This window comes from Hibiscus syriacus, unplaced genomic scaffold (assembly GCF_006381635.1).
Source record: "Hibiscus syriacus cultivar Baekdansim isolate YM2019G1 unplaced genomic scaffold, ASM638163v2 tig00111208_pilon, whole genome shotgun sequence".
Lineage (NCBI taxonomy): Eukaryota > Viridiplantae > Streptophyta > Magnoliopsida > Malvales > Malvaceae > Hibiscus > Hibiscus syriacus.
The window spans coordinates 1,772,771-1,844,859 of record NW_024063020.1 but is presented as its reverse complement, the minus strand read 5'-3'; the positions used below and the strand labels follow the sequence as shown (position 1 = coordinate 1,844,859).

Genomic DNA, 72,089 nt, shown 5'->3' with positions numbered 1-72,089 from the left:
TTCTTGAAAAATCGATATTAATTGTTAAAGAGATATCAATTACATTTTAAAAACAATTTTGACCAAAAATTAATATGATGAACTAGAGTTTATAAAACATTACCAAAAATTATTATATTCATCATACAATATTTTTCAATATACATGAGACAAAACATAATCATTTAGAATTATTTAACATTTAAAACCTCATGCATGCATAGAATAAATGAGCAACCAAATAAAATAAAAAAACATTAAATTTAGAGGTTACCCATTCCTTTTTCATGTGTGGCTAGAGCATCTTGTATATCATCAACTTTATCACCATTGCTCCCACACACCTACAAGAGACATTTAAGTAGATTTTGGTATCCAAATTGCTTTGGATCCTTGAACATTAGTTTCAATGCCTCTTGTTCCTTTTGGAACCCATACTTGTCTAATTTTAAATCGTTTTCCTTTCTTTAAAGGACAAGTATATTCCTTATGACCATGATAATGACAATGTGAACATATTGTCATTATTGAACTAGATGAATTATTTAAAATGATCTCTTTTTCTTTTGTTAAACATTCAAGCTTATCTTTTAAATTGAAATTTTATTTTTCAATACTTTCAAATTTCATTTTTGAGAGTTCTAAATCCTTCTTCAAGATTTCATTTTGATTTTCAAAATCCATTTTCATTTCTAGAAGAAGTTTGTTTAATTTGAAAATTTCTTTTTCAAAGTTTTCAGATTTTATTTTTGAAAGCTCTAACTAATTTCTCAACATTTTCATTTTGATTTTCCAAGTCTGTTTTAGCTTTCAAAAGAAGATCATTTTTAGCAATAAATTTAGAAATCAATTTATTGTATTTGGAGTTCATGGTCTCAAACTCCGAAAATAATTTATCATAAGCATCTTGTAACTCATTAAAAGATTTTGAATTTGATATATTTGAGTTAGAAGATACCTTTGGCTCTGTGAGAGCTAATAGAGACATCACTTTTATTGGTTCTTCTTCTTCCTTGTCTCTATAGATCTCCTCAAGCTTATCCCACATTTCCTTGGCACTTGAACAAGAAGAAACTCCTTTATATACATTAGGATCAATTGCACAACACAACATGTGCATAGCCTTTGAGTTTTGTTGAGCTTCCTTCCGTTCTTGAGTACTCCACTTCTTTACCTTCTTAGTAGGAGAGGAATATCCTTTCTTGATTATCATCCAAGCTTCCATATCGAATGCTTTGATGAATATCATCATACACCTCTGCCAATGACGATAATTTGTTCCATTGAAGTATGGAGGCACGTCAATTGGTCTGGATTCTTCCATGGAGAATGAACCGGAAGTGGACGCCATCTTTATCGATTTAACTCTTCCTGGATCGACTCAAGAGGTGATTAAACCTTCAAATGAGTTAGGCTCTGATGCCAATTGTTGAGTTAATCGATTGACGAATATGGCCAAGAGGGGGTGAATTGGCAATTAAAATTTTGGTGGAAGCTTTTGCAGAAAATTAAAAGTAATTGCACAGCGATTTAGAGTGGTTCGACTTTATCAATCAAAGTCTACGTCCACTACCTTAGCTATCCACACTAAGGATTTTCCAACAAATTCACTAATTTGTTCTTTCTTTTGAGGACAAAGAGTAACCTTACAAACCCTCAAGAATTATACCCCAAATTCTTGAGCACACTCTTTTTCAAAGAGAAATACACAAATTTGCAAACTTACAAGGAAAACCTCACAAGGTAAGATGTTTGCACAATTCTATAACAAGAAAAGAACACTCACAAATAATTACAAATGAGCACAAATGGTGTTCTTTGAAAGCAAAATGAATATTGAAATGAAAATTGGCTTGATTTGCACAAAGTTGGTGTTTGATGCTTTCTCTCTTGTTTCTCTATGATTTCTTGTTGATCAAAGGCTTCAAAACTTGTTTAAATACACCTTGAATCACTTCTGAACGTTGGGGATGATTAGTGAAGATCATATAGCCGTTTTAGTGTGAAAACAATTAATAAAACAGCTTGGAGCGTGGGGGGAATTGGTACCCCCTGTGGGGGAATCGGTTCCCTCCGAGCATACTGGAATTCTCGGAGCCAAACCATTCAGGGGGAATCGGTACCCCCTTGGGGGGGAATCGGTTCCCTCTGGACATTCTGGAATTTTTTGCTTTGAAATGGTTCGAAATACTTTTGTAAAATTATTTTGAAATTGTTTTAAGATTAAAACTTAATTTTACACTTGAGTAAGGATTAAAAATGATTTTTTGAAATATTTGGAGTAATGTTTTGATATTCGAATAGTTATATCGAATATACTTAAAAAATCATTTGGAAAATCTTAAAATTCATTTATCTTAATTTGTTATATCGAAATATCAAAATGTTTTCAACAAAAATAAAAAAGTATTAACTTTTGTTTTAAATATAAAAATCTTAAATTTATTTTTATTGTAAATATTCCATTAATTACGATTTAATATATATATATATATATAATGTATTTCTAATTTCTTTTTACTTATATTTTCTTTTACTATTAACAAACTTTTAAACAATAAATATAACTTTTTGTGCATTTCAAACCAACGGGAGCCTTTGGTTCAGTGGCTAGGGCGCCTTTCATAAACCCCAAAGGATGCTAGTTTTATTCACCCAATTGCATTCTCAGTCCTCCTTGTTTTCTATCCAATCGGGTGGTAATACATATCATCTTCTAATTTAATAGAAAAATTAAATTAATTAATTAAAATTAATAAAAAATATCCTCCAATCATGTATTAATAGAAAAATTAAATAAAAAAATTAATTAAAATTAATAAAAAAATATCCTCCAATCATGTATTGCCATTTGTCAGGATCATATACTATTGAATGATTAATTTATTAAATTAAATTTAAATTAAGACCAAATTGAGAGAACATATAAATATTAAAGACTAAATATATAATTATGTTAATTTTTTTAACTTTCACGTCAGCATTCCGTCCATTCTTAACGGTTAGTGGCTTAATCAATTAAATAATTAGGTGGTCGAATTGAAAATTTGAAAGATCGATGGCAAAAGTTAAAGGGATAAGTAGTTAGGTGGGTAATGGTATAGTTTACCCTAATTTAGAAGCTTTATTTTTACTATTTTACCATTAACGGTTAACTGCCGTTCTTTTTATTTTCCGTAAGTTCTGTTATTTTTCTTAATATTTCTTAAGGCATAAAAATGTATTTTTAAATTAACTTTTTTTAGAGAACATATATTTTAAAAGTAACTCATATACTATTATGTTAAAGATCATATATTGTTTTCCTTTAAAAACTATTAATAATATAAAAGAAAATTAAAATCAATTTTTAATAAATTAAAAAAATATAAAAATGATTTTAAATGATCTTTATTCATAATAAAATTTATTATTTGTCTAAAATAATTTGCTAAACAAAAAAAATAAAAACAACTTATTTCACTTGATATTTTTGTTTGTGTTATTTAGAACACGGATAAAAAAAATCTAAATAACACGAAAAAAATATAAAATATAACAGGTTATTTTTTATTTACTTTAGAAGAATTAAAATAATTTCAAATATTTTTTTTTGTATTTTAAATAACACCAAAAAGAATACAAAGTGCATTGAGTTATTTTATAATTTTTTATTAAATTATTTTAGAAAAATAATAAATTTTAACATGAACAAAGGTTATTAAAAATATTTTATTTTAAAAAAATTATTAAAAATATATTTTAATTTGCACAAGGATTTATAATTTTTCGACTTCTCAACCAAATCTACATTTACTACCTAAGCTCCTTACTTATGATTTTTTAACAAATCCACTAATTTGTTCTTTCTTTTTCCAGGACAAAGAGATAACCTTTACAACTCTCTAGCTTTTCAAAAGCTAAGCTATAACCAATCCCCTTTACAAAAGGAATAAAAGATGTAAATAAGAAAACCTCTTAAAAGGAATGTGTTTACAAAAAAAAAAGCTCACTAAAATACTAATATCTCCAATAGAAAGGAAAATAAGAATGAAAAATTATTCTCGTGTGTTTGATTGCTTAGATATGCATTATCACACCTTTTTCAAGTGTACTCAACTTGTTCGTTCAACTTTAATGATTGAAGTAATACTTTTAAAAAGGTATATTTGTTCTACTTTGGTAAATAAAGAAAATCCCAGTAAAATGGTTATTTTGACTATATATTTGTGAACAATTTTATGTAAATTAAATAAGAGATATTAAGATGTTGATTTGAATTAGTATAAAGATTCCAAAATTCAAAACCTTGTACTGTCACCGGAGGACCTGGGTTATAATAAGAGAATGAGCTAAATATGTTTAAATATTCGAATAATTAATTTCTAATAAATGATGGGTTATTTTAGAAATTAAAATTGATATACAAATTTATTTAATAGGGTTATAGTCTTATAGTCTCAATATGACATCTCATCTTTAGAAAATAAAGAATCACAATCTCTAAACACTTATATATTGATTTGGAGGATCAAAATCACAAAATTGATATTTTATTATCAAATTATTTAAGATTTTCCATTTAAATATAATTTTGTATCTATTTCTTTTTTATGTCTCACACGATAGATTTTAAAATATTAAGTTTCATATCAATTTTAGGATAAAGTACATCAAATATCATTGAAATTTAGGTGGTGTATGGTACCACCAAACTTTTAGTTTCTCCCATTATAATATTAAGTTGTTATTCGGGTAACCTACAAAAACGATCATTAATGTTTAAATAATTTTTTGTTTTGCTCATTGAAGTTTTAAAAGTAATAAATTGGTCACTAACATTATTGATTTGTAACAAAACGATCACTCTATCATCATCTCCGTTAAATTGATGACTCGACAATGTTAAAAATAGGTTAACATTTAGTTTTGCCCTCAAACTACTTCTAAAAGATCAAATAGATCATTGAACAATAATCTTATATCTAATTTACCCCAAAACCTTTCTAATTTCCATTTTTTCCAAACACCCACCACCTCCACTATCTTGAAGGGAACCACCTTCACGCAACACCAACAAACGAGGGCAGCATACCCATATACTCTATAGTATATATACTCTCCGACTGTAAGTGAAACAATTAGAGTGGTTTCTAGATCAACAAATCCCTGCAGATTAGATTTTCAAAGTAAAAAAAAACCATCCTGTAGACACACTATTTTTAACATATATATATATATATATATTACATATATATATAAATTATTTTTTTTAAAACAACATTTACATTTGTTTTCAGGTCCAACAATGGCCCAGTATAGCAGCCCGCGTAGAGGATTAGGGTTTCACCCTGTTTTCTGCTTCCAGCCGCTGCTCAATGACCGTTGGATCTAGGTGAGATTCAACGGTCCACAGCAGACCCATCTAGGGTTTCATCTTGTTCGAGACCTAGCTCGTTCCAGCGCCGTTTTTGACACCACATGTCCCAGTCAGACTCCCCACGTCTCACGCCTCTGGCCACGCACACAACGGTCACCGGATTTCACGATAACCACCAACAACATGCAAGGATCTCGCACAGTCAACAGGGAAATATTAGAGTCCTATTAGGATTCAAATAGGTCCAAAAAGAGAAAATCGAGGCTATAAATAAATGTAATCAAACCCATTTGTAACTACGGATTGAAAAGAGGAAATAAAAGCAGAAACTTTCGAAACAAATCACAAAGCATTATTCAGTCTAAACCGAGACGTTTGTTGTATTTTTGAGAAGAACAAAAGGTAAAGATTATACCTTTCTTTGTTTTGATGGCTGGCATGTCGCTCCTTTCGCGTTGTCTTTGATTTAAACCCCAAAAGAAGTATTCTTGGCCGATGAACTTTTAGGGGAGGGATCGAGACTTTAATCTCGGATCTACCCTCCCCCGAGGCCTATTTCAAAAAACTGGTTTGAGATTTGAGTCGAGGGAGAGAAGGGCTTTCAAAAAAACTAATTTTTTTCAGGGTTTGCCGCCGATGATCGGCGGCCGGCGCCGACCAACAGCGGCCGGCGAGGCGGCGTAAGGTCGTTTTTTGGGATTTCACGGGCAGTGTTCTTCATGGCCTAAGAACAGATGAGAGAATGGAGAGAAAAGGGAGGGGTTCGGCTATTGAGAAAGAGAACGAATGATTTTTTACAAAACAATTTTAAGTGATATACTAAAAATCCGCATGTTTTTCCGTAACAAAAGGAGAAACTACACGTTTGGTCCTCTCGTTTTGTTTAAGGGCTCGATTTGGTCCCTAATTTCAATTTTGAACTCAATTTTCTTTAAGATTCAGTCTCGGTTTCTGATTTTCTTTTAATTCGGTCACCCAAGTTTGTTTTATTTTATTATGATCCTTTATATATATACATTCATATACATTGTTATAGTATACTATATTTTTTTTAGTTTTTATTTATTTATTTATGCTATAGTATATTATATTTTATGTATATATATATTATTTATATTTCTTTTTCGTTCTTTATATATTTTATTCTACTGCATATATTTTTCTTACGTAAATTTTTTATATATGTTTGTATTATTTTTCCTATTTTTATCTATTTATTTGTTCATATTCTTATTCCATTTTTCTTTCTTTATTTTTCTTTATATTTATTCATACTGCTGTGTGTACCTTGTTATTTTCTTTATTCTGTCTGTTTGCCTCATATCTTTCCAAGTACTTTTATCTCCCATGTCTTCATTTTTATTTATATATGTATATTAACTATTTTTATTTTCTACTTTCCTCATTTTATTTTACCACCTTTTTTTCTTTTTACACGTTCTTTGACTTTTAAAGGGTTCGTTTTCAATCAATTAGAGGTAAGCAATTAGGATCGTTATTTTACCTTTTTAATTTAAACTTTCTATTTTCTTAATCTAAGACAACTGGAAATTATGTAGTACCGCAAGGGCGGTTCAAGGGTGCTAATCCTTCCTTGACCGTAACCGGCTCCCGAACGCGACATATCACTGGTAAGATGCAGATCAGGTAAGACCTAGGGTATCCGATCTACCCATTTATTTTAAAATAAATGATCGGTGGCGACTCCAAATCCACATTTTTCCAAGTCGAAGCCCAATTCCGGGGCCCGACCGAAAGACGGTTGCGACAGCTTGGCGACTCCACTGGGGACACAGGTAAGCGAGTCAGGCTAAGGTAATTTCCAGTTGTCTTTTTAATGAAAAGGGTAAGTTTGAACTTTAAGGTAACATTTCGATCCTTATTATTTACTTTTGATTATATTTTTTCGAGTAAATAGTTGGACTGACCGTTTTCTAATGATTTCAGCTTTCCAAACATTTTTCATCTAAGGCTCTAAACCCGAGCTCCGAACCCGTTTTAAGTGGGGGTGAAAGCGACGCCTTCGTGTGAATTTATTCACCGTGCGGGCCTAGCAAGTAGCCTTCGGGATTCATATACCTTATGTCTTCGTGTGAATTTATTCACCGTGCGGGCATAAGGGAATGTGTCCTCTCGAGTTTAACTTAGTCCATACAAGCCTGTGATGGGTTTAAGACTAAGGGTCTGGCAAGCCCAAGGGGGCACCGGCAAGGAGAACTCGGGTACCGTTTTTAAAACCTAAACTGGGAGACCATGAAGAATTAGAGCCTACCCCGAAACCACGTTCCAAAACCTAGGATATTTTTACCCTAACCATGTTTTTTTTGTGCTTTTTTCTTCCGTCATTTTTATTTGTATTTTTATTTTGCTAACGTTTTTGCCTTTGTGTTTGTTTTCTAGCATTTGCATCATTACAAGAGGTTATTGATCCCAAAAAAGCGTTTGTTATACACAAAATAATTCGAATTAATGGAAAAAGGTGTTGTAATACAAGAGATTGAAAACGCTGAGGCACGACTATGGTCCGAGAAGACTCAGAAAGAGAAGGGAGACAGTCTTCAGGGAAATTATGTGTCAGAGCTGGTTAGTAACGCCGCTGTCAGCTTGAAACAGAATGATGTCCAAGAACTGCGAAACATTTGGGATAGTTGGAAGAATGACAGAAAGCAGAAGTTCAGCCAACGATATGGTGATATCGCCCTCTTGCTCCATGTCAAGACTGATGAGCCCCTGCTCCGAGCATTAATCCAATTCTGGAACCCGGGATATAGTTGCTTCACCTTTAACCGGGAAGACATGGTGCCTACTATTGAAGAGTATACTACTCTACTGCACTGCGAAGGCATCAAACTAGAGAGAGCATATATCAAACACATCAAGAGTCAGCCTTTCAAGAACGGACTGACCAAGATTGCAGGGGTTGATGAAAAGTGGGTAACTGATCGACTCCGACACAAAGGTAACGGGGAAGGAATCGAATGGATCCATATAAAGCAACTAATGAAAAATCACCCTGATGAGTGGAAGACTGTAGACCTTTTTGCACTCGGTCTGTATGGTTTGATTATCTTTCCGAAGGCTTTGGGGTGCATTAACGCTGCTGTGGTAGAACTGTTTGAGCAACTCTCAAAACAAGTTAACCCAGCACCAGCCATCTTGGCCGAGACCTTTCGATCTCTCAACCATTGCCGAAGAACTGGCGGATGAAGATTCACCGGGTGTATGCAGCTCCTTCAGGTCTGGATTTATAGCCACTTCTGGAAGACTAACGGGGTCGCCTACCGCCATTTCAGCACCACCTATTCACCTCTAGGTGAGTTCATCACCTTGAAATTGCATGAAGGCGCTTCGAAGGAAAAATGGATGAAGGTCTTTACGCATCTTCAGGACCATGATATTGTCTGGAGAGCCCCCTGGTTATTCTTCAGTGATGTTCTTTTCCGATGTGGTGACTCTGACACTGTGACCTTACTTGGACTTTGGGGAGCAGTCGGGTATGCTCCGTTATTAGCACTTAGATAATATGAGGCACGTCAGTTTGTCCCAGCAACATGCGGGATAGCTAGGTCAGAGTTTGAGTATCACGGTGATAGCTATAAGAAAATGATCAAAGAAGCAGCCGATTCATGGAGGAAAGTATTCCGGATGGATGTTGTAGCTGCCAGAAGCATGCTTACTCCTGATTATGTGGAGTGGCGAAGGTTGAGGAAAAATGACAATATTCCGGTACCAGACTGTGAGGACACCCGTACCATTGAAGAACATCTCAGGCATGTCCCTTCTGAGCTTGAGATAGCCAAGACCGAGTTTGAAGCTGTGAATAACGAGTTAAAGCAGAGAATAAGGGAACTTGAAGCTGAACGTTATCAGTGGAAGCTTGATGCTGACTCTCAGAAAGATCGGGCAGATAAACTGGAAAGAGAACAGAAAAGGGCCCGCTTTGAGCTTGAAGACCTGAGAAAGGGGTATCAAGATAAAGTCAAAGATAACTCCAAGTTGAAAGTGGCTTCCGAATACTGGAAAGACGAAGCTCATAGCCTGAAAAGGAAGTTCGAGGGGCCTGATGAGAAAGCTTGGAAGGAACAGATGAAGACTGCCCAAAGACGCTTGGCAGATAGTCAATATCAGAACCATCGCTTGAGAGTTTAGGTAGCTGACTTAGAAAAACAACATGAGAAAAATGGCAAGACGATAGCTGAGTTGGAAGCTATTGTAGATGGGTTCAAGAAGCAAGAAAATGAGCTTCAGATAGTGCCCTTCGATGGAGGATTACAATGGCGTTTCCATTGGGAGCAAGCACAGCCCGAGATGCAACCATCCGAGATTTCCTGGATCAAGTGCAAAAAGCAGCCCGTCATCTTCACGGCCTAGCAAGGGAAGCTGGAGTAGTTCGACAAGGCATTCAACCAGTAACAGATGAAGGCAGAAGACTCGTCAACCTACTGGAAGCCGTTCGGGGTCTAGAGGATTTAGTCTGAATGTACCTTTAATTTGTTTTTATGTCTCTAAAAAGATAAAACATTTTTATCTGAATAAGGATTATTTATAATAATGAACACTTTTCTGGACCAATGCCTCCAATTGCATACATCATACATTGTATTTCTTGCATTTTATATTTCATGTTTGTTTATTTTATATTTTCCATGTTTTTACATTCGTATTAACTAACAGAACATGTCTCGGACACCGAGCTTACCACCACAAGCATCAGATACACATCACCCGCACAATACTCGAGCAAAAAAGAGACAAATGGAAGCCAGAATGGAGAAGATCGAAGAGAACATGGCAAGACTTCAAAAGGAATTAGAAAATAAGATGGCTCAGAACAGTGAAAGTACTCTGGAGTCCATAAAGAAAAATCAGGAGTCCTTGGTCGACCAAATCGTAGCCAAGTTGTCGGGTCTACAACAAACTAGTGCATCAGGGGGCATTTCTTCTGAGGGGGTGGCTATACCACCAACCCCGCAAGTGGTTATCTCACCCGGAATATTACCCGGAGACGCATCTGCTACTAAAGGGAAAGCAGCACTACACGGGGACTCATTCGTTACCAAAGCGAAAGTTGCACCTGCTGTGAAGATACAAACTTCTACGATCATCCCTGACGATCATCTGGATGATTATCATGTCCCAGACTTTGATGAGGAAGATAAAGCCAAAAAGATGGAAGAAACAATAAAAATATTAGAAGATCAAATAAAGATGGTCCAGGGAGACCATGATTATTAGGAGTGGACGCAATGGAGCTGAGCCTAGTTCCAGACTTGGTGCTTCCACCAAAGTTTAAAGTTCCTGAGTTTGAGAAGTTCGACGGGAACAGCTGCCCTTCAGCCCATATCACTATGTTCTGTCGAAAGATGACAGGATATGGCGGGAATGACCAACTCCTGATCCATTGCTTTCAGGAGAGCCTGTCCGGTTCAGCTATTCGGTGGTACAACCAGCTTAGTCGAACTCATATCAAGATGTGGAAAGACTTAGCCAAGTCTTTCTTGGAGCAGTATAAGCATATCAAAGATATGAGACCAGACCGGGTTATGTTACAAAGCCTAGAGAAGAAACACAATGAGAGTTTCCGACAGTACGCACAGAGATGGAGGGATTTATCTGTACAAGTTCATCCACCCTTGGATGAAAAGGAAACTAGAAAGTTGTTTGTACAGACCTTGAAGTCACCTTACTTCGGGCACTTGGTAGCAATCACGTCGGGAAGTTTCTCAGATTTAGTCATGGCCGGTGAAATGATCGAGTTGGCCATTAAACAAGGAAAGATTGAAGGAGGAGACTCCAGTAAAAAACCTCCCGTGAAAAACAAAGAGCGAGAGATCAACAATGTAAACACCTACAACGTCAGCAAGGGGGTTACGATCTCAAGCTCAAACTCCACAACAGCTGTGCCATCCGGTACTTCTAGACAGAATCAGAGAGAACCAAGAAGGGAAAGGGAAAGGGAGCAGTTCGAACCCATTCCCATGATATATAAAGAATTATACCAACAGCTCTTCGACACTCATGCAGTGTCGCCTTATCCTATGAATCCAATAAGTCCCCCTTACCCGAAATGGTATGACGAGAGCGCTCACTGCGAATACCATGGCGGTGTGCAGGGGCATTCGATTGAAAGTTGTCTCGCATTCAAGAGACTTGTGCAACGAATGCGGAACAAGAATTGGATCACTTTCAACTCCGGAGCACCAAACGTCGCCCAGAATCCCTTGCCCAATCATCAGGAGACAGGAATCAATGCCATTACTACTGAAGGGGGCAGGAAAATTAAATCAAGTGTTTCGAAAATTAAATCTCCTTTGGCTTGGGTATGGAGCCAAATGGTAAAGGCATGATTTCTTGCACCATATCCAGATTTGAAAAAAAATGAAGATGGTAACCATTGTTGTTACCACAACAAAGAAGGGCATAAAGTGCAAGATTGCCCAGAGTTCAGATTGTTAGTCCAGCTCATGATGGATCGGAAGGAGCTGGAGTTTTACGAAGAAATTCAAGAGTCCTTGGAAGCAGATGTTTGTGCCACTGGAGAATCATCAGACAAAAGATTTGGTAGGGGTAGTCCTTTGATAATTACCCCTAAGGCAAGCATGACAGTAACAACACCAGCCAAGGTGGTAATCTCAGCCCCTCGGCCTTTTCAATATAAGGACAATCGGCAAGTGCCATGGAAGTACGAATGTCAGGTGAGTACTTCCGGAGGATGTAATAGCAAAGTGGGGAAAAGGCCACTTGAGCCGTTCAAAGAAGATGTGCTAGTTGTCAATGAACCTATAAAGGAGGAAGAAGCTAAAGAGTTCCTCAAGATCTTGAAGCACAGCGAGTACAACATTGTAGAACAGCTCCACAACTTACCTACACGTACTTCAATGCTAGCACTATTTTTAAGCTCGGAAGCACACCGAGAAGCGCTGTTGAATGTCCTTAATCAAACATTCGTGCCACAAGACATACCAGTCAGCAAGATGGATCGACTGGTGAACAATATTCAAGCTGATAATCTCATCTCGTTTTCAGATGATGAGATTCCATCCGGAGGAAGAGGCTGAACAAAGGCGTTACACATTACTACCTACTGTAAGGGGCACGCTTTACCAAGTGTCTTAATCGATAATGGTTCGGCCCTAAACGTGATGCCTTCGATTACATTGAAGAGGCTACCAATAGATACCTCTCATATGAGAGCTTGTCAGAATGTGGTCCGAGCATTTGATGGGACCAAAAGAGAGGTAATTGGAAAGATCGAGGTACCATTGACCATCGGACCAGCCACCTATGATGTTGAGTTCCTTGTGATGGATATCATGCCATCCTATAGCTGTCTTTTGGGAAGGCCGTGGATTCATCAAGCAGGTGCAGTACCCTCCACGTTGCACCAAAAAGTTAAATTTGTCATTGACGGGGCCTTAGTAATTATCAACGCTGAGAAAGATATCGTGGCAAGCGTGACCGCAGAGGCTCCATACATCGAAGTAGACGAGGAAGCAGTAGAATGTTCATTGCGCTCCTTGGAGTTTGTGAATGCCACATTTGTGGCGGAAGGAAAGAAGATTCCAAGACCCCGACTCTCCAAATGCACAAAGATGGAGATCAAGCAAACCTTGGGCCGATGCGCCAAAACCGGGAGAGGTTTTGGGAAATATTTGCAAGGAATGATTAATCCTGTCCTTCCTATCTCAAAATTAGACCAATTTGGGCTCGGTTTTCAGCCCAATTATCATGAAAAGAGAAAGGAGATCCAAAAGAGACGGGAGAGAAGATTAGCCAGATTGACTGGAAACGAACTCCAATGGAAGCCTATGATATTCCCGCCTCTTTTTAGAACATTCAAGTCAGGTGGTTATGTGTTTGAAACCACCATATCCGAGTTGGAAGCGGCTCTGGAAGATCTGAACATCAATGCCGTGACCACAGAAGATGCTGACAACGGAGATAGATCCGGGATATGCCCTCTGCCGCCTGGGTTCGTGCCTAGCAGTTGGTCGGTGGAAGAATTACCTGTGGTTTACAAGAATCTTTCAGAGTAATATTCGAACTATCCCTATTTGCCTATACCCGGGGCAATAGGTGATCTTTTGTAAGGGTGAATAAACGTTTTGTTTAAGTTTAATAAAAGATGCATTTTTCTTTTCCATGGCAAACAAATTTTTCTTTTATTTTTGAATTCATTATCTATCTCATTCATTCCAGTACTTCATTTCCAGTTACTCTCAAAGTTAGTTCTTGACCGTTCCGTGTGGGATATTATCCTCTCACACATGCACATCTTCCTCCTTTCAGGTTCCCAGATAACGATAATGTAGGCACTGATGATCCGGATCCGGAGGTGGATTTTGAATCAACCATTTGTCTCGGGGAATTTGATGAATGCGATAATGAAGAAGAGTGCAACTTGCCTACTGAATTGTTGAGAATGATAGAAAGAGAAGAAAAGAAAATATTGCCCCATGAGGAGGCGATCCAAATCCTAAATTTGGGCACTGAGGAAGATCGAAAGGAGGTTAAAATTGGCACGACTCTTTCGACTGAAGCAAGACAAAACTTGATAGTCTTACTTCAGGAATACGAAAATGTGTTCGCTTGGTTGTATCAAGACATGCCGGGACTAGACACAGATATGGTAGTTCACAAACTGCCAATCAAACCGGAATTCAAACCTGTGCAGCAAAAACTGAGAAGAATGCGACCAGAAATGCTCCTTAAGATCAAGGAAGAAGTCAAGAAGCAATTTGATGCCGGTTTTCTTCAAGTAGCCAAATACCCGGAGTGGGTGGCTAACATAGTGCCTGTGCCGAATAAGGACGGGAAAGTACGTATGTGTGTCGATTACCGGGACCTTAACAAGGCAAGTCCCAAGGAAAACTTTCCTCTGCCACACATAGACACTCTGGTGGACAATACAGCCGGGAACGCCTACTTTTCATTCATGGATGGATTTTCGGGGTACAATCAGATCAAGATGCATCCGAGGACATGGAGAAGACCACTTTCGTCACAATGTGGGGAACTTTCTGTTACAAAGTGATGCCTTTCGGATTAAAGAATGCTGGGGCAACATATCAGAGAGCTATGGTGACCCTATTCCCCGACATGATGCACAAAGAGATCGAAGTTTATGTTGACGACATGATTGTTAAGGCACAAACCGAGAATGAACATGTCAAGAATCTGAGGAAGCTCTTCCAGAGATTGAGAAAATTCCAACTGAGACTAAACCCTAGCAAGTGTACCTTCGGGGTAACATCTGGAAAACTATTAGGCTTTATAGTCAGCAGGAGAGGCATTCAGGTCGATCCTGATAAGGTTAAGGCTATCCAGAATCTACCTCCACCACGAACCCAAAAAGAAGTCCGAGGTTTTCTGGGCAGACTAAATTACATAGCTCGGTTCATCTCTCAGTTAACTGACAAGTGTGACCCTATTTTTCGTCTCCTCCGAAAGAATAACCCTGGAGCATGGGATAAAAACTGTCAGATTGCATTTGATAAGGTAAAAGAGTACTTGTCTCGCACTCCTGTCCTGATGTCCCCTACCCCAGGTAAACCTCTGTTCTTGTATCTCTCCATATTCGAGAACTCCATGGGGTGTGTCCTGGGTCAACATGACGAGTCTGGGAAGAAGGAAAGAGCCATCTACTACTTAAGCAAGAAGTTCACCGATTGCGAGGTCCGATATCCTCCTATGGAGAAGGTTTGTTGTGCTCTGGTCTGGGCAACAAAAAGACTCCGACAATACATGTTGTATCACACCACTTGGCTGATTTCCAAGTTAGACCCATTAAAATACATGATGGGTGTACCTGCTCTATCTGGAAGGTTAGCCCGATGGCAGATGCTTTTGTCTGAATTCGACATCGAATACGTGAGCCAAAAAGCGGTAAAAGACAGTGCCATATCCGATTTTTTGGCAAGCAGAACTGATGAGAGCTATGAGCCGCTGGACTTTGATTTCCCAGATGAAAACTTGATGGCCATATCTTTAGAAGAAGCAGATACTTCAACAGACAGCTCCTGGAGAATGCATTTCGATGGAGCATCAAATGCATTAGGACATGGCATCGGGGCAATCCTGATCTCTCCGGAAGGAAGTCACTACCCATTTACCAGTAGACTAAACTTTGATTGCACCAATAACATGGCTGAATATGAAGCATGAGTCTTGGGAATTCGGGCTGCATTGGGGCAAAATATAAAGACTTTGCGGGTGTATGGTGACTCAGCCTTAGTAATCTATCAGCTCCGAGGAGAATGGGAAACTAAGGATATAAAACTGTTAGAATACTGGAGACTAGTGCTGGATCTGCTCGAAGAGCTCGACGAAGTAACCTTCCACTACGTACCTAGAGAAGAAAATCAGATGGCTGACGCTTTAGCTACATTGGCAGCCGCATTCAGGGCTGGTGGGGAGTCTGAAATGATGCCAATTAACATGCAGTCGTATGAGTACCCAGCTCATTGTTACCAAATTGAAGAAGTGAAAGACACTAAGCCTTGGTACTATGACATTCTGCAGTATATCAAGCATCGGAGTTATCCAGAAAAAGCCACCGAAACCGATAAAAGAACCCTTAGAAGGTTGGCAGCTGGGTACGTCCTTGACGGAGAGGTTTTATATAAGAAAAGCCATAACCAAGTTCTGTTAAGGTGCGTCGATGCTGAAGAGGCAAAAATAATAGTGGAAGAAGTACATGATGGAGTTTATGGAGCACATGCAAATGGGCATATGATGTCAAGACAGATAATGAGATGCGGATATTTTTGGTCCTCGCTGGAAAGCGATTGCATCAATTATGCTAGGAGATGTCATAGATGTCAGATTTATGGAGACAAGATAAATGTTCCACCCCATCCACTTCATGTAATGACGTCACCATGGCCATTCTCTGTGTGGGGCATGGATGTTATCGGGCAAATCCATCTGAAGGCTTCGAATGGTCACCGTTTCATTCTCGTAGCAATTGACTATTTCACGAAATGGGTAGAGGCTGCGTCATATGCCAGTGTCACTCAATCCACTATTTGCAAGTTTCTGAAAAAAGAAATTCTATGTCGGTATGGTCTACCTGAAAAGATTATCACCGATAACGCAACAAACTTGAACAACAAGATGATGAGTGCTGCTTGCGAGTAGTTCAACATAAAACATCACAATTCCACTGCTTACAGACCAAAGATGAACGGAGCAGTAGAAGCAGCAAACAAAAACATTAAGAAGATAGTGGAGAAAACGACTGAAACTTACAAAGACTGGCATGAGAAGTTGCCTTTTGCTTTGTTCGCTTATCGAACCTCGGTACGAACTTCGACTGGGGCAACTCCATTTTCATTAGCCTATGGGATGGAAGCAGTGCTACCCATTGAAGTCGAGATTACGTCTCTCAGGGTCTTGTCAGAAGTTAAACTGGATGATGCAGAGTGGGCACAATCCAGATATGATCAGCTTAATCTGATAGATGAAAAAAGACTGAAAGCCATTCATCATGGTCAAATCTATCAGAAACGAATGATCCGAGCACATGACAAAAAGGTGCGCCCAAGAATATTCCGTGAAGGAGATCTAGTGCTAAAAAGGATTTGGCCAGTCCAGAAAGATTTCCGAGGAAAATGGACGCCAAATTGGGAAGGACCTTATGTCGTGAAAAAGGCTTTCTCCGGAGGAGCCCTCATCCTGGCTGAAATGGACGGACCTGAACTGCCACATCCCATCAACTCGGACGCAGTCAAGAAATACTTCGCTTAGGATGAAAACCCGAGAGGGCGTCCTAAGTTGAAAAAAAAACGTTTAGGGTGAAAACCCGAAAGGGCGCCCTAAATTGAGAAAAGAAAAAGAAAAAGAGGAAAAAAGAACAAAAGAAGAGATAATAAGGTGGGTTCAAGATGAAAACCTGCAAAGGGCGTCTTGCAATCAAGGATGAGTCCAAGTTGAAAACCTGGAAAGGGCGATTTGGATATTAACGGTGGAAACATCCCGGCACATGAATCTTCTATGAACTCAACAAATCAGAGAAATGTTGCACCCTCCCAAACGTTGTCGCATTTTCAAAGATCCTTTGGCAAAGGCTGCATTCAAGGTCACCAAACGGCTTTTCAGCTCAGAAGTGCCCACGTTATCAAGATCTAAGACATTCATTTACACATCACCGTGTATTCGTCTTCTAGAATGTTTGCCATATATTGTTTGTTCTTCTCCTCCCTTATGAATAAAGACCATCTTTCCTCTAATTCCTTTTGAGCATCTTGAATTAGATTTAAACCTAATGATTTATTTATTTTTGTGAAAAGATAATCGCATATTACTGTACAAAGATTCATTGAAAAGTACAGGTACCCAGAAGCCGATCAAGGCTCATGCACATGCTTAATAATGGTTGAGGAGCATCTCCCAAAAAAAAAATCAAAATGTGCACATCATATTCAAACATTTGAAGAATTCAAGATCAGAGATCGGAACTTCAAGCTTTCAAAATCAAGAGTCAACAACGACAGGCCACCGGAGATCAAGATTTCTCTCCAGAGCCCAGAATAATATATGTTGCCTATACATTTTAGGCATACCTATGAGCATGACATCCATACCATCGCATATATGCATATCTTTGCAGGTTTTACCCAGAGCCAATTTCAACTTCACAACGAAGGATATTGGACTCCAGACAACGCAAGTTCAACTTCACGACGAAGGGACCGCTGGTTGTCAATAAACATTTCTCAAATTCAAAGCCAATTTCAACTTCACAACGAAGGATATTGGACTCCAGACAATGCAAGTTCAACTTCACGACGAAGGGACCGCTGGTTGTCAACAAACATTTCTCAAATTCAGAGCCAGTGTCAACTTCACAACGAAGGATATTGGACTCCAGACAACGCAAGTTCAACTTCACGACGAAGGGACCGCTGGTTGTCAACAAATATTTCTCAATTTCAGAGAAGGATATTGGACTCGGAACAATACTTGGATTTCAACTTCACGACGAAGGATATCCAATTCTCGGGCTCAACTTCACAAACAGATGGACCCAACTTCATGACGAGGGAGTCATCTCATATTTCAGTTTAATATATTAGTCGTAACATCGAATTTCAAGTCTACGACAGAGGACATTCGATATAGACGAGACGTGTGTCTTTTAATCTTTTCCCTATCCCCATTACACGACTATGGGCAAAGAGGGGCAGCTGTAGACACACTATTTTTAACATATATATATATATATTACATATATATATAAATTATTTTTTTAAAACAACATTTACATTTGTTTTCAGGTCCAACAATGGCCCAGTATAGCAGCCTGCGTAGAGGATTAGGGTTTCACCCTGTTTTCTGCTTCCAGCCGCTGCTCAATGACCGTTGGATCTAGGTGAGATCCAACGGTCCACAGCAGACCCATCTAGGGTTTCATCTTGTTCGAGACCTAGCCCGTTCCAGCGCCGTTTTTGACACCATATATCCCAGTCAGACTCCCCACGTCTCACGCCTCTGGCCACGCACACAACGGTCACCGGATTTCACGACAACCACCAACAACATGCAAGGATCTCGCACAGTCAACAGGAAAATATTAGAGTCCTATTAGGATTCAAATAGGTCCAAAAAGAGAAAATCGAGGCTATAAATAAATGTAATCAAACCCATTTGTAACTACGGATTGAAAAGAGGAAATAAAAGCAGAAACTTTCGAAACAAATCACAAAGCATTATTCAGTCTAAACCGAGACATTTGTTGCATTTTTGAGAAGAAAAAAAGGTAAAGATCATACCTTTCTTTGTTTTGATGGCTGGCATGTCGCTCCTTTCGCGTTATCTTTGATTTAAACCCCAAAAGAAGTATTCTTGGCCGATGAACTTTTAGGGGAGGGATCGAGACTTTGATCTCGGATCTACCCTCCCCCAAGGCCTATTTCAAAAAACCGGTTTGAGATTTGAGTCGAGGGAGAGAAGGGCTTTCAAAAAAACTAATTTTTTTTTTCAGGGTTTACCGCCGATGATCGACGGCGGCGCCGACCAACGGCGACCGGCGAGGCGGCGTAAGGTCGTTTTCTGGGAATTCACGGCCAGTGTTCTTCATGGCCTAAGAACAGATGAGAGAATGGAGAGAAAAGGGAGGGGTTCGACAATTGAGAAAGAGAACGAATGATTTTTTACAAAACAATTTTAAGTGATATACTAAAAATCCGCATGTTTTTCCGTAACAAAAGGAGAAACTACACGTTTGGTCCTCTCGTTTTGTTTAAGGGCTCGATTTGGTCCCTAATTTTAATTTTGAACTCAATTTTCTTTAAGATTCAATCTCGGTTTCTGATTTTCTTTTAAGTCGGTCACCCAAGTTTGTTTTATTTTATTATGATCCTTTATATATATACATTCATATACATTGTTATAGTATACTATATTTTTTTTAGTTTTTATTTATTTATTTATGCTATAGTATATTATATTTTATGTATATATATATTATTTATATTTCTTTTTCGTTCTTTATATATTTTATTCTACTGCATATATTTTTCTTACGTAAATTTTTTATATATGTTTGTATTATTTTTCCTATTTTTATCTATTTATTTGTTCATATTCATATTCTTATTCCATTTTTCTTTCTTTATTTTTCTTTATATTTATTCATATTGCTGTGTGTACCTTGTTATTTTCTTTATTCTGTCTGTTTGCCTCATATCTTTCCAAGTACTTTTATCTCCCATGTCTTCATTTTTATTTATATATGTATATTAACTATTTTTATTTTCTACTTTTCTCATTTTATTTTACCACCTTTTTTTCTTTTTACACGTTCTTTGACTTTTAAAGGGTTCGTTTTCAATCAATCAGAGGTAAGCAATTAGGATCGTTATTTTACCTTTTTAATTTAAACTTTCTATTTTCTTAATCTAAGACAACTGGAAATTATGTAGTACCGCAAGGGCGGTTCAAGGGTGCTAATCCTTCCTTGACCGTAACCGGCTCCCGAACGCGACATATCACTGGTAAGATGCAGATCAGGTAAGACCTAGGGTATCCGATCTACCCATTTATTTTAAAATAAATGATCGGTGGCGACTCCAAATCCACATTTTTCCAAGTCGAAGCCCAATTCCGGGGCCCGACCGAAAGACGGTTGCGACACATCCTTAAAAGAGAATACTTACCTTTACGAGGAAAGAATTGCCACTATCAACCTAAGAACCATCGAAAGTAACATCTAAATATTTCACCCTTCATAAATATGCAGCTAAAACTCACATATGAACCATATGGCATGTGCATAAGAGAGATGCTAAAAAAACACAGGCATTGACCCCTAGGTATTTTTAACCATGTTTCCGTGAACTTTGCTGTATATACAATGAAAAACACGTGCTGTAGTACAACATTTGCCGTGCTCATGTTTCTGTATTGCATCAAAGTTTGATTCTGTCAGCAAAGGTAACCGTCTCTTTGCAGAATTTGTCTGCTTTTATGAAGCTATCTTTTTATTCTCCTTCTCAAAACTATCGAGCATCGAGCCGAGATCTTTGATTGAAAACTTCAAATCCTTTACTGAAATACCGGATTTCAGGATGTGCTTCTTTCTATTGGACAGCCATCAGATTACAGTCGGAAGTGCATCGACACCTAACTTCTTCACAACTGGTTCCATCGTTGTCGGTGCTGCTTGAAGGGTGATTCACGTGAATATAATGGAAGTGGTGGGATGTTTGGGGAAATTTTGAAATTAAAATGTCTTCTAGGTAAATTAGATATAAGACCTATTTGATGTTTTAGAAGTAGGTTGAGGTAACGAAGATAACGGTGGAGTGACCATTTTAAATCGATAATGTTAATGATCAATTTTTTACTTTTAAAACTTCAGTGGGAAGAAAACTTACTCAAACATTAGTGATTATTTGTCTAGTTTACTTTGATTTTAACTTCGGTTACTTCATCAAGCCTAAAATCTAAATGGTGTGATAAAATGGAGAAAATTATATTATTTTAGTGTGGGCATTGATGCTTAAAACAATATCATTTTAGACATTGAATTTTAGGGGTGTATCGATTTTGCTGCTAAACTATTAAACAATTCTATTTTGGCATTACATTTTTTCGACCATTATCGACACCCAATCACTGCTCGTTACTCATCATCTTTTGCAGCAAGATCGATACCAAAACATTTGTATTTCATTTTTCTTCTCTTAGAATTAACTTTCCATAAAATCTATTCAAAATCGACAAATTAAATTAAAAAAATTGTACTATTTTTGGGGGTTTGAGAACTTTCTTAGATTTGACGATTTTGGGGTGTTTGTTCAAAAATCTGAACGGTAAGAAACATTATTTCGTGAAGATGAACAACATACTCAAAACTAACCTCATTGAACGATCATCAAAAGAGATGAAAATATTAGCATGGCGAACTTTTAAATATATTTTCATCGTTTTTGAGTGAGTTTCATGGAAAATGGATCCTAGGAGAAGAAAGATGAGTGAAATATGAATATTTTGACACCGATTTTATCACGAAAGATGACTAGTGATGGATAATGATTAGTTGTCGGCTGCAACAAAAAAAAAGTGCAGTTCCAAAAATAAAATTATTTAAAAGTTTAATGACAAAATCGACACACCCTTAAAGTTTAGTGTCCAAAATGATGTCGTTTTGTCCACTTCATCACAATGACGAAAAGAAATGTCCACATTCAGAGACGGATGCAGACTTTTATGTTAGGGGGCTAACTTAAACTTAAGGGGGGTGAACTAAAATTCCAGGGGATGAAACAGATTTTCAATAGAAAATACATAAAAAAATAAATATATGTTAATTTTAAATTTTCAGGGGTGACTGCCCCACCCACCCCTCGATCTATCCTTGTCTATGTTATCGTGCCATTAGATTTAATGACTCAGTAACATAATTGCAGCTAAAACTAAAGCCCATTGTTATAATTAGAGAAATTAATAAAAGTCCCAAGGTATAAGACTAAAATTCAGTACTATTCAATGTTATTTACCCTTAATTTTATTTCATTATAAAGTTGTATATATACTTAGTCACGTTGTATCATTGAGAATATATTGATATTTTTGTATTGCAAATTGATTTACTCGTAAAATTATATCAACTACATTTGATTTCGACTTCCAATTAAAGATTGATGTTACAATTTTAGATTATGATTATCCACGACTTCAGGTTTTAAAATAAAACTATAAATTAAATTAGAATAAGTATTTCTACTATGGAATTTACTCTAAAGCATCGTAATTTGTATGTTAAAAGGATAGTTATTATTGATCAAGAGGATAATACAAACCAGACTCCAGTTGATCGGAAGTTCAAGCTCTCATTTTCAAACATGGAAGAAAAATGAACTGGAAAATGGCCAAATGAAGAAGCTGAGACGGATCAGAATGGACTAGAAAATGGGATTGAAATCATGCTACTTTAGCATACACAGAAGCAAAATTTAACTCTCATCTTAGGTAAGCATGAGTAAATTATATAATGGAAATAATACAAAAAATATTACATGAGGAGGGAAAAAAATTTACTTTTAGCTGTACCAGGTTATTTATCCTCATAAACATGAGCTATGCATCATATGAAGGCTAAGTTATCAAATCTAAATCAGCGGACCAATTAGTTCTACAGAGAATTCGCCCTCATTCTTCAATCCCATCTTTCAGACCAAGTTGAACAAATCTAATTGAGTTTATACGATCCGGTCCATGAGCACAACAGACTGATACATTTAAATTGCAGAAGATTAGATCACAAGACCCAGTGTGCTCGGTTTGGATCGGTGCAGTGTCAAGACACATACGCTACGGTTAGCACAGCAAGTAGAACTAGACCTTTCCATCCGAAAAAGGCAGGCCTGTATCGATTTTAACCGCTTTCGGAGTCGATGTCGTTACCGAATTCGTACCTTTAGAGGGAGATGAGGATGGGGTTGGGAGCTTCTTGGGAAGCATCTGTTCCCAGTACTCCTTCGGCAACCTCGAGGATTCCGATAGAACGACGAAAGCAAGAAGAGTGAAAAGCAAGCACTTGTGCCTCCAAGAAACTACCATGTTTGATTCTTGGTGTTGGTGATGACGTTCAAGAGATGGCTTTAGAAGGTTTGTGGCAGCAGACATCTTGAGTAATCCAAGGAGACTGCCAACTTGTCTGTAAGAGAAAGAACATGTCAATGGCAGACAATGTGGGAATTATATAATACTAAAACTTTTTTAAGCAGCTCATGTTTGCTGCTTTCATTGGCAAATAGGAAGTAGAATCTTGGAGTGTTGAGTGAGGAATTTGAGGGATTTTATACATTCATCTGGGACCAGACAATTAGCTGGGGGTTTTTGATTTGTTTTAGTGTTTTATCTTTCCAGGCCTGGTAGCAAATCTTCGTCGTCAGAGCTGCTCTGGGTGCTGTCATCAGTAAAGCCACTTACATTAAAATACTACAAAAGTAGAGAACAATTAATCAACTAATACATAGGTATAACCTAATTTAATACCATACATATTCACATTATATATCATGCATGACACCCTTCATGTTGCCATGCATGCACATATATGTTTCTTATTATTATATCTCTGAATTATACCCGCCGGAGAATATCACTTAGAGAAACAATAAAAAAGAACACCCTCAAAGATCCTTCAAAAATGACGAGCCATTTCAGGAATCACCTTAATCAAATGGTCAACCGAAGTTCCCTTTCATAATGTGACATTAACAATAAAATCTAATAGTTGACTATCGTATCTGTACAAACTGAACAAATTCACAACCTACTGATTGTTATGATGACTCTATTGGTCATTATGATAATTTTTATGTCTCTCATCGATCATCCGACGTTAGGGATTTTTATACCCCGGACGAAATAAAAAAGAGAACTTTTCTTCCTTTCCTCTAAATTTGTTCTCTCATCCAAGAAAAATTCTCTTCTTCATCTCTTGATAAAATCCATCATCTCCATTTAAACTAAAAGAAATAAACTACTTACAATCGATGAAGCAAACTTATTCTCATCAGTATTTACTCATCCTTAACTGGTTAATATCATATCATTTTCTAGTGCACCAAATGTTTAGCGCTAGTTTAAATATTTTCAAAATTATTTTTTTCCTCTCGAATTTTAGATTAAATACTTCTTAGACTTTTACTAATTTTAAAATTAAATGATTTAACTCTTTTCATTTTCTAATCCTAATTTCGTTCATGCATGTATGTATATTCTTTATATAAATTAGACCCCATAAAAGAATCTGCCTAGAAGTGTTGGGAAATAAACGAGTAACAAGTAATTTCCCTCTAGCCAGATTAGTGAGAATACGAAATAAAAGCGGAAAAAAATAATACCCGAAAAATTGATAACGGAGTTCAACCAATTTGCTTACGTCTCCGGACTGCTGCAGATCTTTTACTAAAGAGAAAAAATTACAGTTGTTTACAAAACACACTTGAGAGAGAACTGGAAGATTTTGGGATGATTTTGAAGCTAAATGAGCTAGGGTATTTATAGTTGAAACTTAGGACTAAACTTGTAAATACCCTAAAGTCCAAAGGGACTAAAATTATGATTATCCCTTTTATTTTCAACAATTAGCCGCCCCATGTGTTGTTTTTATTTTCCAGCCGCCCATGTTGGAAAAAACAGCCGCCTATGCCTTTGAATTTTCAACAATCTCCCACTTGAAGACTGATTTTAATATGTCTTCACACCTTGATCAATGCAGCAGCATTTATGGTCTTGTTAGTCTAGCATGCCAACTGAAGTTGAACACAACTTCAGTTTGTCTGTGGTCACCGTCTTTGTCAACATGTCTGCCGGATTTTGAGCTCCACTGATCTTTTCAAGTTTCAAAATCTCATCTTCCAGAAGAGACCGGATAAAATGATATCGCAATTGTATATGCTTCGTCCTGGAATGAAAAGACGGATTCTTCGCTATATGGATATCACTTTGACTGTCGTAATACAAGACATTGTTTTCTTTTTCTTGCCTAACTCTTCCAAGAAACTTTGGAGCCAAACCATCTCCTTGTTGGCTTTCGTAACAGCGACATATTCTGCTTCAGTTGTGGAGAGAGCAACTATCTTCTGTAGTTGAGAAACCCAACTCACTGCAGTACCTCCTAGAGTATAGACATACCCTGTAGTACTCCTTCTGATGTCGACATTTCCGGCTAAGTCAGCATCTACATAGCCAGTCAGTATTGTATCTCTACCTTTGAAACAAAGTGTTTTGTTTGTGGTACCCCGCAGATATCTGAGGATCCATTTGACTGCTTCCCAGTGTACCTTGCCCGGATTATTCATGTACCTGCTAACAGCTCCCACTGCTTGAGCAATATCTGGTCTGGTACAAACCATGGCATACATCAGACTTCCAATTGCTGAGGCATACGGAACCTTCACCATGTGTGCACATTCTTCCTCCGTCTTTGCTGACTGTTCTTTGGAGAGTCTGAAATGAAAACCTAAAGGTGCACTTACTGGTTTAGCATCTTGCATGTTGAACCTGGAGAGTACTTTGTTGATGTACTCAGCCTGTGATAATATCAAAGTCCCCGACTTTGTGTCTCTCTTGATCCTCATCCCAAGAATCTGCTCTGCAGCGCCCAGATCCTTCATAGCAAACTGCTTCGACAATTCTTGCTTCAAGTGTATAATCTCTTGCATGTCTGAGCCTACAACAAGCATGTCATCAACGTACAATAATAAAATAATGAAGCTGTTGTCGAACCTCTTGATGTAGCAACAATGGTCTGCTTGACATCTCGTAAACCCATTGCTACTCATGAAGCTATCGAACTTCTTGTACCACTGTCTAGGAGCTTGTTTTAAACCATACAAGCTCTTCTTCAACCTGCATACCAGGTTTTTCTTTTCTGCTTTTATGAAGCCTTCTGGTTGCCTCATATAGATTTCTTCCTCCAAATCATCATGAAGGAAAGTTGTCTTTACATCTAACTGCTCAAGATGTAAATTCTCTGCAGCTACAATTTTGAACACCAGTCTGATTGTAGACTGTTTTACGACTAGAGAGAAAATTTCATTGTAGTCAATACCTTCTTTTTGCTGAAAGCCTTTGACAACCAATCTTGCTTTGTAGCGTTTGCTCCCATCGTGCTCTTATTTGATCCTGTAAATCCACTTGTTGTAGAGCGCTTTCTTGCCTGGTGGTAATTCAGCTAGTTCCCATGTCTGATTTGACATAAGCGAGTCCATCTCATCTTTCATGGAAGACTCCCACTTGACTGAATCCTCCACTTGCATTGCTTCATCATAGCACTCTGGTTCACCATTGTCGGTCAGCAATAAGTAGTACAAAGAAGGAGAATACCGTTGGGTTGGTTTAGGAATTCTGGAGGAGCATCTTAGTTCCGGTGTGCCTGGTTCTTCTTGAACTGCTTCAGGATTAATCTGAACATCATTTCTAGAAATCTCCTCGAACTCAACAAATTCTTTTGTTTCAGCTTCGGTATTTGAGCTACTTGATTCTACAGTTGACCTGTCTTTATACATCACATTCTCATTGAAAATGACATCTCTGCTTCTGATGATCTTTCGATTTTCATAGTCCCAAAATCGGTAACCGAACTCATCACCGCCATAACTAACAAAGGCACATTTGTTGGACTTAGCATCAAGTTTACTTCTTTCAGCATAGTCTATGTGTACATAAGAAATACAACCAAACACTCTTAAGTGTGAAAGGTTTATTTCTTTCTTGCTCCAAACTTCCTCTGGTATTCTGCCATCCAAAGGAACTGAGGGCCCACGGTTGATCAGGTAAGCTGCAGTGTTGATAGCTTCAGCCCATAGAAATTTGGGTAGTCCGGCATGTATCCTCATGCTTCTGGCACATTCATTCAGAGTTCTGTTCATGCGCTCTGCTACGCCATTCTGCTGCGGTGTCATGGGAACTGTTGTCTCCATCTTGATCCCATTGTTTCGCAGAAGTCTCTGAATCTCCTATTTTTGTACTCTCATCCATTGTCAGACCTCAACCGCTTGACTTTCAGATCAGTCTCATTTTCCACCACGGCCTTCCATTTTCTGAAGGTATCAAAGACTTCTGATTTCTTTTTCAGAAAATAAACCCACACCTTCCTTGTAGAATCATCGATGAAGGTGACATAATATAATGAGCCTGCAAGAGATGGAACTGGAGATGGTCCCCATACATCAGTATGAACCAACTCTAACTTTTCAACCTTGGGTGTCTTACCAATCTTTGCAAAGCTGACATTCTTTTGTTTGCCAAAGATGCAATACTCGCATAGTCTGATATCTACATTCTTTAGATCCGACAACTTCCCCTTTGACAAAAGTGTCTTCATCCCTTTCTCGCTCATATGGCCAAGCCTTTGGTGCCATAGGTTTGATTTTCCATCAGCATCTGCTACTGCAATGATATTCTTTAAATTTGAGGTTATATAGAGAGTACCAGTTTTCTTACCACGAGCAATGACGAGTGCTCCTTTAGTAATCTTCCATTCACAGCCTGAAAAGGTTGTGCTAAATCCTTCACCATCAAGTTGTCCTACAGAAATCAAATTTCTTTTGAGGTCAGTAATATGTCTCACTCCTTTCAGTGTCCAGGTGGTCTGGTTTGGCAACTTTAATCGGATGTCTCCTTTTCCGACGATCTTCAAGGTTTCATCATCGGCTAGATGAACCTTCCCAAAATCACCACTGACATAGTTCTCCATGATTTCTCGGCATGGGGTGGAGTGGAAAGATGCCCCTGAATCCAAGATCCAAGATTCAATCGGACTGTTGACGCTTAGAATCATGACATTACATGTCTCCTCTGTCATATTTGCATATTCCTGTGCGCCGGTATCTTTCTTCAGAGCTCGACAATCCCTTTTAAAGTGACCCTTCTTGCCACAATTATAACAGGTAAAATCTTTCTTTCCCGTTCTTGATTTTCCCCGTCTGAATTTCGATCTGCCACGATTTGAATTTCTTTCTGAAGTTCTCCCTCTGGACTTCGTGTGCAAGGCTGAGGAGGTTGATGCTTCATCCGATTCTCTCCGTCAAATTTCTTCGCTCAGTACCAGATCCCGAACATCGTCGAATTTCAATTTACTATTTCCCGACGAGCTGCTAACTACTGTAACAGTAGCATTCCAACTGTATGGTAGAGATGATAAGAGAATTAAAGCTCGAATTTCATCATCGAATTCAATTTCCACAGAACTCAACTGGGTTGTGATTGTGTTGAGTTCATTCAGGTGTTGAGCCACTGATGCCCCTTCTGTCATCCGCAAATTGAATAATCGCCTCATCAAATGAACTTTGTTTGAGGCCGATTGTTTCTCATACATACTGGAGAGAGCCGTCATAAGACCCGTCGTGGTATTTTCCTTTTCTATGTTGAAAGCAACATTTCGGGACAATGTCAGTCGGATAACTCCGAGGGCTTGTCGGTCGAGAAGAGCCCAGTCTTCATTCTTCATGCCCTCTGGTTGCTTTCTTGAGAGGGGTTGATATAGATTTTTCTAGTACAGAAAATCTTCGATCTGCATCTTCCAAAAGTCAAAGTCCGCACCATCGAACTTTTCAATTTTCACCTTCCCTTCGTCTGCAGCCATCGCTCCCACTCGAATCTGGTTTCGTTTGGATCGTTTCTGATAATTCTTGCGAACCCCGTATATTAGAACACCTCCGTCGACAAACTCGTATCGCCGACAAATTTTTTACTATTCACGAAATTACTATTCATGTGAATAGTAATAAATAGTAACCTCGCAAAAAAATTGACAAAATTCACAACCAAAAGCTCTGATACCAATTGTTGGGAAATAAACGAGTAACAAGTAATTTCCCTATAGCCAGATTAGTGAGAATACGAAATAAAAGCGTAAAAAATAATACCCGAAAAATTGATAACGGAGTTCAGCCAATTTGCTTACGTTTCCAGACTGCTGTAGATCTTTTACTAAAGAGAAAAAATTACAGGTGTTTACAAAACACACTTGAGAGAGAACTGGAAGATTTTGGGATGATTTTGAAGCTAAATGAGCTAGGGTATTTATAGTTGAAACTTAGGACTAAACTTGTAAATACCCTAAAGTCCAAAGGGACTAAAATTATGATTATCCCTTTTATTTTCAACAATTAGCCGCCCCATTTGTTGTTTTTATTTTCCAGCCGCCCATGTTGAAAAAAACAGCCGCCTATGCCTTTGATTTTTCAACAAGAAGGTCCTCTAAGCCTATATATTAATTTTAAAGGCTGGGCAACCAACCCTACCTAAACCAAGGCATTATTACTCTAGAACTTCAATCATGCACACATGAGGATAGTGCCCTTTCTCTTCATTAATTTTGTTTTCTACAAAACATTAGAGAAAAAGTGTTGAGAAGAGAAGAAAAGTGAGTCAAATAGAAGCATCTTAGGCTCTTATGTATGCTACTTTACCAACATTGAGAGAGTTTTATACAATAAAATTAATAGTAATTTAAGCAGTGCTAGTGAGATATGTAGATGTATTCCATGACAAAATCAAGTGGTTTTCAAGACACCCACCAAATGCTTTATAACTTATATTTGACTAGTCCTTCAAAGGCAATCAAAGTTCCAACTAAGGGCAACTTGGCCTATTTCAATATTACAAAGAGGACATGCTTCTATCACAACTTATTAAAGATTTTACGGGTTCATTGATCCTAGTTGGAGCTTGTAAATCTTTCAATATCGGTGGTTAATTAGGTTCTACATTGATGATAAGAATGATAATGACGTATATAAAACGATTTGTAAAATAAAGAACACCGAGATTTAACAAGAAAAAAATATTTTCAAAAATAAAACACGGACAAAAGATGAGAAAATTCACTATGTCAAAAATTGGTACAAGAAATTTGTGTCTAGATGTGATTTAAAGTTTTAATCAAATTACTTCTAAACTCTAATCTCTTGTATCTATTTATAGTGATAAGTTTCTTGTTTACAAAATAAATTTGCATAGAAAAAAGGCTTAATACCAAAATAAGTGCATAACGTTACAACTGTTACCCATTTAGGTGATTGGGTCATCAACGACGTTAATTTCTGCCGTTAAGTGGCACGTGTCACAATCTAGTGATTTTGAAAATTATTTTTTTAAACAACATATTAAAAATATTATGATATTTATAAAAACAAACCACTAACTTTTCTTATATTATAAAACAACCCCAAAATCCTAAATCCTACCCTTAATCTGCCGTCGTATTTTCCCTCGATTGGTCGTCAGAATCGCGTGGAATCACGATTTTAATCCTAGGGTTTGAGCAAGTTTAAAACGTTGATTCATTGTCGATAGACTGTCGATCGGTCATGATTTCATTGGGGTTTTGGTCGTCAGGGGGAGGTCGAGTGGAGCTTTGTCGACGGTAAAAGGCGGCGGCCGATATGGGTTTAGGGGTTGAAATGAATGTTTTCAAAGTTTTGGGTTTATTTCAAAATTTGTGTTTTCTGGTTTTTTTAAATATATAATTTTAATTTTTTAATTTTAAATAAAAAATTTTAAATTATCAGGTTGTGGCACATATCATTTAACGAAGAAGTTAACACCGCTACCGGCCCAGACACTTAAATGGGTAACGTTTGTAACATTAGGCACCTAAATGAGACGAAAATTAGTTTAGGCACCTATTTGGGAAAATGGGTATAGTTTGGGCACTTATTTTGGTATTAAGTCTTTTAAAAATATAGGCTTAATATAAAAATAAGTGCCTAAACTATACTGAAAATTATTTTTTTGGTACCTAAAGAATTTTTCGCTAAAAATAGGTGTCTAAAGTTTTCTCCGTTACACTTTTAGGTATTTATCGTTAAAAAATCATTAAATGACACGTGTCACGTCCAGATTTAAAAAAATATATTTTTAAATTCTTTAGGTGCCTATCGTTAAATATTTTATTTCTTTAAAAAAATATGAACATGACACGTGTCACTTAGCGGTTTTTTTAACGGTAGACACCTAAAAATGTAACGGAGAAAACTTTAGGCACCTATTTTTAACAAAAAAATTAGGCACTAAAATGTTTTTTGATGCATTCATTAGGCACTTATTTTGGTATTAAACCAAATATATATATATATATATATATATATATATATAATTGTAATTTTTTAATTTTAAATAAATTTTTAAAATTATCAGGTTGTGACACATGTCACTTAATGGGAAAATTAACACCGTTTACGGCCCTAACACCTAAATGGGTAATGTTTGTAAAGTTGAGCATATGGATGAGTCAAAAAAAAATAATTTAGACACCTATTTGAAAAAACAATATAATTTGAGCACTTATTTTGATATTAAACCTAGAAAAAAAATAAACTCAAACTAGGTTCCATACTCTTCATCACCTACGTTTGTCACTGTAGATCCTCACTTTAACCTCTATTTTAAGTGAATTTATTTCTAATTATCTCACATTCGATCGAAAAGAATTTAAGACACGCAACTCCAAAATGTACATTGATAAAAGAAATGAGCAATGCATCTCTTCTTAAATAATTGTATTGTGACCTTTCATCATCATATGCAAGCTATGTCGTTTACTATTTCGAAAATGGTCCACCATCATTGTGGTCTGAATCTTGTTCACGAATTTAGGGGTGTTTTCTCTAATCATCATGAGCTCAATTGAACCAGGAAGACTCACTCCAGCAGATATAATCAGAATTATCTAAAGAATTCATATTATTTGGTTCACTCATTATTCTTTTATCACTTCGTAAAACGTCTCGTTAGACGAAAATAGAGTTTTGTGAATGTTACGAGTTCTTTTAATGTTGGATGCTATTATCAATGGAAGGTATAATTTTTCTTCGTATCTTTAGATTTAATATTTTTGCTTTATGAGTTTTTTTTTCTTACTATTATCCCCAATTTCTTTTAGGTGCATTATAATTTTGTTTTCTTCCATCCATCGTTTTTATTGCAATTGTTCAAAAAAATTATTAAGAATTAACAGTTAAAATTAGTCAAAAGGATTAATTTAATTAATTTATCGATGACTTAATTAATTGTTTTCTCACTTCGATGAATCAATTAAGTGCAAAAACAGTTCATAGCTTAATTTAATGTAAGCCATGCAACATAATCAAGAATGAATCTGAGTTTCACCAAGATTCACAAGTAAAGAAACTACTTTTAATTTAATACGTGGAATTTGACACAAAAATTACAGTTGATTCTAATGTAATTAACTATATAATTTTACACATGCCACCGGACGACTAGATCTCTGGTAAACTATAACATGCTTGTTAATTGAAATGAATTACGTAAATATTAGGCCAGATTGTGGAAAACAGACAGTAATCCAAGCATCATGTTCAAAAAATGGCAGACTTGATCGGTTCATCCTCTGTGGGACGCCAGAATTTCTTGCGTTAGCAAAGGAATCCTTCGCCGTCTTTCAAATAAATCATTCGGATCTCCCATTGCAGGGATTTAGCCATGCTCTCCAACTCGCTTATCGTTTCGGCTGTGTCTCGTACAATCAGCTTTCCTTCCGGCCTCAGAATTCTATCGACTTCTGCAATTACCGTGACCAACTTGCACCTGTGGACGGTAAATCAAACGTCGTATCATGGAGGTGATCTCGGTTGAGAAATAATATCTGCAAGATATATAGCATGGAAGATAGCAGACCTCTTTAGAATGCTGGCGAAGAGATGACCTGCATGAAGAACGTCGTATTTTCTCGGGTATGTGTTAAATGATTCACAAATCATGATGTTTTCCAAACAAGCCACGTTCGTAGATTACAGGAAGTGTATCAGGAGAGTCGACTGGGACGACATTCATAACCCACACTTTCAAGTCTTTCAGGGCCGCAGCAAACCTATAAACCGAAGCGCAGATGCATGATCAAATAAGAAATAAGATCAAGAAATGGCCTAATGAATAATGTCATAACTAGAGAGAGGTTAAACAAAATGTACCCTCCGTAAACTGCTTTCATATCCATGACATTTCTCACAGAAGACCAGTCGATTCCCATCCCGTTCAAATACGACTGGGAGATAACTGTTTTCCAGTGATTGAAGTCTGCAGTGAAATCCTCCTGATCATTCAACCAATATGGAGGTTGTTCCAACCTTGCCGGCCACTGCACAGTCGTTGGTAGTTGGCTTCCGATATATTGCAGCTCCAACGGCGTTCAATCTGTCCTTCTTGACAGTCACCAGATCCCAGCACATCGATTTTGTTAGCTGAGACATCTCTGCAATCAGAAAGCCACAGCCCACAAAAATGAAAAACTTGTTATCAATCCGAATCTCATTCTATTTGGAACTACATTACTAGGTTATCAAATATTTTACCTTCCCAAATGCCTACATCTTCAGGGAGCTTCTGGTAAACCGGAGTAGCGGACCAAACAAAGTAACCACCGGGTCGTAGGACACGGCTGAGCTCCAACAGAAGTTTCCCACCTGAAACGTGCATCCGGATGTGTCTCCATATTACAAAGAATAAAACAGTATAGAATCAAACACTGACAAATACAAAAATGAAATCACACCTTCAACGGTGCTAGGGGACCCTGCAACGTGCACAGTGCACAATATCGAAGACGAAACTAGGATAAGGAAGCCTTTTGGTGCCCAGCAGATTTGATAATGCAGGAATCCCCCGTTCGAGAGCAAACTGCACTTGGGCTTCATGCTCATCCTTAGGAGCAAATGACATGGCAAGAACATCTCTTTCGAAGGGATAGCCTCAAAAGCTAGCCACCCCACACCCAACATCGAGTATCACACGGCTTCTTTTTCCCCATGCAATTTCAGGAACAGCCTGCATTGTCGAAGCAGAAATGTCATCAACTTGACATGATTACACGCAATAATACTTAACATTGTTAAAGCGAACATATATACACGCACGAAAGTACTTACCGCTTGAATAAAATCAATGTAATGAAGAGCCCCATTCTTAAACTGAGTTCACCACTGGGAAAGGTCAGGTATTCGCCGGCTACTTTGACCCAATTCTGATGCCCCTTGACCTCTGCAAGCTTGGTGTGGGGGGCATTGTAGTACCATATCAGTCGAAATTACGGTGTGAAACGTAATCACACCCATAACGGCCGATAACGGCCGCAGGTAACGGCCGATTGCGGCTATAAGGGACCGTTTTTCCTGTTAATCCCTACTCGAGAAGAGCTTCCAACCAGGTGGTTGGCGCTGAGCGGAAGCGGACAAGTCCAGCTCAACTCCCTTCACTACCACTACCACCGTTGGAGCTAATACTTCCGGCAGGCGTCGGTTTCATTTGCTTCTCTGTTCACTGTTTAATTCGAGGGAGATGAAGGCTTGGGAAGATGAAGGCTTCATCCTTGAACGAGCAAATTGCATTGCCTCTCTTAAGGATTCTTTTTTCTCTGTTTTTCATGAATTGCTGATGAAGCATCTTTGGAGAAGCTTCTGGAGGACAGTGGTGCTAGTTGGTTACCGGAAGGATCACTTGTTTGCATAATAGGTTGCTGGATGGCTAAAGTAGAAGCTGGACGGGCCCTAACCGGGTTTGGGTTAAATGCGTTAATGTTTGGTTTGTCTTAATTTGTGTTGTAATTTGGGCTATTGAATTTGTAATAGAAAAGTAAACTGTTTGGCATCGATTTGGATTTTGATTGTTCTTTCATTTTTATTGTACAAAAGAAATTAGGAGTTTGAGATAAAAAAAAAGGTTTTACAAAATACTCTAAAAATCATTAAAAGTGATTTTCTATAATTATAATTATAATTATTATATTTTATAATAAGTTGTGTGAATTTTAAAAAAATTCACGTCCATGATACTCGCAGTGACCGTGATAGCATCCGTTACGTCCACGACCACGATAAACGCAACGCGACCGAAAACGTGACCGCGACCGCAATTTGAATCCCACATTTAGTTTTAGCCTAAATTACAAAAATAATCATTGAACTTTATTATCTCTCCTATTTTAATAATTATACTTTAATTCTGATCAATTTCTTCACTGAATTTAACATAATTAGTATTTTTTTTGTCACTCAACCATTTTCTCACTAAACAACGTTATAAATGAGCTATTATACAAATGCAAAATGACATTATTTTGATAAAAAATATTTTTCTAAAATGACATCGTTTTAACTCCGTTAAATATTTAATGGTTGAGTGACAAAAAATGTTAATTGTATTAAATTCAGTGAGAAAATTGAACTGATTTAGAGTATAATGAGTAAAATAGAAGAGAAAGTAAAGTTTTGTGTAATTTACCCTTAAAGTTATTAAAGAATTATTTATAAAATTAAATTAAACATGATTATAATATTTAAAAATATGTTAATAGAGTTAAAATATAAAAAATTATTGAAGTGAGAGATCTGTTTAACATTAAAAAATAGTATTCTTTTTGGGCACATGCTTGTGTTTTGAAATATTCTTTTTCTTAAAAAAAATCTTGTCCTCCTTTGAAAATATCATTGTTTTTTTTCTAATTTCACCGGCAAAAATAAGAAATTGAAACTTGTCTTTCATTTCCTATTATTTTGAAAAATCGTTCCATCTATATTTTTTTAAAATTAAATGTTCATAAGTTATTTAATTTCTTTTATTATTAAAAACGTTTAATAAATTTATTTTTATTAAAATAATATTTTATTTAAAACTTCATTTAATTATTACATCATTCAATACGACTTATAAAACTCATCAAAAAGTTTCAAAAGAGTATTATTTTTTTTCAACTGAGTTGATTTAAGTGATAGACAGTTTAGTATCGTTTAAATAAGATTTTCGATTCGAGTCTTTTTTTATGCAAAAATTCCTTGATGAAATATTTACCTACCAAAATTAGGTGTACGATGTAGGTCGATTCGAAATAATTATGAATAAATATTATTCTTATAATCATTATAGATTATTAAAAAACAAAACTAATTGTAATTATAACATAATTATTAGAAGCATTGCACCATGCATGGAAGTCAACGTATAGAACATGGGGCAAGGCTCCACCTAAGCCTCCATTCAATTCGTAAAACACATCATTGAATTTGTATGAACCCAAGACTTTCATTGATTCAATCTCCAACATGATTTTATTATTAAAAAAATCAGTAATAATTTTTCCTATGATACATCACATAAAATGGTCCCAATTGGCATTAATTAGGTCCAGAAAATGTGCTGTTACAAGCTAAACTTCAGACTTGGGTGCTCATGTCCATGATATTAACTCTAATTTATATCATTACAATTTAGGGATAGAGCGTCTAAAATTTTTTCAAGCCTTTGAACAAAAACTCAAAGATATATATCTTTATAAAATGAAAGTATATTTTATTACTTTAAACAATTAATTTAATATTACGTAAAGTAAATAAATTATAGAAAATAAATATTTTTTTGTGAAAATACATTATTTTTATTATTTTATTAAGAAAACGCTTAGTAGATGATTTTGTAGGGGTCACTCATGCAGTTGTGAGACCACATCGGTGTATGAATACTTCACCGCTGACTTGGACTCCACTCATAGGTCGAATTAAGGCAAATTCGGATGGCGCTGTCAATCCAGTTGATAGTGTTGCTGCTGCGGGTTGCGTGCTTCGAAACTCTGATGGATATTGGTTATTCAGGTTTACGAGAAGCCTCGGACGTTGTTCAGTACTCGTTGCCGAACTTTGGGCTGCTCATGATATTCTTTCGCATGCTTGGAGTCTAGGATTCAGGAATATTGATCTTGAAAAGGATTATATTGAGGTTGCCAAGATTTACAATAATCTGTCTGATGCTTTAAAGGGAAGTGCTTTAGTTGATGATCTCCATTATCTACGTGATCGAAATTGGGACACTGTTGTGAAGCATATCCGACGTGATCAAAATGTCATTGCTGACCGCTTGGCTGTTTCGGTTCGAGGCTCACCCGTTGGAAACACTGTTTTCATGGATCCACCTAGGGAGTTATCATCACTGTTGCTCAAGGATAAACTTGACTCTGTCTGAAACCTTTATGTTTCTGTGCTCATCAGAAGGAAAAATCTTTAATACAACTAAAAGATAATAAATATAAAAAAAAATTGAGTATGTGTATGATAAACTTGATTTTGAATAATAAATAAATCCAAAGAGTTGTATATTATTTTATTGTCAGATTGAGATTGAAGAAGACTAAAAATTAAAGAATGTGTGATAAACTGAAGAGTAAATTTGAAAAAATAGAAAAATTATTGAATTTAATTCAATATTGAATGAATTAATAAGAGAAATGAAAATAGAGGGTCAAAACATAAAAATTAGAGGTCTTAATTATAAATATAAAAAACTGAGAGCCCTTAACTATTAATATAAAAATTGGAGGTCTTGAGCAGTTGCTCAGGGTGCTCCCCCTTAGAGCCGGCTCTACTTAGGGATATTGTTAAAATTAGCTCTTAATGTTTATAAAAATAATTATAATTTTTTTGGAAATATTTTTTGTCTTAATATTTTCTTTCAAGGTGAAAAGACTCGTCCATGGATAAAAATCATTAGGTAACAAATGATTAATGCATTAAAAAAAAGTTTTTTACCCTAAAATAAAACACACTACAACAGAAGTGGTCTATAGCGGCATTTTTTTGTCCTATAGCGGCGTTTAAAAGCGTCGTTAAAAATGTTATCGGCACAAAAAAGCCACAACTGTTAGCGGCATTTTCTACTAATAAACGCCGCTAAAAGTCATGTTATTTAGTGGCGTTTGAGTATACAAACGCTGCTAAAGGTCATGTTATATTGCGGCGTTTTAGACTACAAACGCCGCAATAGGTTTGATATTTATAGACCTAAACATGTTAGATATTTAGCGGCGTTTCTGACCACAAACGCTACAATAGATTAAATATTTAGCTGCATTTGTAGTCAGAAACGCCGTAATATATTTTATATATAGGACTACAAAAGCCACAATAGATTTGATATGTAGCAGAGTGTCTGACAGAAACACTGTAATAAATTGGTCATTTAGCGGCTTTTAATCGCAAAAACACCGGTAAATATATACTCCATTAGTGGAATAATTTACACCTAAACAATTTTTCATGATTCCCATTAGGTAAAGGTAAGCAACCTTCAGGGAGGTATGGATTCCCATCGAAACCGTCTGGACACTCGCAAAGATAACCCGAACCAACGACAGGTCCGTAACACTCGCTCTGATGACATGCGGAATTCGATGAATTCTTGGCAGCTTCGTCGCACGTCTCATTGCTTACAACCCAATCGAGGGACACTGGAAACTTTTGATCTGGACGGATGGATCGAACATAATCCGAAGAGAACCGAAATCCACTTTCTTCAACAATAAAAGCATAGCTTCAACGGTTAAAATCCGACACATTCACATGACCGTTAAAGCTATTAGCTTCAACATCAATGGTTTTCAGTCCATCAGGAATCTGAATCTGGCAACATCTGAAGCCCGAACAAGATCCATTCACCATGTCGTCAAACCGATTACATATGGACATACACCCGGCACTATAACTTTTGTCTCCGATGAATCCCTTGAGATATGCATAAGTGTCGCATCCGATGGTATTGAACTTATTTCTGTTGTTTTGAGACATTGTAAATCGACAAGGGAGACATGTATGTTGTTTGTGGGATAGCATCGGTGGGGTACTGTTAGGAAAAAAGTTAATCCGAGATAAAATAATAATAATAATAAATATTATTATATAATCGAACAAAACAAAATAAATAAAAGTTAAAGTAGAGGCAAGAAATTGGTTTACTCATATTTAGACACTGAATCGGATGAGTGGAGTAACATAAATCGAAGAAGAATTTTGTTGAGGCTTGTATGAACAATTTCCTTATGACAAATTCATCCTCTCTTCGGTGCTTTGAGTAACGTTGGACGTCGGTCTCCCAAGATACAACAACAAACGATCAGAGCAGTAAGCACAACTGTAGTGATCAGTCGAACACAATCTTGTCTTTCTCTATCACCGGAAAGAATGAATTTTAAAGGAATTTCTAAATGATTTCCTAATTCAACTTTGTGATTTGTGTCTCAAAGTTGTCTCAAGTTGTGTCTAAGATTGTGCCTCAACTAACCTATTTATAGGTGAGGGGATATGAATCAAAAGGTTAGAATCTTTTTATGAATAGTTAAAATATTTTATGAAAATAATTTGTTGAAAATCTAATAGAAATAATTGAATGGATGCAACTTTAAACTAAAAAATATAATTATCAATATAATTATCATTTATATCTTGTAATCATATCCTTTCTCCATATCACCTTTCCGATTCAAAACAGTGAAAACTTTCTATCATTATTCAGAGATGATTTCAACTTTCTGAAATCAACCTTTAATCTTATAAGACACTTTCTGAGGTTTCTGCTTTTCATCCTGCCTGGCTAGGGCAAGTGAATTGCTATCACCATCAGATTTGTCAGCCATTGATTCACTTCAACAATTTCTATAAACAATTTCTACTATATCATACAAATCTTATTATATTAACAAGACAACATACTCCTTACACTATCAGATCATAAATTTTTCACTTGGAGTTGGCATGTACATATTTTTAAACTTCATTTGACTTAGGTTTAAGCCTAGAATCGGCTAAACCTTAGCTCTGATACCATTAAATGTAACACCCCCAACCCGTACCCGACACGGATACGAGTCTGAGGTGTCACATTGACTGTTCAAAATGTTTACTTTGCCAAAATCTAATAAAATTCAGTTTAACATTCCAACGAAACCCAAATAATCTTTATTGTATAAAACGTGTGGTTTTACAAATTTGATCAGAGCGTAACAAATACTAATCTTTTATCTTACATGTCAACTACATTTCATATAACAAAATACATATAATTTAAATGCATTTCTGATCTGAACTATGGAAAGGAGAATCTGACCTGTCTTGTTTCTCTTAGCTTCTCTTCTTGCTTCGGTAACCTACGTGTGAAACAACCACACGCTAAGTCTATGACTTAGTGAGGCATTAACGTATAAAAGTAACTCTAACTACTTAACCACGCATATACATAGCATATCGTACTATCACCCACAACAATATAACATCACATATAATCAACTATACACATATACATATCATTCATCATTTCCATCATTAACCTTATTTCATTATCAATATAATTATCATTTATATCTTGTAATCATATCCTTTTTATACCTAACGTTTTTATCCAACATGACTCATTTAAATACATAATATACATATCATTATTTAAATCATATAATACAATTTATTTGACCAAAAGCATACATATCATATATCATATATTTATTATTATCTCTTGGTTAGCCCATGTACATATGTGAGAACTATAGTTATGTAAGTCTATTGAGGTTGTGCACTATGATGTCACCACAACTCGTATGGGGTCCCACTAGGGGCTTGTGAAATTTGTTCCGAAGGACCACTGTATATCCCTCGACTCTTGGCATACCAACTATATCTCTAGATCTCATGACACATAACATGGGCATTATCTTTATATCATTTCACATAATCTTACCACATAGGCACAAAATTCACTTCCATATAATTCACATGTCACATATACTTGTGCTCATATCATTTCTCATTTATTCACATAGATTATATCACTTTCATATGATTTCATATTCCTTTGACACTTGATTTGTTTCTTGTTCTTATATCTTCTCATTTACATATAAATACATATTTTCTCATCTTATAACTGATATTACATTTGCATGCCATCTTATGACTTATTATCAAGTAATTCAGATAATATTCTTGTATTGTTTCATAGATCATTATCATATAAGCATAAATGCACACCACATAACATGTAATGCAAGCATGACACATTCACATAGTATATAATACTAATCATGCTTCGATTCATGCTATCATAAATTCAAATATCGGGAACAGACTTATCACAAGTCTAATTCCCATGTAAAAATACATATATTCGAATAGTATACAGTCACATGTGCCTCACTTACTATCAACTACTCCTATGCTTACTTTCTCTTAATCAATTCTAACCTTTCAATCATTACGGAACTTTCTCTCGATCAATATCTACACAATCATGTATACATATTAGCTTTCTAAATACTATGATTCGATCCTTGATTTCTTAAGCTATAAGAAATATCTACTTCTATTTTTCCTTTGAAGTGGATCAGCACACTCTGTAGAATGTGCATCGATGCATTAAATATGCATCGATACATAATTTGCATTCGATGTTTCCATTTTTAAGGGGTGCATCAATTCACTTCTTGTGCATCGATACACACTGAACAATTTCTGGAAATTTACCCTTGATGCATCAGTACAAGTTGAATGTGTACCGATGCACACTAGTACAGAATTCATATTTAAACCCTAAAATTCATTCTTTTCAACTTTAATTCTTCATGTTCTATCCCTTTTCATATACTAAACTCAAATACACATACTTAAGCCCATTTGAACTCATTTATCACCCCTTTAAATCTCAAAATCCTAATATCCATATGTAATTCTAGAATTACACCAAATTTACAACATGTTCTAAATCTAATTCTATCACTTCATATCTCTTAATTAGATTGATGACAAGTCAAATTTAACATCTAATTCTAATTATGAACTTTATTCCAAGTTTTCATTCAAGAGCTCCTAATCTTTAATCTCTCATAACTCCATCATCCTTTATCTTTAAGATAATTTAAGCTTTCCTTAAACTTAATTATCATCCAATAATCATAAACCAACTTTAATTTAAACAAATAATCAACTAACCACAAAACTCACATTTTCAATGGTGACTCACGGCTGAAGAAGAAGAGAACTCTGGAAGTTTGTTTTACCTTCTTTTCTCTTCCACGTGGGCTTCCTTATCTTATAAAGGAAAATAAAAATCTTTAATGTCAAATGACCATTTTACCCTTTACTTCATCTAATAATTACTAACAATGATGCATAAAATATCTTCAAGTAAGTCATTAAACTATTCAATTATCTTACTTTAATCACCAATTTCTGAAATTTTTCAATCTAGTCACTAAGCCGATATTGAGGATGTTACAAGAAGAACAAGAGCAGAGTTCAGAAGCAGAATCAAATCCGGAGACGGAAGCAGAAGCATACATCCCGATGGTAGAAGAAGAACAAACAATATGAGATCTAGCCACAACTCCTATCCCTCAAACGCCATTATGCATCAATTTTCCTAGTGGTTGGACTTCATTTCAATTAAAGACGAGACTCATTCATCTTCTTCCCACCTTCCACGGCTTTCATACTGAAGATCCATCCAAACACTTGTTGGAATTCCACATGGTTTGCACTAGCATAAAACCACAAGGAGTTACCAAGGATCAAATTAAATTGAGAGTTCCTTTCTCTTTAGCCGACTTGGCTAAAGATTGGTTATTTTATTTACCTCCAAATTTATTTAATTCATGGGGTGACATGAATCGAATTTTTATTGACAGGTTCTTTCCATCGGTTAAAGCAAGCGAGTTGTGAATGAGCATTTTTTTCATTCAGCAAAAGAGCGAAGAAAGTCTTTATGACTTTTGGGAGCGATTTAAAAAGCTTTGCACACGTTGTCCGCAACACAAATTAAGTGAGCAAACGTTACTTCAATACTTTTATGAAGGCCTTTTACCAATGGAGATGAAAATGGTGGATGCCGCCAGTGGAGGAGCATTAGTCAACATGAACCCAACAACATCAAGGAAATTGATTTCAACCATGGCAGCCAACTCTCAACAGTTTTCAAGTGAACCCAGCCGACGGGTTCATGAGATAAGTACTTTTTCCCTTGAGAATAAGTTAGACAAATTAACTGAAGTAGTTAATTCACTTGTTGCAGGAAAAGTTGGAGCAATAAGAGCATGTGGGATATGTACAAAGCTAAACCATTCGACGGATTGCTACCTGCTGATACAAGAAGGAGGCAATGCATAAATCAATGCCGTAGGGAACTTTCCAGGTTCTCCACAAAGACAATACAACCCATACAACAATACTTATAATCTAGAATGGCGAGACCACCCAAACTTCAGCGATACAGCAAATCAAATACCAACTTATCCTCCTCAACAACAAATGCAAAAACCATCATTGGAGGAACTCATAGGGTTAAAAATTTCACAAGAAAAGTTTATTGCATCCCAGGAAAAATTACAAAGTCGAACCGAAACACATCTTCTAGAGTTAGATAACCAAGTAAGCCGACTAGCATAAATTATTGGGAAAATTGGAATCATAAGGAAGACTACCTTCTCAAACGGAGTTAAATCTGACAAAGAATGTTAGTGCCATTACACTCCGAATTGGAAAAGTTATCTCACTCGAAGTTCCAGTAGAAAAAGTAGCACATCAGGAAGAATAAGAGGACACACCACCTTCAGAAATACAAGGTACGTCTGATTCACATCTTTCTATTTCTTCTCATGAAATATGCCACCACCCTTCCTATCAAGGTTGATGAAGCGTGATAAAAGAGCTAGAGAAAAGGAGATCTTAGAGGTGTTCCAAAAAGTTCAAGTCAACATACCTCTTCTTTACGTAATTCAACAAGTACCAAGGTTTGCTCGATTTTTAAAAGAACTTTGCAACACAAAGAGGAAATTAATGGGGCATGAAAAGGTAAATTTGGGAAAACATGTCTCTGTAATTTTTCAACAAAAGCTCCCACCAAAGATGAATGATCAAGGTATGTTTGTTATACCTTGAAAAATAGGTTATTTTAAAATTAAACGTGCAATGTATGACTTAGGATCTTCAATCAATGTTATACCTTTTTCTATTTATAAAATGATTACTAATGAGCCTTTGAAGGAAACAGGAATAACCATACAGTTAGCTAATCGATCTATGATCTATCCATTGGGAGTAATGGAAAACGTCTTAGTAAAGGCCGATGTATTATTTTCTCCTGCAGATTTCTATGTCATTGACATGGAACATGATAGGTCGGATTCTTATTCCGAGGTACTCTTAGGCCGACCCTTCCTAAGCACAGCACATACAAAGATCGATGTTAGAAGTGGTATACTGACAATGGAATTTGATGGTGAGATCGTTGAATTTGATGTTTATAAAGCAATGAAATGCCGTAATCATGTTGAAAAAATTAATTATGTTGATATTATAGACCCTTTAATTGATGAATATATTGAATCTAATTTTTCTTATAATCTTTTTATGGATCCTGAACCTTGTCACGAAGATGAAGAAAAAGAGTTTGGAAATTTTAATTCAATCAATTCTGATTTATCTTTATCTTCCTCTAAAACTAAAATTTTACCTTCTGTTTTGTAGGCACCTAAGTAAGGCTGTAAATGAGACGAGACAGATCGTGAGCTACTCGAGATCGACTCGATCAAGGCTCGATAAATACTCATATAGAATGGAATCGACTCGAGCTCGAGCTCGACTTGAGTTCTTAATGAGCCGAAATGAGCTACTTGATATTTGACTCGAAAAGCTCATGAGCAACTCGAAAACATAATATATTAAGATTTTATTTTTTTAAAATAAATTATTAATAATATTAACATTTATATATTGATTTTTTTTAAATACAGTAAGATTTTCATGTATTTAAGGTCCAGGTTCAAGTTTTAGTTTGAGGCTTCAATCGAGTTAAGTTTAAGAATTTTTTTCTTCTTTTCGAGCTGCATAAGAATTTCATAAACATAAGCATGTTGAGGTCATAGTACGAAGCAGTAGGTACATGCATGATCTAAATCGAGTACTACCTACTTAAGGCTTTAATGATCTATCACTAAAGTAGGGGTCTCACGCTTCCCTTAATCATCTGCTAAGGGTCTTGCCATGAGTACTCAATGAAAGGGTCTCTAACCCTAATGATTGTAACTGCTACGCATTATCTAAATGTGACACTGATAATCCTGTGCATTATCTAAAAGTGTACCTGAAATATTGTGCATTATCTGAATGCAAACTTGACTAGTATTTGGTCTTACAAAGCCATCAGACACTAGTTACTGAGGGAACTCCAGTGTCACATAGCATCGTCATAATTCTCACAAAACTTACTGAATTATCTCCTCGTCCTCATATAGCCATCAGGTATATCAGTGAGGGGAACCCGGTGTCATATAACATTGGTACAATTCTCACCTAACTGAAGCACTTGCTCGGTCTCACATAGCCTTCAAGCCAAGCTTTAACATATCTGACATATCGGCCTGATGGAGCTATACATGCATGACTTAAACAAACAGACATGAGGTAGGTCTGGAGTAATCAGAGGAATTTATCGAAACAACACCCCAGCCTACCTTAAGTAGGAAATAGCCTAGAGGTAAAAACCAGAATTTACATGCATCGGAAGCTTACCTAACTGGAGTGAACAAACATTACTACCCATGCATATCTAAGGCACAGAAACCATAAAACACTAACATTATTAACCCACTCTTCTCGAGTGTTCGGGCCCATTACCCTAGTTAGCCCCTAAAGTGCCTCGCACACTGGTAATGTCCTACTAGGGCAACTAAGGTAACCTGATTATATATTAACATAGCTGGACTAATTAAAGTGAAGTCAACATCACACTAGCTACTAACTCGCTCTTTCTCTCATCTAGAATGTTATGCGAAGGCTTTTTTATTAACTGTGGAATTCACTAGCATAATATCTGGCTCGGGTTCATTCCTGAGTAGTGGTACTCTATTCGATCTTATCGTAGTTCCCTTCAGAACCTCTTAAACTGAAAATAAAGACTTATTTTTCCCGAGTTCACTAAATTTCTCGAAGCTCATGCTCTTCGTTGCCACTAAATCTAACATAAACATCCTCGGTCCCAATTATCCTTATACATCCTCGATTGAAGATACTTCGGTGTATTACGCTTAATATGGTTACACATGATGTAATCTGCTCATACGAGTGTTTCTAGGTATGCTTATCATTTATGTCCCTCACAGACTACGTCTTACTATTATGGATCATCCTTAGCTCTTACAGGCCTTAAATAAGTCAAATATGACCATCCAAAGTGAGTAGTATCGATACTCTACTTGTAGTATTAAGTCAAGTATTGATACCCCTATTAGTATCAATACCAAAAATGCATTCTATTATAAAAAAGGGGCTCAGTATCGATATTGTCAACCTGAAATACAATATCGATACTCACCATAGTAGTATTGATACTCCCTTTTGAAATCCCTAATTTTAGCCCCAATTTAACTAGTATCAATAATGTTTATCTCACTATCGATACTCGAACCCTGAAATAGTTTAGGCTCGATAACCACTCAAAAATCATCCTAAATGACTTGGTTTGGTTTCTAAACTTATCTTGGAGCTTTAGTAAGATGTTTAGGGTCTTAAGGTATCATAAAAACGTATTATTAACACCTAAATCGTGATTTTCTTGAAAATCGAAGATAAATACTAAAATACTCAAATCATAGAAAATTTTCTAAATTTATGAAAACTTAATACTATAAAGGATTAGAAATACTCTAACTTGATGATTGAATCCTGGAATAGAGCTCCTTTAGTTAGCAATCACTCTCCTCAAGGCTTGGATGATAAAAACCCTCTTTCTCTTGCAAAAATAAAACACAAAGCTTGAATCTTCAAAATGATGTTGTTGGGGTTATTAGGTGGTAAATGAAGTATGAAAAATGGCTTAAGATCTTACCTTGCTATGGAACTTGGAGAAGATGAATGAAGGAAAAAGTGAAAAAAATAAGAGAAGAGAAATAAAATGGGATATAAAACCCTCATCTTTGTAAAAATAGGGAAATTGCACAATTAGTCCTTCCTTGTTTTTCTACAATTTAAAATCTCCTTTTTATGGCTAATTGAGCCCAAATCCAAACCCAATTAAGTCCAACAACTTTACTTATGACTTTCACGAGGTTCACTTACCTCTCGGGTAAACTCAAAACTACTAGCTCGGAATTTGGGGTGTTACAAAACATGTTTGGTCGGTTGGTCAAATTTTTTATCTTTGTTCCCTCATATTTCCTTAGGTTATGGGTTATAGACCCACTTGGAGCACTCATTCCTTTCCCTAAAATCCTCATTCCTCTCTCTTTTAAATAAGATTTGGATTAGATTTATAATTTGTTAAAAAATATTCATATACTTAAATATGATTCGAAAACTAGGGTTCCTCCTTTTTTTCTTAAAGTAAGTTTTTTCTTAATATTTTTGTTTCGTCATCTTTTTTTTCTTTTGATTTTTGTTTAGCCAGTCGTTGTACCAATCTTAATATTAGTTGCCAACCGTCGGTGATTATTATTTTTTTCATACTATATTCCTTATTTTCCTTATTTTCTTGAGTTTTTAAATTTTAAATAAGAATATATATCCTTTTGACATATTTTTTTCTACTCTTATGACATGTTTCTTATGGCTTTTAGTACATTTTTGTATACCTCTACAATCGTGTTGGTGCTCACACACAGATCCTCACAAAAATTATTTTTTTATTGGCTTGATTGTTTCCACTTATTGTTAGATCCCCTCTTTAGTAAAAGGTTATTTATTGATATAATCAGAACTGTGTAGCGAAGTAGTCTACCAAATTGTTTGGTTCACTCACCACTCCTTTATCACTACATAAAGCATCTCGTTTGACTGAGACAAGGAGTTTTATGAAGGTTACTAGGTTCTCTTGATTTTGAACGTCATTCTAAAAAAAATGTATCATTTTTCTTCATATTTTTGGGTTTAATATTTTTATTTTATATGATTTTTTTGTGACTAATTTTCCTCATCTTTCTGTCAATGTTTCAAAACATTGTAATTTTGAGGCTTAAAGTAAAAATAAGTACCTAAACTATTTTTGATCAAACTAGGTACTTAAACTATTATATTTAATTATTTTAAGCCCTAATATGTTTTAGTTAAAAAATTATTTTTCGAACAATAAGGTGTTGACATATCACACAAAATTAGGTACTTGTTTCAACCAAAAGAAATATTTTAGGGGCTTAAAGAAAAAAAGAGGCATAATTTTGACTTATTTGACCAAAAAATAGTTGAGATACTTAAAATGGTTACATATAATAGTTTAAGAACTTATTTTGAAAAAAAATGGTTTAGGTACTTAAAGTAAAAAAATGTATAATTTAAATATTTTTTTAGTTTAAGCTTAATTTTGATTCTGTCTATTAATGTTATTAATGAAATCCAACTGTCATTTTTAAGAAAATTTGTCAAACATATTTTCTATATTTATATTTTAATAATTTAACTTTTTAAAGATTTCTATTTAAAAAAAAACCCTTAACTACCATAAAACAGGATTTTTTGGCACAATATGACGGGTGGCTTTTTTATTTAGCCTAAGAGAGCAACCCTGATTTTAGTTTGGGATCTATGGTATTTTCTACAATGCAAGGTAAACTCGTCACCTCGAGGTGATATTTCCTTGGGATATTATTTTTATATTATAGGTCGAATGTTTAAATATATATTTTTATTAAAAATATTATTTTTTTGAGATTATTATGTAAATTTAATTTTGACAAAAAAATACACTGGAACTCGTCACCTCGAGGTAATGACTTACGTTAGGTTTTTCCCCAAAATGTGGTAGATTATGATGAAAAGAAAAACAAACAATGAATATTAGATTAGACCTTCAGAAATGCACATTAAGAAGAAAAAAACTACAAACTTAATACATTAACATAAGGACATAAATAAGATTAACCTTACGAATTCCATAAACATTAAATAAATTCATTAACATAACAATATTGATTAAAAAGTTTTAATCTTCTTAATCAGTAGACCCGTCAGAAGTAATATTAAGTTCTTCAATTCTCCATTCTTTTTGATGTTGTCGTCCATATACGAATTGGAACCCTGTTTCTGAGTCTCCATCATCTATGTTTGTTTCTTTGTCATTTGTCTAAGTTGGTGGGATATTCATGCTAGAAGCAATATCTTCAATGATACGAGCAAGGTCGAGATCATCAAACTCTACAAACAAATCGACATTAGACAAAGAATGATATAAGTATATCTCAATCATGCCAGCAAAGTCTACATCATCGCTTAGATGAAACCTCATCAAACTCTTCTACTTTTTTCTAGTAGAACTCTTGTTTCTATACTGAAGTTCAACTAGTGTAGTTGGATTTTTTTTTGGGAAACACATGGTTATAGATTTGCAATCGTAAAAAAACAGTTGCACAAATAGTTGAAATGTTTAAAAAAATTCAAGCTTAGGAAGTGGAAGATTGAAGGTGTATTTTTTTTTGCTTTAATATCAGAGTTAAATGGCTTTCAACTCACCCATATTAATAGTTGTTGAAGATAATTAAATGAGCATTGAAATGGTGAAATTGGTAATTATTTGGCCTATGTGAAATACATGTTTTCTTATATGAAGTGATAAATGCACCACAAAAAGGTTTTCTGATTTGAGTTGATACATCATTGAAAAATTGCTGAAGATGATAAGACAACTATTTCACTCGTTTTTTAAAATGTTGTTTAAATTATACATTGAATAACATATGAAAAGGTTGCATTATTGATGCAGTAAATTTCCTCTGAAAAGTTTTTGATTTGAGTTCATATTTCACTGAAAATAGATGGAATGAGACATTATTTTATGGAATGAGACATTATTTTGCCTGAGTTAAAAACTCATTTTCTGAATTGAGTTGATATATCACTGAAAAGTTGCTAAAGATGATAATGCACCACTATTTCACCCGTTTTCTGAAAAGTTGCTTGAATTATGCATTAAATGACTTTAGAAAAAAGCCAACCATTGCATTATTGTTGCAATAAATGGCCTCTGAAAAGTAGCTGAAACAATGCTTTAACTTGGCACTAAAAAGTAGCTGAAACAATGAATAATTTAGCCCGGTTGAAATAAACGGCTTTTATGATTTGAAGTGATAATCCAACACTAAAAAGTTTTTTGATTTCAGTTCATATTTCATTGAAAAAAAACTAGAAGGGTGTATTATTTTGCCTTAGTTAAAAACACATTTTTTTATTTGAGTTGATATATCACTGAAATGTTGCTGAAGATGATAATGCACCACTATTTCACATGTTTTCTGAAAAGTAGCTTGAATTATGCATTAAATGACCTCTGAAAAAGCCAAATGTTGCATTATTGCTATAATAAATGAACTCTAAAAAGTAGTTAAAATGGTGCATTAATTAAGCACTGAAAAGTAGCTGAAACGGTGTCTGCTGAAACGACATTTCAATGAAAAGTTGATGAATGGTAATTAATGATAGGTCGTATATATTTTAAATTGGCTCACTTCAGATGAATCTTCACAAGCTTGTTATTTTACAATTATATTGAACAAGAAAAAACAAATCTCTCTCTGAAGCTATGGCAAACAGGTTTTTCACAGTCGTCCACCCAAATGGCCAAGTTGTCGAAACTGAAGATGGTGTTCAGTACATGTCATAGGGGCTCGTGACCATGATATTCCCCGTAAATGGATCTCATGGAAAAATAAATATGAAAATCGAAAAAATAGAGCTTTTGTTTCAAGTTTAAGATATCGACACATCATTTTAAAGATTCCGCTCAAATATAGAGCAATCCTGCTCGATGATGATGACGATATAGTTGTTATGGTTGGCCTTCATCAATCTTCCAATAATCAAATGATTGAGATTATTACCAAAACTAAAAATGTTTCTACTTCCTCAACTGCTACACTGGTGACCGCGGAAGTAGGACCATCAAAAGATATAGATAACTTCGTCGGGAGATTTAATGAAATCCTTGCTAATTTAAGTGAGGACAATGAAAATTTTGTTTCACTTATGATGGATGATGACACAACAATAATCGATGAATCTGATATTGGCGAGGCTACTTCAGAGGAATAGCCTTTTGTTGAAAACATTTTGATGTTTCGATATAACAAATTAAGTTAAATGAATTTTAAGATTTTACAAATGATTTTCTAAGTATATTCGATTTAATTAATCGAATATCAAATTATTACTCCAAGTCTTTCAAGATCAATTTCAAACCTTACTAAATGTGTAAAATTGTGTTTTATACTTAATACATTTTTGAAACAATTTTCACAAAGTATTTTGAACCAAAATCAAGGCTAAAATCAATTTTTCAAAGGCATGCACCGATGCACCAATCCATGCATCAATGCACCAATGAATAAATTGAACATCAAATGCAATTCATGCACCGATGCACTCTCCATGCATCGATGCACTCTTTTAATGAAAACATCGAATGCATTTGATGCATCGATGCACAAGACATGCATCGATGCACTCAGGCTTTTTCAAAACATCGAATGCATTTTATGCATCGATGCACACTTGGTGCACCGATGCACTAAGTGTTCCAACGGTCAAAATATTTGAATTTTACACTTGGTGCACCGATGCACCTTGTTATGCATCGATGCACTGACGCTCCCAATAGCATTAATTAATTGTTTTCATACTTAAACGGATCTATTAACTCCAATAACCATCCCCAACATTCAGAATCAATTGAAGGAGTTTTTAAACAAGTTTAGAAGCCATTGATCAACAACAATCAAGAAGAATCAATAAAGAAACAAGAGAGAAAGCATCAAACATCAAGTTTGTGCAATTCAAGCCAATTTTCCTTTCAATATTCATTTTGCTTTCAAGAACACAATTTGTGCTCATTTGTAATCATCTCTTGAGTGTTCTTATCTTGTTCTAGAATTGTGCAAACATATTCCCTTGTGAGGTTTTCCTTGTAAGTTTGCAAATTTGTGTATTTCTCTTTGAAAAAGAGTGTGCTCAAGAATTGGGGTATAATTCTTGAGGGAGTTGTAAGGTTACTCTTTGTCCTCAAAAGATAGAACAAATTAGTGAATTTGTTGGAAAATCCTTAGTGTGGATAGCTAAGGTAGTGGACGTAGACTTTGGTTGAGAAAATCGAACCACTCTAAATCGCTGTGCAACTTCTTTCAATTTTCTTTAAAAGCTTCCACCAAAGTTGTAATTGCCAATTCACCCCCCTCTTGGCCTATTCCATCGATCGATTAACTCAATAATTGGTATCAGAGGCTCACTCATTTGAAGGTTTAATCGCCTCTTAAGTCGATTCAGGAAGAGTGACATCGACAATCAAGTCATCAATGGCCTCTACTTCAAACTTCGACTCCGGTCTCGATTCGATACCCGTCAACAAGCCTCTTTTCTTCAATGGAGCTAGCTATGACTATTGGAAGAATAGGATGATGTATTTCATTCAAGCAAGTGACATGGGAGCATGGAATGTCATAGAAGACGGATATATCAAGCCTCTCACTCATCCTAGATTGTGGAGTGAGGGAGAGATAAGAATGTTCCAGCTCAATTCCAAAGCCATCCATATCATATTTTGTGCTCTTGGACCAGATGAATATGAAAGAGTTTCATCTTGTACAACCGCCAAAGAAATATGGGATAAACTACAATTCACTCATGAAGGCACCGACGAGGTAAAAGAATCTAAAATTAGTCTTCTAACACATAACTATGAAAATTTCAGGATGAAACCAAATGAAGATATCAAAGCTATGATGGATAGATTCTCAACGATTGTCAATGGTCTCAAATCATATCGAGAGATCATTCCAAACGAAAAGCTTGTGAGGAAGTTAGTTTACTCACTTCCAAAATCATGGTAATCCAAGAAGACGAAAATCATCGAGGCTAAGAACCTAAAGTCCTTAACTCTTGAAGAACTAATCGGTTCCCTCCTCACTCATGAAATGATGCTTGAAGATGAGGTGGACCTCGATAAGATTGACGAGACACCAAAGGAGAAGGAAAAGAAGAAAAACATTGGAGTTGCTCTTAAATCCACAAAAGATGAGAATGATTCGGATGAAGATGAAGATGATGAGGAAATGACATTGTTTGCCAAACGGTTCAGAAAAATGATGAGACCTTACCGAGGAAGAAAATTCAAACGAAATGAAGGCCTCAAAAATGAACCAAAAGAGAAGGACCCGATCATTTGTTATGAATGCAAAAAGCCGGGGCATGTCAAATATGATTGCCCACAATTAAAGAGAAATGGTCAATCAAAGAATAAGCACAAGGCTCATGTGGCTACATGGAGCGATGAAGAAGGTTCTGATGAAGAGGAACAAGAAGTAGCAAACTTGTGCTTGATGGCATTCGGGGAAGATTCTAAGGTAACCTCTAACTCATTTGATTTAGATGCTTATGATTAGTTATTAGAGGAATATAATGGGTTGGCTTCGGATTATGAGAAATTATTTTTAAAATGTAAAAATGATATTTCAAAATTGAAAAATGAAAATAAACTCATATCCAAAACCAACAATGATCTTGAAAGTAAAATCAAAGATTTACAAATCAAGCTAGAAGAGTTTGAAAATAAAAATTCGGATTTGCAAAATTTACTTTCAAGGGTCAATGATGATCATCAAAAGAAAATTGATGATCTTAAAGCTTATTTTAATAAAGTTGGAACAAAACGTTTTGAAAATGGAGAAGATTCAAAATCCAACTTTGATAGAAAAAGTTTTAAAAACTACAATCATAGAGGTCCCTACAGAACCTCTAATGGAAAAATCGTTAGAAGTATATGGGTTCCTAAAGGACTCATTACTGCTAAAGATAAGGATATCCTGCACAAATGGATACCTAAGGGGACTAGGATTTTAGAAACTAATGAATATGGACCCAAAAGAATTTGGGTACCAAAAATCAAAAATTAATCTATGTTTGTAGGAAAAGGAGTATTGCTACAAGGCACGGGAAACAAATTCAAACTCTTGGTACCTTGATAGTGGATGCTCAAGACACATGACCGGAGACAAAAGCCGGTTCATAGATCTTAACGCCAAAAATGGAGGAGAAGTGACTTTTGGTGATAATTAAAAAGCTCACATCGAAGGTATAGGTATAATAGGTAATACCTCTTCCATACAAATTAAGAATGTTTTATATGTGAATGGATTAAAGCATAATCTTTTGAGTATTAGTCAAATTTGTGATAAGGGATTCAATGTCATGTTTGAAACTAATGGTTGTAAAGTTATTAACATTGCATCTAATTAGATTATGCTTGTTGGTCATAGAATAGGAAACATTTACATGGTGCATTTAGACTCTATTGTTATGACTAATTTATTCCTAGTTTCTAAGGATGAGCGTGATAGTTGGTTATGACATAGGAGACTAGGACATGCTAGTATGAGTGTTTTGCAACGGCTAATTTAAGGAGACTTAGTTCGAGGGTTGCCTAAACTAAAATTTGATAATGATAAAATCTGTGATGCTTGTGCTAAAAGAAAACAAAAGCGAATTTCTTTTAAATCTATTAATGACGTATCAACTAGTAGAGTATTACAATTGATCCATATAGATCTTTTTGGGCTAACTAGGACTACTAGCTTGGGTGGAAAATAATATGCATTTGTCTTTGTAGATGACTATTCTAGATATACTCGGGTTCTATTTTTAAGTACTATATATGAAGCATTAGAAAAATTCATCACGTTTTCAAAAGTAATCCAAAATGAAAAAAGGTTACTCTATAACTAGTGTTAGGAGTGATCATGGAACTGAATTTGAAAATCTTAGATTTACTGAATTTTGTAATTCTAATGGTTTTAGCCATAATCTTTCAGCATCTAGAACCCCTCAACAAAATGGAGTTGTTGAGAGGAAAAATCAAACTTTAGAAGAAATGGCTAGAACTATGCTTTGTAAAAACAATTTCCCAAAATATTTTTGGGCGGAAGCCACAAATACCGCTTGTTATGTTATTAATCGAGTAATGATTAGGCATATTTTGAAGAAAACTCCATATGAACTTTTTAAAAATAAAAAGTCTAACATTAGCTATTTTTATCCTTTTGGATGTAAATGTTTTGTTTTAAACAACGGTAAGGACAATCTTGGCAAATTTGATGCTAAAAGTGATGAAGGAATTTTTCTGGGTTATTCCTTAAATTCTAAAGCTTATCGAGTATTTAATAAAATAACTTTAGTTGTAGAAGAGTCTATACATGTTGTTTTCGATGATGATCTCATTCCGAGGAATGATTCTTGTGTGAATGATGATGTAGGCATTATAAATACAAATAACATTAGAGAACCATCATCAAAAGAAGAAACGAAAGATGAGGAAACTCATGATCCTCTCGAGAATCCAATCATTGAAGAAAGGGAAGTATCTTACCCAAGAGAGTACAACTATGTCAAGCATAGTGAGATTATAGGTGATCCATCCAAAGGGGTAACAACTCAATCTTCTCTTAGAAATATATGTAATTATGTTGCATTTATCTCATGCATAGAGCCTAAGAATATTAAAGAAGCATTAAATGATGAACATTGTATTATGGCTATGCAAGAAGAGTTAAATCAATTTGAGAGAAGTAAAGTATGGACATTAGTTGAAAGGCCTAGTAATAAATCTACTATAGGTACTAGATGGGTATTTAGAAATAAGCTTGATGAAAGTGGTAATATAGTGAGAAACAAGGCTAGACTTGTTGCTCAAGGCTACACTCAAGAAGAGGGCATAGACTATGATGAAACATACGCTCTAGTAGCTAGGATGGAAGCAATTAGAATGTTATTAGCATTTTCATGTTTTCATGAATTTAAATTATATCAAATGGATGTTAAAAGTGCATTTTTAAATGGTTTTATAAAATAAGTGTATGTGGAACAACCTCCTGGTTTTGAAGATTTAAAATTTCCAAATCATGTTTTTAAATTGACAAAAGTGATTTATGGTTTAAAACAAGCTCCTAGAGCTTGATATGAAAGATTGTCAAACTTTTTAATCGAAAAAGGTTTTTCTAAAGGGAAGGTTGACACTACATTGTTTTTAAAGCATAAAGGTAAAGATTTATTAGTAGTTCAAATTTATGTTGATGATATAATATTTGGTTCTACTAATGATGTTCTTTACCAAGAATTTTCTAAGCTTATGCAAAGTGAAATTGAGATGAGCATGATGGGGGAGCTCTCATTTTTCTTGGGACTCCAAATCAAGTAAAGAAAAGATGGAATCTTTATCAATCAAGCTAAGTACATCAAAGATATGCTCAAGAAGTTTGGACTGGAAAATGGGAAACCGTATGACACTCCAATGAGCTCATCAACAAAGCTTGACTTAGATGAATGAGGTAAATGTGTAGATATTAAATTATATAGGTCAATGATTAGTTCTTTGCTTTATCTAACCGCAAGTAGACCAGACATTATGTTTAGTGTTTGCTTATGTGCTAGATTTTAATCATGTCCTAAGGAATCACATTTACTAGTTGTTAAGAGAATCTTTAGATACCTTAAGGACACTCCTAGTTTAGGACTTTGGTATCCTAGAGACTCTAGCTTTAGCTTGCATGCCTTTTTTGATGCGGATTATGGAGGATGCAAATTAGATAGGAAAAGCAACTCCGGTACTTTCTAATTCCTTGGAAATATGATGATTTCTTGGTTTTCAAAGAAACAAAATTGTGTTGCATTATCTACCACTAAATCGGAATACATTTCAGCCGGTAGTTGTTGTGCAAAAGTTTTATGGATGAAACAACAACTTTTTGATTATGGAATTGAAGTAGGTACCAGTTCTATCAAGTGTGACAATACTAGTGATATTTGTCTCACTAAAAATCCCATCCAACACTCTAGAACTAAGAACATTGAAATTAGACATCACTTCATTAGAGACCATGTCACTAAGGAAGATGTAGTTCTAGAATTTGTTGATACTTTGCATCAATTAGTGGATATCTTTACAAAACCTTTAGACAAAGAAAGATTTTGGACACTTACGAGAGAATTAGGTTTAACTGGCCTATCTTTACTTAGTGTTTAAGATAATTTTAGTACTTTTAAGGATAAATGAAAAATGCTTATAATAGTAATTTTTGATTGCATTCATTGCTATTAGTTAGGAGGAGTTTATGTTCTTTGGTGAAAATTATTTTATGTTCAAATATAGTTTAAGGATTAATTAATTAATTGAAAATGATTAATTTTCAATATATGAGTTGCCAATACCACTAGAGCTAATTAATTTAGCATTTTGAGTGTTTTAAAATAGATTTTTGACTTTTTTGTGCTTCATGCATCGATACACTTAACAGTGCATCGATGTATCCCTTTGAATGTGCATCAATTCATCATGAAGATGCACCGATGCACGCCTTGAATGTGTATCGATGCACAAGGTCATGCATCGATGCATCGATCGTGTTTTGGTTAAAAACCCTGATTTTCTTCTTTGTTTCAAAACCCTCAAAAACACTCCCTTGCCGCCTCTCTCTCCCTAAATCTCCATTTGCTCAAAAAAACAAAAATTTATTAGAATCTTCGAGCTTTTCATCTCTATATCCTGCTTTTATCATCAAATCGTGCAAAACAACATCACATTCCTCTCAAAATTCAAAATTTTCAAGGAAATATTTCAAAAACTTCTATTATTTTGGTTTTCGATCTTAGGACTAGTTTTAATTAGTTCTAGGATGAACATTATATCGGGCATTGATTGTTTGATGATTACAAACTAGATTTTACAACTAATTTCATCAAAAACTCAAAAATTTTCAATGAATTTTTGAATTTTCAAAGAAAAAAAAAAGAAAACGAAAATCTTATTTTAATTTTTAATGTTGATGTTTTTATTCAATTATTTTGTTTTCATGAAAAACTATACATATTATAATTTTTCAAACATTGTTTTCTAAATAGTTTTTCAAAACTATGCCCATTAGGATTCGGTTTAGAGAACATTGAATTATTGAGGACTCAATTGAGTTTTGGGATTGATTATTTTTGCATACATGTGTTTCAAAATTACAGGTTATTTTCCTTATTCCAATTCCTTAACCATGTCTAATCCTAAACGCCCTAAGACTTCATCGAGTCGTTCAAACCGACCACCTAATCCCATTCCTCCTCCTCCTAATAGTCTTTTAGGACTCTGTTTTAATATGTCTAAACGTCTCTCTTGACAATCCCATTCCCCTCTAAAACCCAATCAATCTCACCTCATTGAAGAAAGCTGACTGGAAACAGGACGAGATAACGGGTCAATGGGTCTTTCGACCTTCTAAGCAAACTCCGGGAGCTAGTTCTTCACGAGCTGCTCCTAGCTCTTCTCGTGCTCCTCCTCCTCCGGCACCGGCTACAGACGATGATCCATAACTTCAGTAGCTCATGCAAGATATCGATGAAGAAGTTCTTGATAATGCTCCTCCGGCACCGGAACTAGCACGGCAAGAAGATCAAACACCACTATATTTTTTATCTTTCTTAGAGTCGTTTGATCTAGGGTTTGCTTCCAAGGAGTCTCAGATTACTGAGTTTCAGCGGGAGATACGTGAACGTATGGACGCTCTCACTCTTAAAGTTCGAGTTCATTATCCTCCTTCTCCTGACCCTCCGATGGATTAGACCTTTTTCTATGCTTTCTTGGATTTAAAATTTCGATTGATTTTGATGTTTCTAGATTGTTTGTTTTGGATTGTTAAACGTTTAAATTTGTTAGGATTTGAATGTTTGGATGTTTGAACTTATTTTATATATATTTGGTTTGGTTTGAATTTTCATTTTGAGCTTACGTTTTGCATCATTTACATATTAATTGCATTATGACCAATTATGCCATTTCACGTTTATGAATATTAATTATGAAACTAATGGCTAACCTCTCTCTTGATCTTTGATCTTAGCAGCTTAAACTTTAAGTTTCTAATAACCATTTGGCTCAGTTTTTCAAATACTTGTTTAAAATCATTTTAGACTCTTTTTGATTTAACAAAAATGGGGAGAAGTGTTAAAAGTGTTTTAAAGAGGAGAAGTGTTATAGTAAGGGGGAGTAATTTCAAAATTGGATTTCAAAATTTATTTTCAAAGAAAATCTTAAAATTACACAAATGTTTTGTTATATCAAAAAGGGGGAGATTGTTAAAAACATTTTGATGTTTCGATATAACAAATTAAGTTAAATTAATTTTAAGATTTTACAAATGATTTTCTAAGTATATTCGATTTAATTACTCAAATATCAAATTATTACTCCAAGTCTTTCAAGATCAATTTCAAACCTTACTAAATGTGTAAAATTGTGTTTTATACTTAATACATTTTTGAAACAATTTTCACAAAGTATTTTGAACCAAAATCAAGCCTAAAATCAATTTTTCAAAGGCATGCACCGATGCACCAATCCATGCATCGATGCACCAATGAATAAATTGAACATCGAATGCAATTCATGCACCGATGCACTCAGGGTTTTAATGAAAACATCGAATGCATTTGATGCATCGATGCACAAGACATGCATCGATGCACTCAGGCTTTTTCAAAACATCGAATGCATTTTATGCATCGATGCACACTTGGTGCACCGATGCACTAAGTGTTCCAACGGTCAAAATATTTGAATTTTACACTTGATGCACAGATGTACCTTGTTATGCATCGATGCACTGACGCTCCCAACTGCATTAATTAATTGTTTTCACACTTAAACAGATCTATTAACTCCACTAACCATCCCCAGCGTTCAGAATCAATTGAAGGAGTATTTAAACAAGTTTAGAATCCATTGATCAACAACAATCAAGAAGAATCAATAGAGAAACAAGAGAGAAAGCATCAAACATCACGTTTGTGCAATTCAAGCCAATTTTCCTTTCAATATTCATTTTGCTTTCAAGAACACAATTTGTGCTCATTTGTAATCATCTCTTGAGTGTTCTCATCTTGTTCTAGAATTGTGCAAACATATTGCCTTGTGAGGTTTTCCTTGTAAGTTTGTAAATTTGTGTATTTCTCTTTGAAAAAGAGTATGCTCAAGAATTGGGGTATAATTCTTGAGAGAGTTGTAAGGTTACTCTTTGTCCTCAAAAGAAAGAACAAATTAGTGAATTTGTTGGAATATCCTTAGTGTGGATAGCTAAGGTAGTGGACGTAGACTTTGGTTGAGAAAGTCGAACCACTCTAAATCGCTGTGCAACTTCTTTCAATTTTCTGCAAAAGCTTCCACAAAAATTTTAATTGCCAATTCACCCCCCTCTTGGCCTATTCCATCGATTGATTAACTCAACACCTTTGATATAGAGGATGATGTCTGATTGTTTCAAGATTCTCATAGCCAAGCAATGCAAAATACTCGACCAGTTTGGGCACATCCACCAAGAACACAATTTCATGAATTAACAACATCGGTTGTAAGTGGAGGATATGTGTCCAATACCTACAACGAAAGATGTTGTGAGAAGTCACAAGGTTCCATAACTAGCACAGTTACATGTTCAGCTCTTTGACATAAGACCACAAGCACTTAGACTCCGATGTCATATGTGCATATGTGAAGTTGGTGGAGAAAATCCAAAGGATTTCGATATCAATGATTGTGAAATCAATACAGAATACATTTGGTTATATTTTGTCTTCTTACAAGTCCTAAATGGCCAAACAGAAAGCTATGATACTACTGTATGGTGATTAAGATTAGTTATATAATGAGCTACCACATATGTTATAGATAATGAAATATTTCATCCCAAGAACCATTGTTCGCTCCTATACTTATACTACAACAACATTTGATGGACAAGTTATCCCTAGGAAAAGAGTTTTCGGAGGCTTGTTCTGGGATTTCAAGTCACAAATTGAAGGCTTTCGTTACTACAAATAGATGGTTCAAGTGGATGACACTTTTCTGTACGGTGTATACAAACATTTCCTTATGATAGTTGTTGCGCAAGATGGTGACAGAAACATCTTCCCTATTGCCTTCTCCATTATTAAAAATGAGTCCAAAGAAACGTGAAATTTCTTTCTGTCAAACTTGTGCTCTCATATTGTCACTTAAGATGGGGTTTGTATGATCTCATACTGTTTATTTGGGTTGTTGGCCACGATTGACAGACCGAGAAGTAGGTGGTCACCTCTGCATACATTTTTTGCATATTGCATACATCATATTGCTTTCAATGCTATGACGAGGTTTAAGAATAAGAAGATAAAGAAAAAGATTATCAACATGGGTAACTTATTCAGTTTTACCCTTCATTTATTGGTCTTCGTTGTAATTATACTTAAACCTAACTATTTTTTCAGGCTACGTATTACTACAACCAAGCTTCCTTACAAGACTAAAAAATTTGAGGAAGTATGGAGAAGAGGTGTATAACTTTGCAGCTAAGATACCTCGGGAAAGATAAGCATCGGCATATGATGATCAATGTCGATGTTACAGTCATATGACAACCAATCTTGTTGAATGTATCAATTCAATGCTAGAAGGGACTAGACATCTTCCGGTGGCAAGTATTGTTTGGGAGACATACTTTATATTGGGTAAAGTTTGGGAAAACAAAGGTGCCCATGCATATGTAAAGCTCAAAGAAGTTAGAAATTGAACTCTAAATCTGGAGAAAGTAATGAAAAAAAATCAAACTCATGCAACATCAATGTATGTTTGTAATTTCGCCAGACTGGAATCTGATTATATTGTCCAAGCACTTGTTCGACCATATAAGGGTGGGACTTCTGCCACCTACACTAGTAATCTAAATAAAATATGGTGTGATTGTAGTCAATTTCAAGCCTTTATATATTCATAAGCTTATATGGTTGTTGCATGTATACATGTGAATGTAGTCTTATACTTTTATGTTGATGATTGTTATAGTTTGCATGCTATGCGCAACATATATAGTTGTGAGTTTAAGTATCTCTCAAAAGATACATATTTTCTCTGAAGAATAATTCCCCAATCTACAAATATAAAGGAAGTTGAGGGGTCGTCTTGAATCTAGTCGAATTCATACTGATATGGATGACCCTAAAAAAGCAAGGTATGTCGAATCTATGTGGCCACTACAGAGGTGAAGGTCACAATAGGAAGCACTTTCCACATCTTCCAAGATATCGATTGGGCTGATAAATCCTTTATTAGGATTTGCGGAAGATCGAATTGACAACCGAAAAAGTTGTAAAAGGGTGAATTGGCAATAATTTTTTTAGGGAGTAAGGATAGTAAAAGATATGACAATTGACATAAGGATTTATAGTGGTTAGACTTAACAACCAAGTCTAATTCCACTACCTAAGCTCCTCACTCAGGATTTTCTAACAAATTCACTAATTTGTTCTTTCTTTTTCAAGGATAACCTTTACACTTCCTAATTTTTCACTTCGATAAATTAGAACCAAAACCCTTTTACAAAGAAAAGATAGTGTAAATAAAAAACCCTTATAAGTTAGGTGTTTACAAATTGAAGCTCACTAAAACACAATATTTACAAGAGAATAGAAAAATAAGAATGGAAAATTCTTCTCTTGTGTTTGATTGCTTGGATAGGTGTTTTAACCCTTCTTCAATTGTCTTGAACTTGTATTTATATGTTGGAATGAAGTTGTGTCTATTTCTAGCCATTGGGGATGATTTCTAGTCGTTTGGGGATGAAATCTCTGCAAAATAAAACTACCCAATACAGAGGGTATCGGTACTACCCTTGTTATTTTTAAATCAAATAGCCGTTGGGCCTGATGGTATCGATATTATGCCTATAGTATCGATACTACTATGTAAAGTAGTATCGGTACCCCTTTGGGTATAGGTACCATTTTTGCATTCTGGAATTTGAGCAATCCTGATAGTATCGATACTACCTAGTGAGTATCGATACTTCCCTTACCTTTGGTATCGGTACCATATAAACAGTATCAATATTGTTCATGAGGTATCGATATTGTAAGAACAGTATCGGTACTACTTGTCCAGAAAATTATTTTGTGCTCAATTCCAAGTTAGATGGACTTTGAATTCTTTTTGAAAACTTTGAATAAATTAAATTCAAGTCCAAAAACATTTTGCCTTAATTGTTATATCAAAATATAGTTCAACAATCTCCCCCTTTTTGATATAACAAAACATTTGAAAAAATGTTTTTGACAAAATTTCCCCTTAATAAAATATTTAATGAAAAAAGATACCAAATGGTGGAAAATGTATGAAAATATTTAGCTTCCCATTTTTCATTAAAAAATTGAATTTTTTAAACCATACTTCTTGTAACACCCCAATTTAGGGGTTAAATTTTAGAAATTATAAAGTATTGGATTTAATTGGTATTTTGAAAGAAACGGTGGATTAAATTGTAAGATTTCAAAGTTGGCAGACCATTTTAAGAAATACAAGAAATTCAGTGGCTAAACTCATGATTTGACAATTTTTCTTTAGGAGTTAATATAAACCCCCATTTTCCGTGCATTTTCTGTAGAAAATGCTCATAATTCCTTTCCCAGTCAACAACTTGCAACTCCGATCTAATCGCCGTTCGACCTCCGATCGACGAACCAAAACCACCATCGTGTTCATTGTCGACCAAGGAACAAAACCCCTCAAACCTTTCGTCATTAATTTTAGTCAGAAGTATCGTCGGAAATAACTCGATTTCAGTTGGTTTTTCATCGATTCACGATGATCAGTTTACGACACCTCCCGCACCATCGTGTTCCTTGCATCGTTCCGAGTCCTCCGGTGTCATCCTTGGTCTCCGTCGATAGCGGCGCATGAGGAGGTGAAGCAGTCAAAGTTTCTGATTCGTTGAAATCGAGCTCTCCGCCATTCAAAAATTTGAACCGAGCTTTTTAAGTACCTCGAAATCACTCAAAATAATTTTTAGAAATTTTTATGTGAATTTTACGCTGCCGGAAGAGGTCCCATGCACCGCCACTGCGGGTGGGGAAGGATGAAATGATCGGTTTGATTGGTTTTGAACTGGTTTGACCGGTTCCAACCCGACCTGACCCGTTGACCGTTGACCGACGTTGACCATAATTGACCAAAACTTTGACCGGCTTTGACCGGGCATTAAACGACCTTTGATTTTGATCGAGTATAATTATCCTCACATTTTTCGACGTTCCAAATCCGATTCCACAATCCGTTTTTCGAAATTCGGACCCGAAGGCCTCAAAATTTTCGGTCAAACCCGTTGACTTTGATTTTGACCGAAAATTCCAAATTTTCGAAAAGTCATATTTTATGCTTTCGACATCCTGAATCCAAATTTGAAGTCCGTTTCGTCAAATTCGAATCTGGTAAGTTGTTTTTTCACTAATTTAGCAACCGATTCGATCCGTTTTTCATAATTAAGCTCCGTTTTTTATGTACTTTCTATTGATTTGGATCCGAGGAAATATTAGAAGATGATTTCAAGATCGAGGGCGTTCGAATATAATTTAATGGTCTATCAGTGTTGCACAGAAATCGAGATAATACTTTACTACCTCTTTATGCTTTATGGAACATGTGAATATTGGTAAATGCATGATTAAGATAACGTTAGTCTCATTGTGTAGTTAATTAATTTCTATACTCGATCTGAATACGGTAAAAAGGTTCTGTAATTTATTATGGTTCAGATGACTTTTATAAGAAATTGAGGGATTGTTAGGATTAAATTACAAGTTATGTGCTTAGTGATAAAGAAATCAACATGGATTTGTAACTTATAATTTATTTCATCAAAGGTTAAATGTTAAAGGTACTTGGATGAGAAATTATGAGAATACTTCGGTATGGTAAAATTATGAAAATACCCTTATGTTATAAAAAGACAGGATTTGAATATGGAAGTTGGATAAGAGGTTTTTACAGACATATTGATCTGATAAAAATATTGATGTGCATAAGAAATGTTAGTTTTACTTGGAAATTATGGATAACTGGATTTAATCCTATGAGGGTTTTTGAATGATACTAGAAGTCTGTTAAGAGAGTCGTTTCAGGATAAGAGAGTGTTAAATAAAGTAATTAATCATAGGATCTCTAAATTATATTATTTTCATTAAGATCTAATATCGAAATTATCTGGTTAAGAAATTACGAAAATGCCCTTGAGGGGTAAACTAGTCTGAGTTACCCTGAATGAGAAAGTACTTTGAGGATTTGTACTTAACTCGATTAAGTACGAATTTAATTATTAAGATCATGTCTTTGTACAGAAAAATTCATGATATTCCGTTTGTAAAATATGAGAAGGCACTTGATCCAAAAATATTCGAGTAATGAGTAAATACCTGAAGAATAATTTATCAGGGGTATTTTGTTGTCAGAATTGTTCGAAAGGACTGAAATAAATAATAAGATTGAATTTAATAGTAAGATCGGACGAAAGAAAATGATTAAAATACACTGAGTATGTAAAATGACTAAAATACCCCTGTAATGGAAATTACCCAAGGATACCACCAAGCTCAGGAATGGTTGGATATCCTCAAGCTCTGAAATGAATGGAATAAAACGAAATACCAAAATTACCAAAATAACCTTATGGCCTAAACTAACTAAATGCCTTGGATTAATTAAGGAATCCAAATAAGCGTAGGTGTTGGACTATCTTTAAAAGTAATGGAACACAATTTAAGTTAGTAGATCAACCCTAAAGCTATATCAATACTTGGATGACATAGATATTGCTTGAATGCGTGTTCGTCTTCTCAAGTTTGGCTCGATGATAAATTTTGGAAATATTCAGCTCAGCTCAACTCTAGATTGCATTCAGTACTAAGAATTAGATGTTTGTTTGACAAATCAACCAAGAAGACCAAATTGAATGGAACAGAAGTACAACATGTATCTGAAATTCATGAACATTTTAATTACTCTGGAAAATCCCGAAATAACGGGAATAGACATGAACGCTAAATGAACTAGGTAACCTCAATGACTGAGGATTTAGTAAGTGATTTGGATAAGTTTGGAAACTCTGATGAGTTTACATAGTGTACAATTACTATGGGTTATGAATAAAATAATCAAGTATTTCAGCATTACATGATATTGTGGAAGCGTGGAAATAAAATGAAGACATTGGAATATCTATTCAGCGATGGTTCCGAAAATAATCTACGGACAAGAATTTATGGTATTAAAGAGTAAACACCCTGGAAGAACAATGAATTGATCAATCGACAAGCATTAGTTTTAGGAACTATTCACCTAAGAGTTGTTCGATAATCAGATCAAACGCCATATTTTGTAAAAATATTTCTGAACACTTTCCTGATGCACATGAATCATATCGGAATTCTAAAGTATCAACCTTAAATATCGAATTAGATTGGTTAGCAATCGATTCCCTTTAATAGGACCTCATTTTTAGAATCTGATCAAATTACATCAGTTTCATGTTATCCATTCTAATAACTACTAAGTATCTCTGAGAAATACTTCGATAACCTAGTGTGCTCCACATGTACCACATGACGATTTTATATGTTTTTAAATGAGTTTCACTGAAATTATTGATTTACTGGTTTATATGGCAACATGTTATATGTTTTCTGATTACGGGTTTTACCGAGAAATATGAATTATTCCTGATTTATGACATCATGAAATCTATTAGTTTTATGAACTATGTTTACTTGAAATATGTTATCGGGTTTCCTATTTTCATTGGAAAATATGATCTTGATATATCATATACTGAATATTTTTATGAGATAATACTCGATGTTCTGAATACAGTTTATTTTGATATCTGATTTACCACATATTTTGATATGGTTTCTGGTTACAATATTTTTTGTACATGATTTCTAAATATGAAACATTTTCATATTTTAATGGATTAATTACCGTTACTGCGGGTCCATTTGCTATGTGCAAAGGTAAGCCTTACAGTTTCCCCCATGTCCCTTTGTTGTGTGCAAAAGTAAGCCTTACAGTTTCCCCCAGGTCCCTTTGCTGTGTAAAAAGGTAAGCCTTACAGTTTTCCCCAGGTCCATTTGTTGTGTACAAAGATAAGCCTTACAGTTTCCCCAAGTCCCTTTGTTGTGTGCAAAGGTAAGCCTTACAGTTTCCCACAGGTTCCTTTGTTGTGTGCAAGGGTAAGCCTTACAGTTTCCTCAAGCTCTTTTGCTATGTGCAAGGATAAGACCTTATCGTTTTTGCATGCTCCTCTGCTTTGTGCACAGAGTAAATATGTTTTAAACTGCTATTGTTTTAAAAGATATGTATCTTTTCACTGGTTTTACGGGAACACACTAGATAACCTATTCCGATCTCTTGAACTCAGTCATTCGAAATATTTATCTGAACTGAAAGCTGATTGTCCGTTACCATCTGAAATATCAGTAGGATCTCCGATCAGCATATAAATCTGTATATGTTTGGAAACAATAAAAAAGAACATAAGTTTATCTGTATCTGCACGTTCTTCAGCATCATCTGGTAGTTATGTATTACTGAGCTTTCCGAAACTCACTCTATTACTCAACATTACAGGTTAAAAGAATTGTACCAGTGCAACTATCGTCATCAATATGGGATTTCTTTCGGTGTTGCTTCCAGAGAATGGTACATGTGATTAGGGGGCATGTAATTGTATTTTGACTTATATATGAGTCTGAAAATATGTTTTATTTCTGCATACTGATAAATGATTTTATAAGTTTACATGTAAATTTAAAAAGTTTTAAATTTTTCGTTATTTTTACAATGGGTCGCTCCGGTGGCCCTAATGTGACACTCCAGATCGGATCAGGTTAACCGCATCAGTCTGAGGGGGTTACATTTAGTGGTATCAGAGCTATGGTTTGATTCAAAATTTTCAAGATAGACTGGTCGGTCAAATGTCAAAATATGTTTGATCAGTATATGCCCCAAGACTGCAATCGTACCTCTCTGAGCCGGAACTCCAGGGCTGAGTCCCTATCTGTAACGAGTAAACCGAAGTTTCTATCCGTTAAGGCTATACTTGTACAAAAAGGAATATAATTAACATCTGTCTAAATGTTGTAAAGTACCTCACGAGCCAGGTGAAAGTTATTCATCTGAGAATTCTTACCCGACTCTGGAAATGAAATTGGGATATGCTACTGCTCTATGAGCTTATTCTCACGACCAAGACTGAATTGATTATTTAAGGAAATTTTTGTTCGGATTCTTTTATTAAAATGAGGGAGAGTTCTGATAAGATTGTATACTCAACTGGTTAAGAATTAGTGGAGGATCCATATTTCTATAAAAGCTACGTGAATATATGGAAGAATTGATGGAATTTTCATTTCTGTAATTTTGTGACATGAATGAATTTTGAGGATGAAATTCTTTTAAGGATGGGAGAATTGTAACACCCCAATTTAGGGGCTAAATTTTAGAAATTATAAAGTATTTGATTTAATTGGTATTTTGAAAGAAACGATAGATTAAATTGTAAGATTTCAAAGTTGGCAGACCGTTTTAAGAAATACAGGAAATTCAGTGGCTAAACTCATGATTTGACCATTTTTCTTTAGGAGTTAATATAAACCCCCATTTCCCGTGCATTTTCTGTAGAAAATGCTCATAATTCCTCTCCCGGTCAATAACTTGCAACTCCGATCTACTCGCTGTCTGATCTCCAATCGACGAACCAAAACCACCATCGTGTTCGTTGTTGACCAAGGAACAAAATATCTCAAACCTTTCATCGTGAATCATCGTCGTTTGTCGTTAAATGCAGTCGGAAGTATCGTCGGTAATAACTCGATTTCAGTTGGTTTTTTGTCGATTCACGACGATCCGATGATCTGTTTACGACACCTCCCGTACCATCGTGTTCCTTGCATCGTTCCGAGTCCGCTGGTGTCATCCTTGGTCTCCGTCGACGGTGGCGCGTGAGGAGGTGAAGCGGCCAAAGTTTCCAATTCGTTGAAATCGAGCTCTCCACTGTTCAAAAATTTGAACCGAGCTTTGTAAGTACCTCGAAATCACTCAAAATAATTTTTATAAATTTTTATGTGAATTTTACGCTGCCAGAAGAGGCACCACGCGTCGCCACTGCGCGTGGGGAAGGATGAAATGACCGGTTTGACCGGTTCCTACCCGACCTGACCCGTTGACTTAACCCGACCCGTTGACCGTTGACCGACGTTGCTCATAGTTAACCAAAACTTTGACCGGCTATGACCGGGCATTAAACGACCTTTGATATTGACCGAGTATACCTATCCTGACATTTTTCGACGTTCCAAATTCGATTCCACAATTTGTTTTTCGAAATTCGGACCTGAATGCCTCAAAATTTCCAGTCAAACCCGTTGACTTTGATTTTGACCGAAAATTCCAAATTTTTGAAAAGTCATATTTTATGCTTTCGACGTCCTGAATCCGAATCCGAAGTCCGTTTTGCCAAATTGGAACCCGGTAAGCTGTTTTTCACTGATTTATCATCCGATGTGATCCGTTTTCATAAATAAGCTCCATTTTTATGTAATTTCTGTTGATTTGGATCCGATGAAATATTGGAAGATGATTTCAAGATCGAGGGCGTTCGAATATAATTTAATGGTCTATCAGTATTGCACGGAAATCGAGGTAATACTTTACTACCTCTTTGTGCTTTATGGAACATGTGAATATTGGAAAATGCATGATTAAGATAAGGTTAGTCTCATTGTGTAGTTAATTAATTTCTATACTCGATCTGAATACAGTAAAAAGGTTCAGTAATTGATTATGGTTCAGATGACTTTTATAAGAAATTGAGGAATTGTTAGGATTAAATTACAAGTTATGTGCTTAGTGATAAAGAAATCAACATGGATCTGTAACTTATAAAATCAAAGGTTAAATGTTAAAGGTACTTGGATGAGAAATTATGAGAATACTCTGGTATGGTAAAATTACAGAAATACCCTTATGTTATAAAAAGACAGGATTTGAATATGGAAGTTGGATAAGAGGTTTTTACAGATATATTGATCTGATAAAAATATTGATGTGCGTAAGAAATGTTAGTTTTACTTGGAAATTATGGATAACCGGATTTAATCATATGAGGGTTTGTGAATGATACTAAAAGTCTATTAAGAGAATCGTTTCAGGATCAGAGAGTGTTTAATAAAGTAATTAATCATAGGATCTCTAAATTATATTATTTTCATTAAGATCTAATATCGAAATTATCTGGTTAAGAAATTACGAAAATGCCCTTGAGGGGTAAAATAGTCTGAGTTACCCTGAATGAGAAAGTACTTTGAGGATTTGTACTTAACTCGATTAAGTATGAATTTAGTTGTTAAGATCATGTCTTTGTACAGAAAAATTCATGATATTCCGTTTGTAAAATATGAGAAGGCACTTGACCCGAAAATATTCGAGTAATGAGTAAATATCTGAAGAATAATTTATCATGGGTATTTTGTTGTCAGAATTATTCGAAAGGACTGAAATAAATGATAAGATTGAATTTAATAGTAAGATCGGACGGAAGAAAGTGATTAAAATACATTGAGTCTGTAAAATGACCAAAATACCCCTATAATGGAAATGACCCAAGGATACCACCAAGCTCAGGAATAGTTGGATATCCTCGAGCTCTGAAATGAATGGAATAAAACGGAATACCAAAATTACCAAAATAACCTTATGGCCTAAACTAACTAAATGCCTTGGATTAATTAAGGAATCCAAATAAGAATATGTGTTGGACTACCTTTAAAAGTAATGGAACATAATTTAAGTTAGTAGATCAACCCTAAAGCTATATCAATACCTGGATGGCATAGATATTGCTTGAATGCGTGTTCGTCTTCTCAAGTTTGGCTCGATGATAAATTTTGGAAATATTCAGCTCAGCTCAACTCTAGATTGCATTTAGTACTAAGAATTAGATGTTTGTTTGACAAATTAACCAAGAAGACCAAATTGAATGGAACAGAAGTACAACATGTATCTGAAATTCATGAACATTTTAATTACTCTGGAAAATCTTGAAATAACGGGAATAGACATGATCGCTAAATGAACTAGGTAACCTCAATGACTGAGGATTTAGTAAGTGATTTGGATAAGTTTGGAAACTCTGATGAGTTTACATAGTGTACAATTACTATGGGTTATGAATAAAATAATCAAGTACTTCAGCATTACATGATATTGTGGAAGCGTGGAAATAAAATGAAGACATTGGAATATCTATTCAGCGATGATTCCAAAAATGATCTATGGACAAGAATTTGTGATATTAAAGAGTAAATACCTTGGAAGAACAATGAATTGATCAATCGACAAGCATTAGTTTTAGGAACTATTCACCTAAGAGTTGTTCGATAATCAGATCAAACGCCATATTTTGTAAAAATGTTTCTGAACATTTTCCTGATACACATGAATCATATCGGAATTCTAAAGTATCAACCTTAAATGTCGGATTAGATTGGTTAGCAATCGATTCCCTTCAATAGGACCTCATTTTTAGAATCTGATCAAATTATATCAGTTTCATGTTATCCAGTCTAATAACTACTAAGTATCTCTGAGAAATTCTTGGATATCCTAGTGTGTTCCACATGTACCACATGACGATTTTATATGTTTTTAAATGAGTTTCACCGAAATTATTGATTTACTAGTTTATATGGCAACATGTTATATGTTTTTTGATTACGGGTTTTACCGAAAAATATGAATTATTCCTGATTTATGACATCATGAAATCTACTGGTTTTATGAACTATGTTTACTTGAAATATGTTATCGGGTTTTCGTTTTTCATTGGAAAATATGATCTTGATAAATCATATACTGAATATTTTTATGAGACAATACTCGATGTTCTGAATACAATTTATTTTGATATCTGATTTACCACATATTTTGATATGGTTTCTGGTTACGATATTTTTTGTACATGATTTCTAAATATGGAACATTTTCATATTTTAATGGATTAATTACCGTTACAGTAGGTCCATTTGCTGTGTGCAAAGGTAAGCCT

The 72,089-nt window shown here is 35.3% G+C and overlaps 1 non-coding gene and 1 pseudogene across 1 annotated transcript; both read right to left on the bottom strand.

Annotated features, from left to right (window-relative positions):
• Positions 1 to 32,481: 32,481 nt before the first annotated feature.
• On the bottom strand, positions 32,482 to 34,394 carry LOC120155913 (annotated as a pseudogene).
• An 8,444-nt stretch (positions 34,395 to 42,838) lies between these two features.
• LOC120155941 lies at positions 42,839 to 42,944 on the bottom strand. The gene has a single exon (XR_005519015.1). It is a non-coding gene; the product is annotated as a small nucleolar RNA R71 (small nucleolar RNA).
• Positions 42,945 to 72,089: the final 29,145 nt, after the last annotated feature.